This window comes from Eucyclogobius newberryi, unplaced genomic scaffold, assembly GCF_026437365.1.
Source record: "Eucyclogobius newberryi isolate DKJ021-1_F unplaced genomic scaffold, fEucNew1.0.hap1 SCAF_8, whole genome shotgun sequence".
NCBI lineage: Eukaryota > Metazoa > Chordata > Actinopteri > Gobiiformes > Gobiidae > Eucyclogobius > Eucyclogobius newberryi.
Genome location: NW_027316500.1, coordinates 9,299,694 through 9,371,782, shown reverse-complemented (window position 1 = coordinate 9,371,782; position 72,089 = coordinate 9,299,694). Strand labels below are relative to the sequence as shown.

General features: G+C 41.2%; 2 protein-coding genes across 2 annotated transcripts; both read left to right on the top strand.

Moving 5' to 3' along the window:
* Nucleotides 1-21,381: 21,381 nt before the first annotated feature.
* Nucleotides 21,382-55,441, top strand: klhdc3 (kelch domain containing 3). The gene is made up of 11 exons (XM_072436993.1): nt 21,382-21,492; nt 24,756-25,001; nt 26,932-27,108; nt 28,209-28,324; nt 28,406-28,477; nt 31,345-31,558; nt 32,331-32,417; nt 32,945-33,053; nt 48,850-48,923; nt 50,280-50,358; nt 53,009-55,441. The coding sequence occupies exons 2-11, from the start codon at nt 24,848-24,850 to the stop codon at nt 53,073-53,075; spliced, it is 1,149 nt and encodes a 382-aa protein (XP_072293094.1). The 5' UTR covers nt 21,382-21,492; nt 24,756-24,847; the 3' UTR covers nt 53,076-55,441.
* Nucleotides 55,442-63,420: 7,979 nt separating this feature from the next.
* Nucleotides 63,421-72,005, top strand: npas4l (neuronal PAS domain protein 4 like). Its single transcript, XM_072437408.1, has 10 exons — nt 63,421-63,574; nt 64,519-64,682; nt 64,852-64,997; nt 65,366-65,465; nt 66,046-66,322; nt 67,292-67,401; nt 68,305-68,434; nt 69,034-70,061; nt 70,212-70,343; nt 71,250-72,005. Exons 1-10 carry the CDS (start codon nt 63,471-63,473, stop codon nt 71,276-71,278), a joined length of 2,220 nt encoding a protein of 739 aa, XP_072293509.1. The 5' UTR covers nt 63,421-63,470; the 3' UTR covers nt 71,279-72,005.
* The last annotated feature ends 84 nt before the right edge of the window (nt 72,006-72,089 follow it).

Sequence of the window (72,089 nt, the reverse complement as noted above, 5' to 3'; positions counted from 1 at the left end):
GGAAACGTTTGCGGCTCCGTCGCACAGAGACCGTAAAAGTTATCCTTAAAATTTGGATAACTTTAGATGCACCACTTGTCTAGAGGACGTACACCGATTTTGAGGTTGGTGGGCAAAACGCACTAGGAGGAGTTCGTTGAAGTGTAAAACATAAAAATGTGGTAATTTGAGAGATTTTGCGGTTTTCCCGTAGGGATAACATGGGAGGTTTCTGTCATCGCTACGACTACGCCGTAAAAATTTAGGCATTTTTGTGATTGGCTTTTGTGATCGGGACGGCAAAATAGAATTTTGGGTAAAGTTTAGACAATTTTGGTAAAACTAATTTTTGACCTTCAATGTTAATTTAAAGGTCACTCTGTAGGGGGCGCTATCGCGGCCATTTCAATTTTGTCAGCCTAAACTGGTCCAAACTAGAAATTTTAACAACTGATTAAAATTTGGTCCTAATCGGACTGGTTTTGATCAAATGGGAGCAATTTTTAGATCTGCAATATTCCAAAATAAGTTGTCCAACTTTGCGGCTGCGCCGCACACAGACCGTTAAAGGTATCTCAAAAAATTGAATAACTTTAGATGCCCCACTTGTCCAGAGGACGTACGCCGATTTTGAAGTCGGTGGGCAAAACGCCCTAGGAGGAGTTCGTCAAAGTTTGACGTGAACAAAATGACTAACACAGCGTGTTTTCATTTTCAAAGGAAGATGGCGGCCATAGGGTAAGTCTGGGGGCGTGGCCACAATGATTTTTTTTGTTCGTCCTCACAAGAGGAATGCGTGTCCCGAATTTCGTAGCTTTACGCCAAAGTTGACCTCGGGGCGTCTCCCATAGGCGCAATGTATTTTGACTTTTGTCGGTGGCGCTGTCGCGCCATTTTTTAACGAAAAAAAAAATGGCCCTGAAAAAATCTAATTTTTCGCCGATTCTGAATTTTGGGCAAAGTTTGGTGAGTTTTTGAGCATGTTCAGGGGGTCAAATTAGAGCTCAAAAAGCAGAAGAACAAGAAAAATAATAAAAATAATTAAAGCCGCAAGCGGCATCCAACGGCCCTCGCGGGCCGCCGGCCTTCCGACTCTGCGCTTTCGACTTGATAAAGATGGCGCCCTTATTGTGTGTTGAATTAAAAAAGAACTTGACAGACGGGGACACATTGGACATGGCCAATCCAGTGCAAATCAACACAAGTGTCAGTCAAATTTGCTGCGCCGCCGCACAGAGACCTTAGCACTTGGAATAAAAATATGGATAACTTTTGATGCCGCGCTTGTGTAGATGATATTTCCCAAAGTAAAGCTTGATCGAGCTATTGCCCACGGAGGAGTTTGTTAAAGTGTGAAGCGTAAATGTGAACATTTCAAGGATTTGGCGTTTTTCCCATTTGTGACAGTATATTTGCAGCTCCACGGCACAGAGACCGTACCACTTAAAATCAAAATATGACTAACTTTTGATGCCCCGTTTGTGTATATGATTCTCCCCAAATATGAGCTTGATCGGGCAATCGCCCTAGGAGGAGTTCGTTAAAGTGTGAAGCGTAAAAATGTGGTCATTTTAGAGATTTCGCTGTTTTCCCATTTCTGACATATATTTGCGGGTCCGCCACACAGAGACCGTAGCACTTAGAATCAAAATATGGATAAGTTTTGATGCCCCGCTTGTGTAGATGATATTCTCCAAATATGAACTTGATCGGACAATCACCCTAGGAGGAGTTCATTAAAGTGTGAAGCGTAAAAATGTGGTGATTTGAGCGATTCTACGATTTTCCCATAAGGATAACATGGGATGTTTCTGTCAACGCTACGGTTACGCCGTACAAAATATGACTTTGGCTCTCATACTTTTATGATCAGGATGGCAAATTAGAATTTTGTTCAAAATATCATGTCATTTGGAAAAACTCTATTGTTTATAGACCACTCTGAAGGCCAAATAGTCAGAATTCTGGGAAACGTTTGCGGCTCCGTCGCACAGAGACCGTAAAAGTTATCCTTAAAATTTGGATAACTTTAGATGCCCCACTTGTCTAGAGGACGTACACCAATTTTGAGGTTGGTGGGCAAAACGCACTAGGAGGACTTCGTTAAAGTGTAAAACATAAAAATGTGGTAATTTGAGAGATTTTGTGGTTTTCCCATAGGGATAACATGGGAGGTTTCTGTCATCGCTACGACTACGCCGTAAAAAATTAGGCATTTTTGTGATTGGCTTTTGTGATTGGGACGGCAAAGTAGAATTTTGGGTAAAGTTTAGACAATTTTGGTAAAACTAATTTTTGACCTTCAATGTTAATTTAAAGGTCACTCTGTAGGGGGCGCTATCGCGCCCATTTCAATTTTGTCAGCCTAAACTGGTCCAAACTAGAAAGTTTAACAACTGATTCAAATTTGGTCCTAATCGGACTGGTTTTGATCAAATGGGAACAATTTTTAGATCTGCAATATTCCAAAATAAGTTGTCCAACTTTGCGGCTGCGCCGCACACAGACCGTAAAAGGTATCTCAAAAAATTGGATAACTTTAGATGTCCCACTTGTCCAGAGGACGTACGCCGATTTTGAAGTCGGTGGGCAAAACGCCCTAGGAGGAGTTCGTCAAAGTTTGACGTAAACAAAATGGCTAACTCAGCTTGTTTTCATTTTCAAAGGAAGATGGCGGCCATAGGGTAAGTCTGGGGGCGTGGCCACAATAATATCTTTTTTTTGTCCTCACGAGAGGAATGCGTGTCCCGGATTTCGTAGCTTTACGACAAAGTTGACCTCGGGGCGTCTCCCATAGGCGCAATGTATTTTGACTTTTGTCGGTGGCGCTGTCGCGCCATTTTTTAACGAAAAAAAAAATGGCCCAGAAAAAATCAAATTTTTCGCCGATTCTGAGTTTTGGGCAAAGTTTGGTGAGTTTTTGAGCATGTTCAGGGGGTCAAATTAGAGCTCAAAAAGCAGAAGAACAAGAAAAATAAAAATAAAAATAATTAAAGCCGCAAGCGGCATCCAACGGCCCTCGCGGGCCGCCGGCCTTCCGACTCTGCTCTCTGCATTTTACAGAGATGGCGCTAACGCAATTGTCTAAGAACTAAGACAGTGACACATTGGACATGTACAATGCTGTGCTTAACCAGTGCAAATGAACACAAATGTCGGTCAAATGTGCAGCTCCAGCGCACAGAGACCGTGACACTTGGAATAAAAATATGGATAACTTTTGATGCTCCGCTTGTGTAGATGATTCTCCCCAAATATGAACTTGATCGGATAATCGCCCTAGGAGGAGTTTGTTAAAGTGTGAAGTGTAAAAATGTGGTCATTTTAGAGATTTTGCGGTTTCCCCATAGGGATAACATGGGATGTTTCTGTCATCGCTACGGCTACGCTTTACCAAATATGACTTTGGCTCCCATACTTTTATTTTGGGGATGGCAAATGAGAATTGTGTGCAAAATGTCATGTCATTTGGAAAAACTCTTGTTTATAGGCCACTCTGAAGGCCAAATAGTCCAAATTCTGCGAAAAGTTTGCGGCTCAGCTGCACAGAGACCGTAAATGTTATCCATAAAATTTGAATAACTTTTGATGCCCCACTTGTATAGAGGACGTACACCGATTTTGAGATCGGTGGGCCAAACGCACTAGGAGGAGTTTGTTAAAGTGTGAAGCGTAAATGTGAACATTTCAAGGATTTGGCGTTTTTCCCATTTGTGACAGTATATTTGCAGCTCCACGGCACAGAGACCGTACCACTTAAAATCAAAATATGGATAACTTTTGATGCCCCGTTTGTGTAGATGATTTTCCCCAAATATGAGCTTGATCGGGCAATCGGCCTAGGAGGAGTTTGTAAAAGTGTGAAGCGTAAAAATGTGGTCATTTTAGAGATTTCGCTGTTTTCCCATTTCTGACATATATTTGCGGGTCCGCCACACAGAGACCGTAGCACTTAGAATCAAAATATGGATACGTTTTGATGCCCCGCTTGTGTAGATGATATTCTCCAAATATGAACTTGATCGGACAATCGCCCTAGGAGGAGTTCGTTAAAGTGTGAAGCGTAACAATGTGGTGATTTGAGCGATTCTACGATTTTCCCATAAGGATAACATGGGATGTTTCTGTCATCACTACGGTTTCGCCGTACAAAATATGACTTTGGCTCTCATACTTTCATGATCAGGATGGCAAATTAGAATTTTGTTCAAAATATCATGTCATTTGGAAAAACTCTATTGCTTATAGGCCACTCTGAAGGCCAAATAGTCAGAATTCTGGGAAACGTTTGCGGCTCCGTCGCGCAGAGGCCGTAAAAGCTATCCTTAAAATGTGGATAACTTTAGATGCCCCACTTGTCTAGAGGACGTACACCGATTTTGAGGTTGGTGGGCAAAACGCACTAGGAGGAGTTCGTTAAAGTGTGAAACAGAAAAATGTGGATATTCGAGAGATTTAGCGGTATTCCCATAGGGATAACTGTCTGATTGGCTTTTTTGATCGGGACGCCAAAATAGAATTTTGGGTAAAGTTTAGAACATTTTGGTAAAACTAATTTTTGACCTTCAATGTTAATTTAAAGGTCACTCTGTAGGGGGCGCTATCGCGCCCATTTCAATTTTGTCATCATAAACTGGTCCAAACTAGAAAGTTGAACAACTGATTCAAATTTGGTCATAATCGGACTGGTTTTGATCAAATGGGAGCAATTTTTAGACCTGCAATATTCCAAAATAAGTTGTCCAACTTTGCAGCTGCGCCGCACACAGACCGTAAAAGGTATCTCAAAAAATTGGATAACTTTAGATGCCCCACTTGTCCAGAGGACGTACGCCAATTTTGAAGTTGGTGGGCAAAACGCCCTAGGAGGAGTTCGTCAAAGTTTGACGTGAACAAAATGGCTAACACAGCGTGTTTTCATTTTCAAAGGAAGATGGCGGCCATAGGGTAAGTCTGGGGGCATGGTCACAATGATTTTTTTTTTTTGTCCTCACGAGAGGAATGCGTGTCCCGAATTTCGTAGCTTTACGACAAAGTTGACCTCGGGGCGTCTCCCATAGGCGCAATGTATTTTGACTTTTGTCGGTGGCGCTGTCGCGCCATTTTTTGACGGAAAAAAAAATGGCCCAGAAAAAACTAAATTTTTCGCCGATTCTGAATTTTGGGCAAAGTTTGGTGAGTTTTTGAGCATGTTCAGGGGGTCAAATTAGAGATCAAAGCGCTGAAGAAGAACAAGAAAAAAAATAATAATATTTTTAGCAAAAACAATATAGCCGTTTCCACTATAACAACAAATTATACATCGTTTGAAAGCTCTAAGCCTTCCCCATGCCGCCATTGGGGAGGAATCATCATTACGAGCGCTTACGCGCTCGTCACTCCCCATTCCGTCGGGATGCCCTGCCCACTCCCCATAGACTTCCATTGATTTGAGCAGATACAAGCATGGCCCATGCCTGCGGCATGGATTCTCGCGTACAGGACAATGCCAGGAGGGTTTTTGGAGGAATCATGCCTGCGGCATGGATTCTCGCGTACAGGACAATGCCAGGAGGGTTTTTGGAGGAATGCAGCGCTTCGCGCTGCTGTTGTCAACAATTTGTGAATGGGCTACGCCCATTCACAAATTGTTGACTATTTCTGTCATAGCAGGAGTAAGTATGCATGATCCATGCCTTCGGCATGGGCTAGTTCACTGTACTTGCCAGGGGCGACGGGGTACCAAACATGCGGGCTGCGCCCGCATGTTTGGTCAGACAGTTGCAACGCTGCCTTCGGCAGCGTTGCGGGAGCAATAGGCCCTCCGCCCTGCTGGGGCTCGGGCCTAATAATATTTTTAGCAAAAACAATATAGCCGTTTCCACTATAACAACAAATTATACATCGTTTGAAAGCTCTAAGCCTTCCCCATGCCGCCATGGGGTGGAATCATCATTACGAGCGCTTACGCGCTCGTCACTCCCCATTCCGTCGGGATGCCCCGCCCACTCCCCATAGACTTCCATTGATTTGAGCAGATACAAGCATGGCCCATGCCTGCGGCATGGATTCTCGCGTACGGGACAATGCCAGGAGGGTTTTTGGAGGAATGCAGCGCTTCGCGCTGCTGTTGTCAACAATTTGTGAATGGGCTACGCCCATTCACTAATTGTTGACTATTTCTGTCATAGCAGGAGTAAGTATGCATGATCCATGCCTTCGGCATGGGCTAGTTCACTGTACTTGCCAGGGGCGACGGGGTACCAAACATGCGGGCGCAGCCAGACAGTTGCGGACACATGCGGGCGCAGCCAGACAGTTGCAACGCTGCCTTCGGCAGCGTTGCGGGAGCAATAGGCCCTCCGCCCTGCTGGGGCTCGGGCCTAATAATATTCCGATGCGAAAACAATGTTTCCCATTTTTCAAATATCATAAACTATACATTTTCGGAAAGCGCTCGCGCTTTCCTACCTCATGGTGTGGGTCCCTGGTCACTGACGGGTACTTTCGTTAATTTTGAGTGGGCTCCGCCCACTTTGTGTTTTTGGCCCTCTATACAGTAATAATGTTACATTTTTGCATTACATGCTTATATGCACGGAACATGCAAGAGATGGGGAACGTATTCGTGAGCTACTTAGCGCAAATGAGTGCTTTATATGGGGATGACGACCGCTTCGCGGCGTGGCGGCGGTGTGGCGGCGGCGTGGCGAGGGCCGATCATTGCCGCTTGCGGCTATATTTTTATCTTTATTTTTCAAGAAATGAGAGGTTCAGTCAATAGGCGTTTTGTTTATAAGAGTTCTTCAATTATGAGTGTTTTTTAAAACTTCCTATATGTTATCTGTCCTTTTCCTCTGTATCTACCTGCATTGCAACAACGAAATGTCCCCATGTGTGGACAGTAAAGTGCTCGTTTAGTGCGCACTTTTGCACGGGCTTTGCCCGTTTACAACGGTAATGTTCCATTTTCCTACTACTAATTAGTATGCACGGGGCGTGCATGAGTGAAGGAGTGCGTTAGTGAGTGTTTGGAAGTGGGCGAGCGCTTCGCGCTCGATTTCGTGCGCACTACGTGCGCACTTTCGCAGCCGTGCTTCGCACGGCCTTACGAGATTAATAGGCCTCTCGCCAGCTTGTGGCGCTCGGGCCTAATAAAATAAAATAAAAAAGCTAGCGTAAGAAATGCCATGCAGAATTGACATAGCTCATTTATATCACCGGGTCTTTGGAAACATTTGCCTTGAGTTTATGAATCAATCATTTTTGGTCAGCATATATACCTATTGTGTCATAAAGAATGTAAATAACCAGGAAGGATATGTCTGAAGTCTGTTTCAATCCTTTCTATCACAGTATTTCAACCATATCGCTGTAGCCAACTTGTGTCTCCAAATATCTGCACAGCACATACAGTACTAGGACAAAAAGCAATATATCTCGTACAAAAACAGTTTGACAAAAAGTCCCTTGTTTTTCTGAGCGTTACAAAATGCACAAACCCGAATGTCCGTATCCTCTCTCTTTTCCCGATTCACGCTGCATTTGCCCCTAGAATAAACCAGAAAAATATATAAATAAAATATAAAGTGAATTATGCAACACTGTATATTGTCATACCGTGGTATTTCTATGCAGCTGTGCACAGTTATCATGGACTTTTTTTACCATAGATAATAGCAATATTTTATACTACTTTTACAGTCTGAAAAGTTATTTAAAAGTTGCTGTGAATGTTAGTGAACTCTGACATACATTTTACTGGGATTTTTTTTTTGCAACAAGATGGTATTTATTTTTAAGTGTATTTCTATAGCAATTTTGATTTGAGCAACAATATTTAGTCTTCATAATTACATTGACTCAACAGTGGGGAATAGTTCTGTTCCCCTGCACAACAATAGACTGCAGACATTTGGGCATGACGCCAGTAAAAGTCCTAAACATCTTACATCATGTACATAAAGCTTATCTGCTGCTCTAACATTACAGAATTCCTTTGTAGCGAGCGCGCCTGTGTGAACCTACATCTTGACTGTGACCTCGCTGTGCTCAGACGGTTGCCCCTGGGCTCCTCAGTCACTGGAGTCAAGTTTATGGCCAAAATGAAATATAAACACATTACAAAAGAAGTATTCATGACATAATATCCACATGAGGGCTCTGTGGAGTTCAATTTGTCAACAGTTTGGATTGGGACATACCGAACATTAGAACACATTTCTTTAGATGTGGGTAGGAGCTAGAACATTTACTCAAGTAACGTCAAAACAGCTAAACCATTTGCTTATTTGAAGATGTAAGATATAGCAGACAAAGCAGGTTTGAACAATGCACACTCGTGATAAAAATGACCTCTGCATCTGACTGCAATAAACTTCAAACTCCTTTCAAAAGACTGTGCCTTTCAGACTGTTTGTTGTATAGTCCTATTTTCACTAGACATTTTGTTCAACCAAAGAAATGATAGAAATAATAAAATAATTGAAGATTAAACAATTGGGAATAACATGCAGAGTAGGACTGCCAAAACAATCAATACTAAAACTAGTATCAAAACTAGATAAAAATTGAATTGATTTTATTGATAAAATCACCTATAACAATTAAATGGGACACAAATTAAATGGCTTTAATTTATATCTGTGCTAGAATAAGACCGCATAGAAACATAAACGAAAAATACTATTATTTTGTGTTGAAAATTACATTCTATAGAGTAAAATTAATTTAATTATCACAGTGGTATCAAAATTGGTTTTCTTTAGTTATGAAATCCAGAATTGAAATTTGTGTATTGTGACAACACTAATCCACAGCTATATTTTTTTGTTTTTTCGTCTCAAGTTATCCACATAATAATATGTCCATTGGGTTGTCTTCTATTCCTCATATTTACTTTTTACATATATATTTTTTTATATTTACTTCTTCAGTTACTTCTTCAGTTTTCTCGCGCCTCAAAAGTACTTGCAAATGGCCTCGTGCACAAATATTTTACAGTTTAGTCAATAAACTGAAAGAGAAATAATTATGAATGCTTGCTGACAGCCTGTGGTGATAATTGAGTGGGTGTAATGCATAGTTCTGGGCTGACACTGGCACACACCTGCGGCTCATCGACCTGGGAGTCCTGTTTGTGCCAAAACATGTCCGCTCTTATCACTCTGAGGAGCCGGAGCAAGTCTGCATGACATCACGGCCTATAAAACCCAATCGTACTCAGAAATCATTGTTTTGGGAGGCAATTTGCCAAGATTGTCACATCGCATTGACCGAAGTGATGCAGAACGCACGCTTTCCTTTCACAGTGACATCATTGTTCTTGCAGGGCTTTGTGGACTTTATTTCATCTTTTGAAGTATGTTTTGGTGTGGTAATGGTTGTATTCCAGTGAATACAGATATTACAAAGGATAAAGCTTTCTCTCATGAAAACACTAATATTGTGCATGTTTTCCCGCAGAGGTTTGTCAATGGAAAAAAACAACTGACTTTCATATGAGTTTACTTATGGAAAACAGACCATGTAACAGCATTCAAAGTGAAAAGTTACATTACATTACATCAGTGAAAAGATTTAGCTCTGCTCCTAAATACAAGGGCACACTTTTAATTTGTGTATTGTAGTTAACATTTTATAAGATGACATTAAAGAGCATAAAGGTGTTCATGTTTTTTCTAACTATGACTTAGTTTGGTGGAATAATCCCTATGGTAAGTAATTATCATAGTTTTACATCAATCAAGTGGCAGTATGTAAAGAAAACAGAATAATAGAGCAGAATCTCTCATCAATAAGTGACATTCCACTGAAAATGCAGGGACAATTTACACGCATCAATCACTTCACATAATAACAGGTATTATTAATTGTCATTTATAATTATTGTGTCATTTATATGGATTGTGGCCTTTGTTTACAATATGGTTGCTAGGTAACAGTTGTGGCAATACCTCAAACAGTCAGAATGAAAAGTGAATTAAGTATTTACTGTTGTTTGGCTGTGGATTTTATGGTGAATAATCATCAATTTGGGATGTCTCTTCTAAACAATAAAGAAAATAAAAGATGTAACAGTTGTTGAAAATATGACAGATTAATGTGCTTTTACTACAGAATTCTTAAAAGCGTCCAAGTCAAGAGGATTTGTTCTTGGCAATAATCAGGGGTCAACCGGGAATTCATACATTTTTGTTGGCTCTTCTGGACCTGCTTAAGACAAGAAACAACTCATTTGTTATGTTTTATATACTTGAGGATGATCTAATGCTCCTTGTGAGTCCAGAGATTGAGGGATTATGTGGTCCCCTGAAAATACATAGTAATTCTTCTTGTCTTATACGGGCCATTAATTCTGCTGGGGGCCACTGGACGCCATATCGAGCCGGCGGAGGGTCGGAATGACAGGATGAAGTCACTCGATCATGTGACCTCATTTGTACATGGCAACTGTTCCCCGGCAGCAGGAAACAATTTCCCCATATCAAAGGTTGAATAACAGGAAAAAGCTGCACCTTTTCCCAACCCCGCTGTGAGTATCAAATCAATCAACGAAAGGAAGGAACAACTGCAAAAACACATTATTTAGAGTACGTTTGTGCTTATAGTTTTTGTTATTTGGTATTATTAAAAAGTTATGAGTTAGTTGTGAGGGTTAAAGGTGCATTATGTCACTTTTCGGGTGGAAAAACAAGCAGGTGGTTAGTTACAGGTCGTATCTGTGGAGAATTGAGCCCTTTCACAATAAGAATGCATGTTTTTTATAGTATTTTTGAATATTTTAAACATCTTCAGTTGAATAAATGCTAGATAGTTAAGGTAAGGTAAGGTAAATGCCATACTGTGGAACGTTGCAGAGAGCACCTTTAATTATCTCTCTACTGTTGTTAATTCCTGCAGCTGCCCAAAGTGCTGTACACTATATGAATTATGTCCAGCTTCTACAATGTGACGATGCATTATTCACAGCTTTTCCACACATATTTATTAGATATGTCCAATAGAAAATACCTGTAGATCTCAGGATTGTTTTGTCACACATCCTCAGTCTATTGTTAAACCTATGAAGAGTTTAAGATGTTCTACAGTGCGATCAATACTAATACATCACTATAGTGACCCAGCAGCTTATCAGGTTTTTTCTAATGTACTGTATCTTTATGGACGTTTGGCTTGTCCTGCCCCTCGACACCAAGCTCTGTTCACTAAGAAATTATAAAACAGAATCACCCCATTCTCATTAAATATAGGCCTCTAGAACGTGACAACATCTGAAACCTGTACTTTTACTTAGACAATCTTAGTACTGTTACTTCTATGTAATTTAAATACTTTATTGATCCTCAAGAGAACTCCAGTAAATATCCAAGATGCAATCGAAACAATAAACCATATACTTTTACTGTCTCCATGGATATATAATTGCTTTGCCTGGAATGTTCCATAATATGGCTCTACACGTTTCTATCAATCTAGAATTGGGTTAATTATAAGTGGTTTTATTACTCAAAAACACCTGAAAAACATGGATTCTGACATTGAACGGGCTCGCCTCTGCACAGATCTGACCTGTAACTTGGGTCTGGTGGAGTCACCTGCTTCTCCTCATGTTCAAAGCCATGCTGTGGGACAAATCTAGGCAAAGCAATCATAAATAGCAGGTGGTTCACCCTCCACCAGAAAATAAATGCATTTTTAACAACACACACACATTGGTGCTCTATCCACATCTGCAGCGAACACAGGGAACCAGCTTAACCTTTGACCTATGATGTCATTCTACAGCCAGACTTTGAGTGCCTTGAAGTCCTTATGTAGGAGCTGCACACTTTGACGTATTAATCACTTTTAGACTGGCTTTAATCAAGTGCAAGGAGCCTCCGTCCACCACTTAGCGTGACTTTGAGGCTGACGTTTGTATCGGTGAGCGGTGCCAAGGAAAGACGCACAAAACGCACAATCAAACACGAGGTGAGGCGACGGTACATATTTACATTTAAACATACACAAATCCTGACATTTGACGGATCTGCACGCTAGCTTTCATGTCACACAGGGAGAACGCAGAGGTTTTGTGTGAACGCTTTGGGCAAATGGAAAAGTCTGGGCATGCCAATCCTGAGTCACTTTTTGAACTGCACAATAGCGTTATAGATGAGTTGAGGTAATCCTAGTCTGTCATTTTATAATTGGGGAGGTAAACAAGAAATACCAATAAATACACGGCAAAACATTTACAGATGTTGTTTTAAAAGCAACGAGGTCAGCAGTGTGTTTTATCGCAGCATAAAGAGATTGTTATACTTCACCTCAAAAGATTTAATGGTAGATTGTTCTTTTGGCGTACAAGGTGGCCCCGGGGGGTTTGTATAATAATGGACCTACCTGACAGTCTGGCCTTTCTGCTTCAGTAGATGAGATCATTTTGATACAAAAAGCAAAGGTATAATTTCAGTAAACCAGTAATTATATATGCAATTTTGCCCACATCTTCAAACGGCTCAATCATATTTAAAAGGCTTTATACAGTTGCCCATTCTATTGCATAGTGTCCAAAAAATGCACTCTTATCTATTCAAACTTATACATCTTTAGATATTGACATTAAACCCAGAGGACTTTGAAAGCTTGTAAAAAAAATCTATACTTGATACTAAAACTAGTATTGATAATTAAAGTACAGGACTTGTAAAACCTGCAGATCATTACAGATTCATTGACATTGGTTCATGGTTCATATCTCTGTAATTACTGGACCATTACACAAGAAACAAAAACAGGCACAAGGTTCAACGTCTTCTCTACCGCAGAAAAAAAGCTAAAATCATATTATTTTCACAATAGTCTCAGAAATTGATGCCATTATTCAACTCCAGTGACATGATTGTTGTCATTTGCAAGGACTTTAAACCATGTGATTAATATTGCAGATTTATGGACACAATCCTAAACAAATAATGAGACATTTGTGGATTTCAAGAAACGATACATCTCCCACATACATACTCCCTAGAGTTACATAGGTCCTGACCCTCCATCTGAGATTAGGACATCATCAAACTCTAGACCACAAACGCAATATAGGATTGGCTCCAAAAACTTGTCATTTTAAAGTCTTTACGTCCTTTTATCTGACAACAATCACATCTTTGGAGTTGTTTTTTTATGAGAGGTGGGTCGTATTACTGCATGGCAAAACTCTAAGAATATTCAGGAGTAATAGCACCACTTTCTGAAGCTATTTAAAATAAATAATCAATTTAAGTTGATTTATGCTGACGGAAGACGTTAGATTTATGCCGATTTTTCGTTTCATGTGGATAGGCTCAGTAATTACAGAGATATCAATCACATCAGACCAGAAACCAGGTCAACACATCTGCAATCTGACAATTAAACAGCAAATTCTACCATGGGATTCTGCCTTGGGTTAATGTGATGTGAACACAACCAACTTTGGCATTAAGGTGCAACTTAGAACAAATAATAATAATAGCATGCATAAACTTTTGAATTTACAAAAATAAATAAACCCCATAAATAAGACAAGGTTGGACATTTCCTAAACCTAAGACCACACACTTCCAGAAACTACACCATTATTCTGTGTTGAAAATGATTAAAAAAAAAAAAAAATGTTTTTCCTAAATCATTGTGTCGTTTTTCTCCCTTAGTATTAAAGTGGAGTTTGCAATTTGAACATTGTGACACACCAATTGAGACATTTAACAGTATTTTGAACATGAGCTACAACAAAAAACACACAAAAACCCATACCAAATAATACAGCTCAATATTTACTGACATTTTGCAAAACCTTGAGAACTCTTGGTACCAATGGCCTATCGCACATTGCGGTATAAGGATAGGATTTCCTTTCATCTCGTGTGTAAATAAAATAAAACATACACAGCTGTTTTACACCGCTTTTTACACCGTACAAAAGACTTATTATAAAAGCAAGCAGTAAAATATCCATGTATATTTAGTATCTCATGTGGCGCTGGACAACAGTTGGACTTGGAGCAGGTGCGTAAAGTACGGGACAAATGTGAGCATGAGGGAGAGGTCCCGGGGCAGAAATAGAAAGTGAGCCACATAATTAAGTAAACACGTTCTGAAGATATTAGTGCACTTGTACCAGCTGCCACGTCTGTGCCAGTCACTCAGCATAATTATTAAGCGCATTTGGCCATTTCAAAGACCACGGTTTGCATTTTCAATACAAAAATAGAACTTCTGCACGTTGTAAGTTGACACATTTCCACTGTAAGGTTGTAGTTTTCTAAAGTCATGCCTTGCCGATCGATCTGTTGACTAAAAACGCTGATTCGCCACAAGATCTTCAGCTGTCCCATATAAGTCCTACAATCATACACAACGAATGAGTCAAATAATAAGATAAGATACTACTTTTGGTTAAGTAAGCCACCATCGACCAATGAATTGATTAAAGCCTCTACAGCCCTAATTTCAACTATTTTTCTTTCATTTCAGCCTCTCTCTTTTCACAAATCTGCATAATAAATCATCGAGACTGGCTGGCTCCTTCCATCTACATCAATTTAGTGAATGACGATTAAGCTTGATAATTTTACTTTGGATTTCTTCTCTGTTTATTGAGTAGAAAATCCCTGACGCTAGACGCTGAATGAACAAAGAATTGAACAAAGAGACCACTTTCACACCTGCTGAAAAGTAGTTTAAATGAAACCAGACAGTTGCAATCATTTACCTAGCTGGATCTGTTTAGAGAGAGAAACAAACACCACAAACTCTAAACAAGTTTTGCACAGCGGGAATGGGTTTTCAGAAGTCTTGAAAAGTAAAAAAAAAGTCCTTAATATGCTCTATATTATACCTTTCCAGTAAGTCACCGCTCTATTTAAGGTATGTTTTATGATTTAAGTTATGCAATAATGAGCTTTCCTGAATCGTCACATGACTGCTAATAAAGTATGGCTTGATGGAGAATTGGCAAATGGAAACGGCATAACCATTTAAAAAGATGCTAGAAAAGACTAATTTCACGCTAATTTGAAGAAATTCTAATGAACCATGAGTGAGAAAATAGCCTGAGGCGCATATCCACAGAGAGGAGCTCTGTTCGTTTAATAAGCCTAAATTAAAGGAAAATGTATGATTCAATCATCTGGCCACAAACTTAGATCATGTTCAATGACATCATTCTGGGCTGCTTCACACTGTCGACCCAGACCACACAGCGGAAGTCAGATCTCTACCAGGACTTCCAGGAATATATGGAATACATCACAGAGCTGCTGAATGTCTCACAATGATTGACAGAAATGAGATATATCTGATAATGACCTATTCTGTACAGTTCTGATGTGCACAATGTTAAATCCAGAACAGATTTCATAAGAATGATTGCACAGTTCGAAAATTCACTTGCAGCTCTCGATACACAATAAAATGCTGATAGTAAAGAAAAAGTTTTAGGTGTACAGATATTTTAAAGAAATTATACACTTTCAGGTCCCGAACTTTGCACATTTTCACTTCACACCAAATATTTTGAATTACTTTTATAATTCCATTTCGCTTGGTGCATACCACTGCTGTTCTCCCCATAATACACTTGTGATTTTATATGCCCTGGTTAAGGAGCGGGTTCACCCACTGAGCCATTTTAAGTCAAAGCTGTATTTTTCTTTGCCATAAAACATTTCTGAGCTCTGCCATCATCAGGCTTATCCCAAAATACCAAACAACAGTTGTTTTCACAGTTGTTGCGTAGCAGAGCTATGCTGCAGTTGGGCAACTCCTGTTCTCTGCGTCAGGCGCAACAGCAGACAGACACCATGTGCTGCCTATAAACTATAAAACTCTGCACTAAGCAAAAGTGTCAGGAGCAACTCAGAGGCAACGGGTGATGCAAAGGGTGTGAATACAAAGGGTGTGAATACGATGGGTGTGAATACAATGGGTGTGAATACAATGGGTGTGAATACAATGGGTGTGACAGGTCGATGCTGGTAGTGCTGGGGTTCAATGTTAGTTTTATAGTCTAAACACAGAAATTCTATTAAATACTATAATGTTGTGGAATAGTGAAATTGGTCATTAATTCAAAAGATATAAACAAAATGTTGTCCCCTTAGAGTAGGGGTGTCCAAACATTTTCACCAAGGGAAGTATTGAAACGTACAAAGCGCAGATTGGTTGACAGCAGTGAATCATTCAGCTAAAGCAAATCAAGCAATGGCCTGCCTCTGCTTCATTTTCACAGGTACCTTCATTTTGGGTCTGGTTTACACCAGTAGTTTTTTGTTTTTAAAACAGCTAAAAAAGGTATACATTTTAGAAGTTGTAATAGAGTCATACTATGTCTCTCGGCTGGCCTGGGAACGCCTCGGGATCCCCCCGGAGGAGTTGGATGAAGTGTCTGGGGAGAGGGAAGTCTGGAGGTTCCTGCTTGGACAGCAGCCCCCGTGACCAGGCCCCGGATAAGCGGAAGAAGATGGATGGATGGATGGATGGATGGATAATAGAACAAACTATGAGGCCATTGGATTGGAAGACTCTGGCACCAGCAGGAGGCCGGTCCCTGAGGTCCATGTGTAGTCCTGACTCTGGCACCAGCGGGAGGCCGGTCCCTGAGGTCCATGTGTAGTCCTGACTCTGGCACCAGCGGGAGGCCGGTCCCTGAGGTCCATGTGTAGTCCTGACTCTGGCACCAGCGGGAGGCCGGTCCCTGAGGTCCATGTGTAATCCTGACTCTGGCACCAGCAGGAGGCCGGTCCCTGAGGTCTATGTGTAGTCCTGACTCTGGCACCAGCAGGAGGCCGCTCCATGTTTAGTCCTGACTCTGGCACCTGCAGGAGGCCGGTCCCTGAGGTCCATGTGTAGTCCTGACTCTGGCACCAGCAAGAGGCCGGTCCTTGAGGTCCATGTGTAATCCTGACTCTGGCACCAGCAGGAGGCCGGTCCCTGAGGTCCATGTGTAGTCCTGACTCTGGCACCAGCAAGAGGCTGGTCCTTGAGGGCCATGTGTAATCCTGACTCTTGCACCAGCAGGAGGCCGGTCCCTGAGGTCCATGTGTAGTCCTGACTCTGGCACCAGCAGGAGGCCGGTCCCTGAGGTCCATGTGTAATCCTGACTCTGGCACCAGCAGGAGGCCGGTCCCTGAGGTCCATGTGTAGTCCTGAGTCTGGCACCAGCAGGAGGCCGGTCCCTGAGGTCCATGTGTAGTCCTGACTCTGGCACCAGCAGGAGGCCGGTCCCTGGGGTCCATGTGTAGTCCTGACTCTGGCACCAGCAGGAGGCCGGTCCCTGAGGTCCATGTGTAATCCTGACTCTGGCACCAGCAGGAGGCCGGTCCCTGAGGTCCATGTGTAGTCCTGACTCTGGCACCAGCAGGAGGCCGGTCCCTGGGGTCCATGTGTAGTCCTGACTCTGGCACCAGCAGGAGGCCGGTCCCTGAGGTCCATGTGTAATCCTGACTCTGGCACCAGCAGGAGGCCGATCCTTGTGCTCCTCAGAGCTCGAGATGGTTCATATGGGACTAACATGTCAGAGATGTAGGGACAAAAAAAATTGGTCTGTGGGCCGTATTTGGCCCCCAAGCCACTGTTTGGACATCGCTGCCTAGAATGATAGGGTTCTATCTGCTTTCTTTTGTTTCAAGGATGTTTGGCCCGTAGGCTTTATTGGCTGGGACAGCAGCTTGAGAGGGAGGAGGAAAAAAGTGGTCAGAGCTAAGATTCAATCTCACGATACAGAGGCCGGCCACACAAAGTCTGACATATGTGCTGCTGCTTAGACCATTCAACCACCGGGCAGCACTCATTCTGAGTAGTTCTGGTATACTAAGGCTTAAAGTTCCAACCACTCATACAGAACAACTGAAAATTGAGAATGACTCTTGGATGAGAGTTGAAGATGACTTTAACTGAATCTTTTTCTACAACTGAATAAGGGAAATGTTTTTAATTATACATAAACCTACAAAAAAGTTGAGTGTATAGACTCGACAAAAACACTGAATCCTATAAGCCTAATTCTAAAGGGACTATATGGTTTAGAAAGCAGTTAAATTCACCAAACAAATATTTTACAATTGTTGGTTTTCTGTTATTTTATCATTCCCCCCGTCATCTGCCATCCATCACCCTCACTTTGGCCTATCTTGTGTCAAGAATGGCACAAAGATAGGCTTATTCATATGTAATGTTATGTAGTTTATTAAGTGTTTTAGGTATTAGTATTTTTAAATAATGCATTCTGTAACTGTGCATTTGACTGCTATGAAATTAATACAATTATCTGGTGTGTTCTTCTGTATGTTATCAGAAACTCATTCATAAAACAATGAGGGATGGGTGATCAAAGTATTTTTTTGTAGTTACCAGATAATAATATTCAGATTATAGTATATCAACACATTATCCAACAGAAATGTGCTATAATATTTCTTTCAATGTTTTAGTTGATGTTTAAGTGTCAAATAAATGTGAAATTACCCCCAAATTCTGTTTCACAGTATGTTTATACTATATACTATATATACAACTATTTTTGCCATAATATAAACTATATTTCAAAAATCTGCCCGCTTCTAGAGACTGAACAAAAACTCTTTTTTCTACTTCTTTTTTTGTTTTGGCCCATAGGCTTTTTTTGGACAGGACAGATAAGTATGAAATGAGGGATGAGAGAAAAGGGAGGAAATGCAGTAAATAATCAAAGTCAGAATCAAACTCACGACACAGCGGCCGGCTGCACATGTGCTGCACTTTAACTACTCGACCACCGGGCTGCACTGCGGTACAGTGAAGTGCACCAAGTAAACAGTGTGGTATTAGGTTTCTCTGTGACACAAAACAAACTCTGTGTCATGGGTTCACCCTAAAGTCACAGGACACTACATGAGAGCCTCTGCCCACGCTGTTAAAATGCATTTAATGCTTATAGCTTTGTTGTGCTCAAGATGAAAAAAACATAAAGCAGCTGAGTATGCTCTCCCTACATATTTGGTTCATCGTGATATTATCAGACGTGTTCAATGTCTATTTCACAGCAGAGCACAGACATAGGCAGCTGTCATTCTGAGCTGATCCAGACACAAACTGACCATTGTGCGGATGCAGCTGGTCGGGAGAAGGAATCCCTCCTCAGAATGAATCAATCAAAGCCCCTCCCAAACGGACTGGACCTGTGATACAGGCTGATCTGTAGCAGATGTAACGCTCCTCACTGTCATAATCCCACTGCTTTGACTCAAGCTCAAACATTTGGACAAGGGTTCTTCTCATAATTACTCCTGACCTTTTACTTATAGCCTATTAGACATTTTAAAAACTCATTGCTTAGATTTCTGTGGTAAAAAGTTTAGTTTAAGTTTGATTTTTACAGAGACCAAAGAAGACATTCTAAGGCAAGGTAACAGTGAGAGAAATGAATTCGCCACAACATAAACAACTCAGTTAAACTCTGTCTTTTTCTTTAAACAATTTAGGTTAAGGTACACTTTATAATCCCAATAGGGAAATTTGTCCTCTGCATTTGACCCATCCTTCAATGCCGCTGCAGTGCCGCAGATCTTTTGCTAGGTTTGGTCAGGACTACCGTAGCTGGAGGATTTTACCTATAGTGCATGTTTTGGGTTTATTAGTAACTAACACATTCTCAATATTTTTACCCTTTTTGCTTTAACCCCTCACTTTTTGCCAGTATTGTTGGGCTTTGACATATGGTTTCTAAACAAAAGATCTTGTTGTCTCTGGATGTTAGGATTCTATAAGCCTAGGCTATATTTAGGCCAATAATGTGAGAGGAGGCTAGCGTCACACATAAATGTAACTGTTGTAGGTCTTAAAAGGCCATTCACTGTGGCTCAGGCTGCGTCTCAGGTGCAATCCCACTACTAAACAACAGGGGTTTTTAATCTGCTCCATGTCCGGCCTGGGCCAGAGTGACACACCCACAGGGCACACAAGGTCATCATGCCTATACGCAATATTATGACATCCTTCAAATGTTAAAAAGTGAAGGAAAAATGTTTACTGTCATGTTCAATTATCCTGTAATGGGCCGAGGTAAGGTAGTGAATATCTTTGGATGTCCAATGCCGGAATAACCCAAATCCACACAAACATGTTTCACCCGGGACAAGCAAAGGGCCAGGGTCAAATGGTGGCACCACATCTTTAGGTCTGGCTGTCTGATTCATCAAAATTTAGCCTATTAGGGTAATCTTGGCCAATTAAACAGGAAGCCTGAGGGCCACGGCCACATTTGGCACCAGGGCCATAGTTTGGATACCCTGGACTATTTAGTAGGTTTTGTGGTAGAAAAAAGTAGTGTAGAGACTAGAGACTCTCTACTTTTCCATGGACTATGCCAACTCTTGACCTACAGCAGGCATTGTATGAGCACTGTGAGTTCTCCTACACTAGTCCTGTTATTTCTACAGTCAATATAGTGTTCCCTGTAAAAAAAAACAAAAAAAAATCAAAATCAACGTGTTTTTGTGTTAATTCTACATTATAAAACCTCTTTGTGTTTAACAATGACGTCCATAATAGCTCGGAGTTTACCTTTCCCAGATGATGACGTCGTGGGCCCTGCAGAGGCCGCCGGGTGCAGTGGCGCGCGCCTGTAATCCATGGGAGGCTGAGGCTGGGGATGGTTTGAGCTCAGGGGCCTTGAGCTAAGTTCGGTATCGATATGGTGCTCCTGGCGGGACCCGGGACCACCAGGTCGCCTAAAGAGGGGTGCACCGGCTCAGGTCTGACACGGAGCAGGTCAAAGCCCCCGTGCCTGAGCGATACAGCGGGACCCAGTCTTTTAGAATCTGGTCTTTTAGGGTTGTTTAAGCTGTTCATATGATTATTAGAAATAGTCCATAAAATAGTGTGCTCTAGCTCGACTGTAAGTTGCTGTGTTATCCTAGGCCCATGGACTGACAAAAGCTTGACTTTGTTTTGTTCAAAAATCTAAAACTATGTAGGGCACTTGTCGGTCCTACATCATAAATCCTACTCACGATGTTTGGTCAAATAACTAGTTTAAAAGCTCATTGTCCTGGTCAGTTAACTTGCATGACAGCGCCATCTACTGTTTTTATGTTGTAGTTACATTTTTAAATCACAATGAACAACGGCAGTGTCGGTTTGCCCAAATAATGGATTGAATCTGATGCTTAGAAACTATGATTGTGAAACGATTTCTCCTTGACCCGCAGAGAGGCAGGTCCTTTTCAGACTACAAAATGTAATAACAGAAACATCCTTAAATTTACGATTCTTTTTTCACATCTCACAAACATGTATTTTTGAGATGTATGCTTTTGTATCGTAATATTGTAGCTTTATAACGTCTCGCTATCACAGCCTAACCAAAAAAAGGAAAGCAGAAACTGTCCGCCACGTTGCCAGATTGGATAGTTTTCCTCTGCTTCTGTCACACCCGGATGGGCGCGCTCACCGCTGGAAACTGCAGCGCGGATGTGGCAACCCTGTAGTAGCCCAGCCTGCAGAAACTACATCCACGGCTCAAGGCTAAAGGTACGAAAAAGAACCATTTTACCGCACTTGACCTTCTCTTATATCCACGTAACAGGGTCCACTTGTCTCATAGTATACTGTGCCTGTTTTATTCTACTTCTGGCGTGGAGCTGTTGCTAGCAGAGTAGATGAGAGTGAAATTAGGATGCTAAAACATGATTAGCTTAGCCTAGCGTCAACACTGGACCCTCCTGAGCTGTTGTTTTTGGGCTGTTGTTCACTACAGTCTCTGCGATCACAGGCAGCTGTCTTGGCTCTTGCTATTCGTGTTTACTCCGCGATCGCACGTATTTGGTGTGCACAGCTCATCAAATATTTGTGAGCTAACAGTTGCTAGCCGCTGAGCAATGCGTTGTGTTTTCTACCCCAGGCGTCATGGTTCAATGTCACCGGGTTTTGATAAAGTTTATCTAAACAAACAGGGGCCGTGCAGGGACAGAGCCTCGTGGCCATTAGGTGACCACAGTGGGGTTTTCACCTCAGTTGAGTCCAGGCACTTGCACTTGAGCTATTGGACTCGTCCTGTTGGTTAAAAGTGTAAAATTATGGTCATTGTCTTGTATTCTTGTGTCTGGTATTGGATTTAAACTGCATTTGTTTGACATGAAAATCAAGACAGGTGCAGGTAGTTGGGATAACACCAATGACTATGATTTTACTATCTCAGAAATGTTCTAACATCAGGTTTCAAAGCAATATTGCCAAAAATGAATATCGTTGTGTATTTTAGCTTTATCTCAATAACAATATTCAAATGATATTTTAGAAATGTATTAGAAATGATCTAAATCCGTCTGAAAATGTCTTAGTTGAGGTTCAAGTATCGCACAAAATGTGAATGGACCATAAAATAAACCTCAAAAGGGAAAATTCAAGTTAATCGATTATAGAAGTAGTTGTTAATTAAGTCATTGAATAATCGTTAACTGGTCTGTACACAGGCGCCAAAACATGGCATGAGCTGAGAGAAGAGGTTTTATTACAACAACAACAACAATTAGTTTTGAATTGAAAACACTCATTAGTCTGTAATTATTCTCCTCCAGGTTGTTCTCAAATAGATTAAGCTCTGCTTTATCTGGGTAAAATTGAGTAAAGGTCTCATATTCTCTGACCTGTTGCGTTCTAAACAACTAATCAATTAGTTGAAAGAATAATCGCTAGACTAATCCGTTACCAACATCATCGTTAGTTGCAGCCCTAATCATTTTATACTCTTGTTTGAGACATGACTAGATGTTTCTGTTTCATTCTGTGTTCCTTTTTAATACATTTTATGTGCAACTGATAAAAAATGCGGTTCATTTGCATTTTTCCGCCTAACTTTTCCGCCTAGGATAACACATTTACAAGGCAAAATATAAAGGGAAAGTAGTTTCTCATTGTTGCTGTGAATGTTCAGAGCTTTGCTGGCTTGTGTTTTTTTTGATAATTCAAATTTAAGAAGAGAAAGATAATGAGTTCAACTATGATCATAAAGTCTGTATCAGTTATACATTTGTAGTGTAGCTGCAATGTTCCTGTTTATTTGCCTTTCTACAACAGTTTAATTGATTTTCTTAGATGTCAGATATTTAGCCAAGTGTAGACTTTTATATGTGTTATTAGATTCTAGCAGCTCTTTGCACTTTTATATTAATGGACTCACCATATTTGCTACTCGTTGTTAGAACAACAGAATCAACAGCCGAGAGAGCTAACGTTACAGCATCACAAATGTTGGCATTTGGGACTTCACCAGAAAGAACATCTAGGCATCCAGGCCAACAAGTATGGAGATGGACTTGTTCCACAGAGTTTCTATGTGTCGCAAGGTGTTGTATTTGTGTCTCAGGTGCTGTGGTTTCAAATATCCTCAAACTGATGATCAGTCACATCTGACTCTGAGCACACATAATTAATCATTCTTTGGGATCACAAACAAAACAAAGTTTGGTGACTTAACAAACAACATAAAAGCCACTATAGAACCAGGTGAAACTGTGACCCTAAAGGGGAGCAGGACGGTTTGGACTGAAGTCAGACACCCTGCAAAACCTTCATTGGGACTTCATTAGTGGAAGAGGGCCCATTGATGGAGTCTGGGGCTAAAATTACTACAAACATGTTTCATTGTTCAACTATTTCTGGTAAAATTGAGCAGGATGTTTCTGCCCCGACAAACAACCACAAATACGACTGGAGGATGAATACTTCCAGTAAATGTCTAATTTAGTCAAATGTAGAATAGAAAAATGTTTTAACAAACTTATTACATTTTTGCAAATGGTTGTTCACTCTCAGATACTTGCTTGGTAATTTGAGGTGCTTGACATATTTGTGCTCGGAAGTGCCTGTTAAAGGTATTTCATTTAATATGCATTATCCACAGACCCATTACACTAAAGCATATTTTCTAAACAGAATTGCATCTAAAAGGACATAATGCAGGGTAAACTTTACTTAATCGGATACACTAATGTCTAAAGTCTAATGCTCAAGATGAACATAAATATTTAGCCTGAGCCCAGTCTATTCCTCAGGGACGATTGGTCTGGAAATAGAAATGTTTGTGTCCAAGTTCTCACGATGAACTATTTTTAAGAGCAAACGGCTGAAGGTCAGTGAGATTGTGTGTGTGTGTAGAGGATAATTAAGGACACTGCTGGTTTGTGGAAACATCTTTTTTGAATATTGTGAAGGTAGAAGTGGGCAATATTGACAAAAAACAATCGTATCCCCATAACAATATTACATCAATTCAACAGAAATATGTTAGAACTGTCTTTAAACTGAAATGTCTCACAAAAGTGCCGAAATGTCATCTTATAACCTTTTTATTTGAACCGTTTTTTTTTTTTAATCAGTTCTTCAGCCATTGAAGCCGTCACCCTTTGGATTGTTTCCCAAATATGTAAAGTCAAACTAAGTAAAATGTTCATTTTCACTTCAATCCTGGCACAACATCTGTTATGACTCTGTTGTTAAAGTTTATACCTAGAAGTTGTTTGAGTTTTGTGCACAGATCAATATGCAGTTGGCAGTGCAGCGTGTGTATAGTGTGTGTAAAGTGCAAGTGAACAACAATAAAGAGAAGCGGTATTCCCAGGTCTAATCGCCCCTTAAAATACTCTCTCAGATAACACTGGGACTCGTGAGCTTGTCAGTGACAGAGGAGCGAGGGATCTCTTAGCACAAGAGGATCAACCGTTCCCCTTTTGCTCCTCCCAGTTCAACCCCCTGTTCTCCTCTTAAAAGACTTACCGCTCCTCTTGCTTTTGCAGGTTATGAAGAAGGCTTGGTGGGCTTCCCGTGGCTGACCGATGCTGTGTGATGGTCTAAGGGCTGAGCGTCGCCGAGGTGCTTTGGGCCGGGGATGTTGCGCTGGGCGGTGCACCTTGAAGGAGGGCCCAGGAGAGTGAACCATGCTGCGGTGGCCGTGGGGCACAAGGTGTACTCGTTTGGAGGTTACTGCTCCGGAGAGGACTACGAAACGCTCCGGCAGATCGATGTCCACGTTTTTAACACAGGTTGGTACATCTTGTCACAAAATGCCAGCAACAAATGTGGTGTTACATTTAAATGGTGGGAAATGTCTTGTTTGAGATCAAAGTATCGCAATTAACGTGAATAGAACATAAAATAAAACACAAAAGGGCAGAAAAATCACTTTATACTCTTGTTTGAGAGATAACACTTGACTTTTCTGTCCCTTTTTGAGCCAATTCATAGTTTTAATTACAGACGATACACTCACTATTCTAATTCTGCCTATCTCCAAAACAACAAGTGCGATATTATTCATTTTACATCGTTTGTCCTTAGACTGGTGACAAAGACGAACAGCAACACACATACACAAATCACAGGTACCAATACAACAGATCAGAATTACAAAAAAAGTAATAGATACTGTCAAAATATCTAATTCATATCATTTCTTATTCAAGTTTTGGCCATACAGTGAAGTTTTGCCTTTGTATGTGACGATCATCAGCATTCTCTTGTTGTTTTTTGGTTTTAAACGTCATTAATGAACAAATTTGCTATAATGAAATGAAGCTGCTGTTTATGTTTGTGTTCTTCGGACAATTGAACCCTCTCGACATTGAGCTAGATTTATTATTCTATCGAACCACATCATAAAACTTGGACAGTATCTCTTCTCTGTGTGAAGGGAGCGATGCATTGGACGGTTGATGTTAAGTATTTTGTGTGTTTTTGTTGTTTACTTTCTGAATACTTTGCATACTCCACATTTCTACGGTTTGTGAAAATTGTTTGCTCTACGTCGCTCCTAAAACCTCAAATACTCAGGTTTAATACATGTGTTCACATTTCTGGCTTCCCACTGTGGCCTGTGCAGATGTGAGCGTCAGTTTGTCTGTTGCTCCATATTCCTCATCCAGGCAGGTGTTAGATCGGGTTAAACCTTCATAAAAACTACCTTCTCTCTGTGTGTTCTACATTTCCTGTGTCGTGAGCCACTTGCCTCTGGGTTACAGCCCGTCTAGTGCCACCCAAGTGTAATTTGACCTTTTCAGCAATGCCAGGGCTGATTCACACTTTTTCCACCTTGGCTTTGTTTCATTTGTTTCCAGCCGTTTTCAGTCATATGAGATGAACCTTTTTCTTACTGCGTTCTACACATTTCCCCACATTTTATCAACTTCTCTTTAACCCATATTGAACCTGTGGATTCTAATAAAGCCTTACTTTGCATCTTGCTTGCATATAAGCTTTTATTTATTGATTTTCTTATCTCTTAAGATGGAGATTTAAAAAGGATTCAGCTGCTGAGAACTGTGCAAAAGGAAATTATTCATCACTTTCATTATAATCCCCCTCGCAGTCAACCGTGGGAGTTTAATTCATCATTTCTATTCTAGCAGCAGAAATTGGAGTCTAATTTTGATGAGATTAATGTGATGGATTTATTAGTTAATATTAGGTAGCGCTGTCTCCTCAGAACGTTAATATTTGTAATTCAAGTCTCCCTCTTTTTAACACACTTTTACAATGTGTTTATGTTATTCATCCAAACTCATGAATTATATGAGCGTGAGTGTGATTGGTGGAGCTCAGAGTGGCCACGTCTATTTCAAGCTGTCCCAAGGCAGCTGTGACTGAATGAACAGGAGTTAAGTGACTACTCTGGAAAAAACATGTTAGAATCAAAGGACATGTGCATTATTGATTACCCATATTAACAAAAAACAAAATCTCATTTTTTGGTGGATTTGCATCAGAAATGTGCATAAACGTGCCTGTAAATGTCTGTGTTTGGGTTGAAGTATTATACGACTGTAAAAAATAACCCCAAAAAAGCACAGAGAGATCAGGTTATAGTCTTGCAGTTTGTCACATTTTCTTTTTTCAGATAAAATACTCAATCGTTCAGTATTGCGACTACCTCTGCCCATGCATATTAATATACTGGTCTGTAACTTTTATCTTCAGTGTCCCTGCGGTGGATGAAGTTGCCGCCGGTGCGCAGCGCCGGACTCGAGCGCGTGCGCGAAGTGCCGTACATGCGCTACGGCCACACAGCGGTGCGGCTCGACGACACAATCTACCTCTGGGGCGGGCGCAACGACACGGAGGGGGCATGCAACGTGCTCTACGCCTTTGATGTCAGTAAGTAGAGGCGCTCCTACCGCACCGGGCCAAACTGTCGTTTCCCCGGAGATGCACCTGGATGTCAGCGCAGGTTTGCCTCATCGAAAAACGTCTTTGAAGTTTCATTGTCAGTGCATCTGGGTTTAGATAGAAGCTGCTCAAGAATGTGATTCCCAAGACAATCCGTCATAAACTTTTCACCTCGAACGTCTCTGTAGTTATTTGGCGTTTTAAGAACTAGGATGCACATCCTAGTTCTTGAATGTGATTTAAGGACGACATATGTTCTAAACTAGAGCTGAACATAGAATAAAACTGGTCTGATTAAAGCCAGGAACTACACTGCTTCAAATCTAGACTAAAAGACTAAATTATTTCTAATCCAGGGCAGGGATGTGAGAATAATTGCAAGAACTGAAACTGAACTAAATCTTTGTTGTTGTGATCCTGAAAATAAAACCTGCCTTAAATGTATTAGAAATGTTTTTTTTTCTTTTTTTTTTTCGCTCTCGTCCTCGTTCAGTATTGTGTTTATTCTTTTTAAAAATGTTGGGGGGTGTTACAATACAGGTTACAGGTCACGACCGTAGCAACCAGCATCTGCGTTTCAATCAATTTTATTACTTGCTTAAGTTATTAAAGTGTATAATCTATAGACAAGGCCAAAATAATAATAATACTGATAAAATATCCCATATGATGAGTATTTGTGTTTTTAAAATACTTTTTCAATGTACAGTAAATAAATGTTTTATCGTTAAAATATATACATAAATATTTCTTTTACAAGCAATGGAGGCATACAATTCCATTCAAACAGCATTAAAAACAATTCTTGGAAAGGTTTCATTTCCCTGGAGCAGTGCAGTAAAATGCAAATATAGTAGCATAACAAATAAACAAAGGCTTCTGTGCAGGGGAGTTACAGCTCTCAGGACAAAAGAGTCCAGTATCCAGCCCGTTCAGTCCCTCAACCAGGTTCACAACCAGCCGGTTCAGCCTGAATTCTCATCAGTGTGATTTGCGGATTAATCAACAAGACTCTGATCCAGAGCCAAATCTCAAACAAAAGCGGTCTATGCCTATAACAAATGCTGAGACGTATTTCTGTTGTGCAGTCGCCCACCGATGGATCACCCCCAAGATTTCGGGCACTGTCCCTGGAGCTCGGGACGGCCACTCTGCCTGTGTACTGGGCAAAGCAATGTATATATTTGGAGGCTACGAGCAGCTGGTGAGTGTTGCATTCTCCATTACTGGGCCAACTTTTGTCAAGGTAAATATGGTTGAACTAATCCTCACTGCTGTGTCACAGGCAGACTGCTTCTCCAATGACATCCACAAGCTGGACACAGTCACCATGGTGTGGACTTTAATCAACGCCAGAGTGAGTTTCAACTATTTCTCACTATTTTTCTCACAACTATTTGCTCTTCTTCTGCTCTTCTCATGCTCTTCTCATGCTCTTCTCCTGCTCTTCTTCTGCTCTTCTCATGCTCTTCTCATGCTCTTCTCCTGATCTTCTCCTGCTCTTCTCCTGCTCTTCTTCTGCTCTTCTCATGCTCTTCTCATGCTCTTCTCCTGCTCTTCTTCTGCTCTTCTCATGCTCTTCTCCTGATCTTCTCCTGCTCTTCTTCTGCTCTTCTTCTGCTCTTCTCATGCTCTTCTCATGCTCTTCTCCTGCTCTTCTGCTCTTCTCATGCTCTTCTCCTGCTCTTCGCCTGCTCTTCTTCTGCTCTTCTCCTGCTCTTCTCCTGCTCTTCTTCTGCTCTTCTCCTGCTCTTCTCATGCTCTTCTCCTGCTCTTCTTCTGCTCTTCTCCTGCTCTTCTTCTGCTCTTCTTCTGCTCTTCGCCTGCTCTTCGCCTGCTCTTCGCCTGCTCTTCTTCTGCTCTTCTTCTGCTCGTCTCCTGCTCTTCTCCTGCTCTTCTCCTGCTCTTCTCCTGCTCTTCTTCTGCTCTTCTCCTGCTCTTCTCCTGCTCTTCTCCTGCTCTTCTCCTGCTCTTCTTCTGCTCTTCTCCTGCTCTTCTTCTGCTCTTCTGCTCTTCTCCTGCTCTTCTCCTGCTCTTCTGCTCTTCTTCTGCTCTTCTCCTGCTCCTCTTCTGCTCTTCTGCTCTTCTTCTGCTCTTCTTCTGCTCTTCTCCTGCTCTTCTTCTGCTCTTCTGCTCTTCTCCTGCTCTTCTTCTGCTCTTCTGCTCTTCTCCTGCTCTTCTCCTGCTCTTCTTCTGCTCTTCTTCTGCTCTTCTCCTGCTCCTCTTCTGCTCTTCTTCTGCTCTTCTCCCGCTCCTCTTCTGCTCTTCTCCTGCTCTTCTCCTGCTCTTCTTCTGCTCTTCTCATGCTCTTCTCCTGCTCTTCTCCTGCTCTTCTCATGCTCTTCTCATGCTCTTCTCCTGCTCTTCTTCTGCTCTTCTCCTGCTCTTCTCCTGCTCTTCTTCTGTTCTTCTCCTGCTCTTCTCCTGCTCTTCTCCTGCTCTTCTCCTGCTCTTCTGCTCTTCTTCTGCTCTTCTCCCGCTCCTCTTCTGCTCTTCTCCTGCTCTTCTCATGCTCTTCTCCCGCTCTTCTTCTGCTCTTCTCCTGCTCTTCTTCTGCTCTTCTTCTGCTCTTCTCCCGCTCCTCTTCTGCTCTTCTCCTGCTCTTCTCATGCTCTTCTCCCGGTCTTCTTCTGCTCTTCTCCTGCTCTTCTCATGCTCTTCTCATGCTCTTCTCCTGCTCTTCTCCTGCTCTTCTCATGCTCTTCTCATGCTCTTCTCCTGCTCTTCTTCTGCTCTTCTCCTGCTCTTCTTCTGCTCTTCTTCTGCTCTTCTCCTGCTCTTCTCCTGCTCTTCTTCTGCTCTTCTCATGCTCTTCTCATGCTCTCCTCATGCTCTTCTTCTGCTCTTCTCCTGCTCTCATGCTCTTCTCATGCTCTTCTCATGCTCTTCTCCTGCTCTTCTGCTCTTCTCATGCTCTTCTCATGCTCTTCTCATGCTCTTCTTCTGCTCTTCTTCTGCTCTTCTTCTGCTCTTCTCATGCTCTTCTTCTGCTCTTTTTCTGCTCTGTGCTGTTCGTATAAGTCAGCAGCACATCAATGTTTCTCATTAGAGCACAGAAGGAGCACATCCTTGTCCTTTGGCGACTCACCGTCTAACGGTTATTTCTATTCTACATGAGACATTTATTTTATCATTTTTATTTATTTGATTATTATTGATTTTTGTAATACAGTATAAAGGTATTTTTATATGTATTTTAGAGTCTGTGTAACGATAATCTAAATATGAATACAATAATTTTTTTAATAGTTGACTAGTCACTATTTGTCAATTAATCGTTGTGGCCCTACTAAGCAATGAGTTCTGGGCTCTTGTGTCGATATAAACACTTCACTAAACTGAGAAACCATCCGACCCACCCACACTCGCCACAAGGGTCCTCGAAATATCACCACCACTTATAACCAGGGCCTCTGCAGCTGAGCCGGCGGTGGTCCGGGTGAGCATGTTTGTGTGTACAGCTTTAGACCACTACAATGCGTTTGATAAATAAACGCAGACTGGTTTATGGCAGCTAAACCAAACCATTTATGACTATTGTTGTTGACAATATTACTACACAAGCCCCCCCTTAGCTGCCTGGCCTTGCACAAACGCTCTGGATGTAATGCTACTCTGTGAGAGTCGGCCAAGTCCAAAGCTCCACACAGGATTATACCCTCTCTCACTGCAGAAATACCACTTGTGTTTGTGCGCAGACCACCAGCTCGTAAACCAAGTCTTGTAAACATATTTTTGACATCCACAGCAGCCATGACGTTGTTGAGATGAAAGACCTGCTTTACTTCTACGTCATTATTTGTTTCATCATTCTAGCATAGATGTTGTGCTGGTGACACGTGAACGGCTTTGCTCGGCTTTAGAGCTGAATGCAAAGAAGCTTGAACCTGGCTTTGTTCTATCGTGCATTTATATGTTCACATTGAAGCAGATCTTATCTCACGTTAGTCATTTGCATCTTTGCTTCCCCTTGATCTCAGCTTATGCTTAGTTATAAAAAAATGACCACTAGATGGCAGTATTTACCTAAAACATGACGTGAGGAGAGCTTTCTTGACAAATTCTGTATTGTTCAGGTTTGCACAAGGGGTTGTAAATAACTGCATTGTTGATTGTTTTCTGCAGAGCTCACAATGCTGTTTGAAGTCCACTTTCTCCAGTGTAAATGTGGCTTGTGTGAAGTGTATTTGTGTCCAGCTCTTGATGCACTGCCCGTCTCCGCAGGGCACTCCGGCGCGGTGGAGAGACTTCCACTCAGCCACCATCATCGGCACAAAGATGTTTGTGTTCGGGGGCCGGGCCGATCGCTTCGGCCCTTTTCACTCCAATAACGAAATTTACTGCAACAAGATCAAAGTGTTCGACACAGAGACGAACAGTTGGCTGAGCACGCCCTCCACGCAGCCGCTGCCCGACGGCCGCAGGAGCCACTCAGCCTGTAAGACACAAACAAACTGCAACAAACCCAGGCAATATTGGCACTGCTCTTTTGAAGTGTTGCATTTGATCCGGTTTTTTTTTTCAATCCAAATTGCTTTCCTCTTCCCGTGTAAAGGAAATCCTCCTCCAAGTTTTATTTTATTTAATCAATTTATTTTCATTATGGGCCGCACTATCACATTTTAGTGTTGCAATAGAGAAGAAACATCTCTATTTTATGATTATACACTGTTTTTGACTCAAAGAACAACAGTTAAATCCTTAATTTATGACCAGCTTTATAAAATCCATCTTTCTGAAATATAAAGTAATGTTAATTTGACATAAAAGGTACAGTACAGTTTACTTTTGTGGAGTATAGATTGAATTGAAAATACTTATTTTTGCTTTTAAAATTATCTCAAGATCATATTGTGACCTGATTAGACTCAATACTCAACAACTAATTATATTTAAAATGCTCTTATTTTTGACCATAGAATATATTCACACAATTTTATGTAATTTGGTATTTACCATTGGTCTTAAGAACTATCTGCTAAAGCTGTTAAAACAGAAGGTTTTTTTCAGGTCAAATTTGTGATTCAAAATGTGATTTATTTAGATTTTTTTTTTTTCCAGAATTGATCCTCTAGTTTCGATACCAGTTTCAGTATCATTAAATATCAATTTTTTGGTACTTTTGGACATTCTTGATCTGAATAATCTCGATTATTATTTTGACATCTGGAGTTTTCATGTCTTGTGTTAAATATTCCTTGTGTGTCCAGTCACCTACAAAGGGGATCTGTACATTTTTGGAGGATACAACGCACGATTGGACCGACACTTCAACGATCTCTGGAAATTTAACCCAGGTAAATCTAAACGTTTGAGCAAATCATCCGGCTCCAACGTATTGATCAGCAAACAGTGCATATGCTTTTATGTCGGAGAGCCACGGGAATATGGGAACTACATAGAAAGACAGTGTAGTGTTGAGCAGCAGAGGGCAGCACTTTGATGGAGTTACCGGTACACAAAGAGGCCGAGTTGCTATAGAGACACAGTGCTCAAACGAAAACCAACAGCGCTCTCCTTTTATGGAGCGACTACGACAGCCTCGACGTCGTCACTTCATACTGCGCTCCACATGGCTTTGCAGTTTCTATCTCATGTAGAATAATTCAAATTGTGTTATTTTTATGCCTTTGCCCCAGGCGTCGTCTGCTTTAAACAATCCAAACCGCATTTTCTGTCGACACAAATAAAGAAAGGGAATATTATTACAACCAGCAAAATGTGGGATTCTTTCTTAAGCTGCTGCCATCAATAAAACCATGCACCATTTGTATTTTCAGATTACTTTTAATGGTTTTATTCTGGTGTAATGTGTGTTGAGCAGAAGCCTTTACCTGGGAGAAAGTGGAGCCTAAAGGAAAAGGTCCCTGTCCGCGGAGACGACAGTGCTGCTGTATGGTCGGAGATCGGATAATCCTGTTTGGAGGAACCAGGTACAACTACTACTCTATATTACTGATGGTTCTGATTAGTACACGGCAGTTTTCCAGTTAGCCCATTGAACCCGAGTTCGTTTGTCAGATTTTGTTTATTTTGTTTTAGTTGTTTATTGACTTTTATGTGTAATTCTGCCCCCTTTTCAGTCCAATTTTAAAATGTCAGTACATACTTGTTAATTGATAGGGCTGTTACAATGAATCAACTAATTATGATTTGTTGAACAAATATTGTAATTGTCATTATCTGGACTAGACAGACTAAAACTTAAAGACCTTTTTATAACAAGTACTCTGCATTATTAAATAAAAATGTCAAAAAAGAAAAAAATGATTTTTTATCAAGGATGCACTTTATTTTTTAGTAGTCAGTTATCACATTTCACCCTTTATTTGTTCAAAATGTTTTTTAAAAGTCTTGGTGTACAACAGAAATAATTGTTTGCAAAGTTGCCTGATCAAAAAAAATAGTCGACTTCTAAAATAATTGTTAGTTACAGCCCTACTAAATAAAATATTGTATTAATCTAATCATGATATGTCTATAATTACCCCACTACAATATTGACTGTATCTCCCAATGATAAAGTGGCCCATAGAAGTCAAACCACACAAACACAAACAAAACAGAGGAATAACAGCTAGCATATTAATGTGTATCTTATTGCACCAATTTACAGACCCGTAGATCAGGGAACAATCGTAAATATCGACTCTCACTCATTTATTCACACCACATGAAAAACCCTCGCTTCAAACCTCTTCAAGGCTGCGATGTTTCAAATTGTTTGGACAGAATTACACCTCGCCTGACTCACCGAGCTGCCACTTTCTCCCACTCCATCGTTTTGCTGCAGAAGTTGGCTGTAATTGCCCAAACTCTCCTCTCTCTCTCTCTGCTGCAGTTGCAATAACTTGGTTCTCTCTGAAACATTAGACAAGCTTTGGCCCAATTAAACACGTTTTCATCCAGTGGGAACATCAGCTTTGACTATACAAGAATGTTACAGTGAATTGTCTGCGCTCTCATCAAAGCCGGCGATACAACGGAAAAAATGTACACAAAACTAAATTATTACCTTGCATTTTTCCCCTGGCATTTTCCTCTTGCTGCAAATTTACCTTTCATACTTGAACGAACTTACATTGCTTTTGCGTAAGGTTACAGAGCTGTGTTTATGCCAAGCAGTCAATGGAAGCATGGGATTGGCCAGGTTTCAGGTTGCATTTAGAGTGTAGTGGTGAGGGCCTGTGATTTCCTTTAGAATTGCAATATATGTTTAAAAATAAATATTCAGTTTCTAGAGTATATGGTAAACGACTGGCAACTTTTGACTGAAATCTGAACTGCTGAACCAAAACAAGAATCTCTTGCATTTCAGAACATGTTTGTAGAGGTCTAAAGGATATTTGTCTTTCGGAGAACATTCTGTTATCTAAATAGTTGCAAGCTTTGTGATTTGATAATTGCACTAACTCAAATTGTTATTTCAATTGCAAATATATTGTGCAGCCCTAAAACAATAACGTTTACTAGAATGCTCCAGTTTGGTACTCAGTGACTCCCTAAACTGCTAATAACGTACACAAGTAATGAAATAAGATGACAACATAAATTGTAAAGCGATGATTTTTAATATTAAAAAGATATTACATAAAAGTTTCACTGTGAAATATTGTGTCTAATAATTCAACTACAACAGGCTAATTACATTATTTTTGTTATTATTTAAACACATGAAACATGCTTAGAACGCGACACAGCGAGACACAACAACAACAAACACACCACGTCTGCTGCTAGAAGAAAGTCCACCACCATGTCCCAGGCAAGAGTTTTGAGGCCCAGATACATCACAGTCCAATACAGTCCAATCAAGTCAATAACTTGTTATGAGGTCACGTCTCCTCCTGTTTACTGCAGCCTTAGGATATTCTAAATATACACTTAGAGCTGCATTACACAACTTTTTCTTTAAATTGATATATTTTGTTCCCTCCCATTAAGTATATTGTGAAGGCAAAACTTTGTGACAGAATCAGACCGCTGCATATTGATTTGTAGAACATTTGTGTCTATTGCAAACTCGTAAGAAAGAGCTGTGTGATGCTTTGAGATGAGATCTGATTGGCTGTCCTTTGGTGGTCCACCCCGTTTCCCTTCTCCATCTGAATGATCTATTCTAAAGCTGTGCTAGTGGCTACTAAAGTCATGGATGTGAATACTAACTCCTTTCATGGTTTAAAGGTTACACTATAACGTTGATAGAATCTAAATTATTTGGTTTTGGGGAAATCCTACCTCACTTTTAGAATCTGCCCCTTTTCACTTTCTATTTGAAATGCTTGATATTGTTGTTCATATTAAAGTCCCACCACCGTCTAGACCAAATACCTTCAGTAAAAAGTGCTCTGTTTTTGTATAAACCGCTTCTGTCTTGTTACTGGCAGATTTCAGCTCGCCGTAGCTCTCCTCTCCTCGCTGACTATTAACGCTGCTGATTGCCGGTGGTTTGTACCCGGTGAAGCCGTTACACCGCTGACACTTCTCAGATAGGGCCTGGGAGTAGCAGCCGCTGAATTGGAGCAGCTACCAGCTTCAGTCCAGTCCAGGGCTGTAGTCCCGCAGCCTGGGCCGTGCTGTTATCAGACAAGACCAGTGTTATCAGAGAAAGCCCAGCGGGACGTCCTGATAGTGGGAACCGAGAGGAGAGGGATAAGGGTCTTCTCAGCCCCACTTCGTCTACATGCCCTTTAGTCCACGGGCCCCTGGCTGCTGCTAGATTAGGACTTCAACGCTCCACTGGACACATCAGGAGTAGCAACTGTCTAATACACACACATCAATTAGCTCAAAAGACAGCAGATTTACATTGGCATACAAGTAGGGCTGCTACTATTAATGTACAAATATAATAAATGATATAAAAAATAATCAGTCATATTTGGATAATAGTTGTTATCTGGACTATACATAACTAAAATAAATTGTATAACAAAGCTAGTGGCATTATTAAATGAAAAATGTCAAAGAATAAACAGTTACTGATTTTCATCAATAATACACTTTAGTTTTGTATATTCTTTATCTAGAAGCTCATTTCAACCATTTGGAAAAATGTACAATATGAAAGTAATGTGTGGTAATGTAAGACTTGGCAATAAAGCAAAAATAATGAATGACAATCATTTTTTTCCAGATCGATCAATCTTGAATTTTCTTCTTTTCTTTTCTAAAACAAAATAAAAATGGCTTTCATATTTTTAATGAACCTAAACAATAATTTTAATCTATGTATGCCATTTAACACTAAAATACTCCAATTCCTTCCTGCTCCTAACCACATTTACTGACATTAGCTGTAGACTCAATTAAACTTGTATTAAAAAACTCCAAACATATCACTGATAATTAGACATGACTGAATGTCGACCTCATCTTAAATTAGATAAAAATGCGGTTGGTCTTAAATTTGAAGCACCTATTATTAAAACATTGCTTTCCGCGCAGATGTGTCTAAATTCAAGAATGTGTATGTTTGTGTCTGATATTCAGTTTATTGTGAACCCTGCCTATTATTGTATAACTTAGCCCAAAGTGGTGTTACCTCCAATATTTTACCTACAACATCTGTTTGACGAAGTTGTAAAGTGCTGTGAAAGTTATGACGAGGTAAAGCCTATTTTCTTCACATGCCTTACACTGATAAAAAGAGAACGTGTTCCTTGAAGTGGCACAATCACTTAATACTGTAAGAGCCAGAGGAAAAGCTTCTGTATAAGAAAATAAAAAGCACAACGTTAAATGTGTACTTAACTTTGAAAACCTTTGTGTATTTCTATGGTTCTCACCAGGATTAGAGCAGGATGGATTTTAGGAGTCATGATTTCCTGTGTGGGGCAGATAGGGCCTTTAAACAGGGGTGTCACTGGGCTCGTTGGGATGATGGAGGTGACCGGCCAATGCACAGGAAGAAATTAAACGCCACAATATCACCCACATCCTGTTTAAATGGACCGGGCAGGGCTTTTTTTTTTTTTCAAGAAAAACCCCCGCACCAATTCAAATTAACATTAGATATAAATGCAGAGAACACTTTGAAAACGCAATCTGTGTTTATTTAACCTGCTTGTTAAAATGTTAAAACGAATCTATGCACAAAAAATTATCAGATTTTAGAAAACTCATTGAAACTAATTCAGATAATCACACATTTTTCAAACCAAAGAATAACGCTTCTGACCCGAGCTTTTGTTTCCCGTTACTGTAAAAGCGGATCGATCCATCAGGACATCAGTAGAAGTTGTGGTTCTTGTCCATGTAGGTCTGAACAGCACTGAACTTTGCTTATTTACACCAGCGCTCCTAAGCCTCTTACAGACAGGAACCACCAAGACTTCGCCCATACACAAGAAAACCAAGCAAACGTCCCAAAGCCCCCAACAACATGGACTTTATTATCGCTGAAAATAAGGGCTCTTCAGTTTTTCCTGTTGGTGGTGACATGCTTTTCTACTCTTCTTTCCACTCTAATTCAGTCTAAGTTTCTAATTGTCAATGATGAGCGTTGTTTTTTGTTTTTCCTTGAGAGCTCCACCGCCAACCCACTGTCAGTAATTCAGAATTTTGAGGAAGTAATTGGACTATTGTTTGTTATTAAATGGCAATGAGTAAAAGTCTGTATTGTATATGTGCAGGAAATTAATATTGCAAGACATTTTTATTTGTTTTGAATGCAAAAACCAAAAAAATAATACACAAAAATGGGGATTTTTCTTTTTTTTTTTTTAGTTTAGTTTAACTGTAAATTATTTTGTCCTGGCAATTTTTACAAAAAAAAAACTAATTACATTAAGATTTTTCCTTTCTCTAAATAAGCTACTAAAATATAATGATGCCACAGCTTTGTTTTGTTTGAAAAATACAAAAAATATACAATGAAAATACACCAACCCACAATATCCATACTGTTTCACCAATTAAGAATCAATATTTTTTCCTACAATTTTAAAATACAGCTTTATTCGCTATCTTGTCTTCTACCACTCACACACCTTTTAATTTCAGTTATTCAGTTAAAAAGTAATGACCGGTCTCTGCTGCCCCGGTCTTGTTTATTTTCTCTTGACCTCACAAACACAAGGTCAGTTACCAAGCCCAACATCTCATCCGAGTGTCTTTGTGCGGCGCACCGGTGTTTGCACAGGCCAAAGTGAATTACAGCCGGACACTTTGCTTGTGTTTCTTTCATTTGGAAAAGTGGCCCGAGTGAATTGTGCTCAAATTTATGGTTCACCTCTCGTTGTCTTCCGCGGCCTGTTGATCCAAAGCAGGTCCTCTCTGTTGACGTTTATGATGTTTATTTTTGCCTGCGGGAATTAGTGCAAAAATAAATTGCGCTGTTATTGGAGCACAAACAGGTCTTGTTGCGCCTCATTGGAAAGTTCCTGAAAGATTTACTGCCAGTTTCATTCTCAGTCATCACACAGACTTCTCTAGGTAACATCAGTTCTATTGTTTGGCTCTGAAGGAATGAATTTGCTGTGCGTTTTCACAAAGAGCATATTGTATTTCTTCATAATTAATTGTATTCCCCAATGAGATTCAGTTTGAGTCTGTTTGACACATTATTTTTCAGTTTTATAGTTTGTTTCTGCGTTTTCATTATTAAATAAAAAATATGTTCACATTGACAGACTGACAAAATTGTACCATTAATCTTTCGTCGGACACCAATCGATACGAAAACTGGTATTCGTATTTTCCGGACTATAAATCGCACCTTTTTTCATAGTTTTGGCCCGGGTGCGACTTATACTTATATACTTATACTTCGGAGCGACTTATATGTGATATTATTTGTTATTTTCACACTTGCAACCACATTTCATACTCCAGTGTGACTTGTATATGTTTTTTTCTTCTCTGTTATGCATTTTTTTGGCTGGTGCGACTTATAGTCTGGAAAATACAGTAGACATAAATTTCTGTAGTTACTGTAACTGAATAACTTGAATAGGTATGTCAGTCGATAATCGTGATTACCGGCATTCAGGTCACAATATATTTAAAAAAAATCATTGAAAATAAACATGAGAATCAGATAAGGCAACTGGGTGTAATTTCTGTTCAATCTACGCTCCAAAACTACCGGTATATTATGTAAAGTACTTTTTAATCTGGCTGTTTCTATGACGGTATCATTACTTTTTCATATAATGTAATCTTTTCTGAAAATATTTAGAATGATCTAAAGTAAAGAAAGAGTGATCTAATTATCATTGTTGGCTCAAAATTAAGTTTAGTATTAAAATCAAGTTTGAAATGTTAATATCATGACTAACCCAATCTGAACTGTACAACTTGTTCTCTCAATCATAATTATTCTCTTCTGCATTTGTTAATTTAGACAAAAAATAAAACTAAGCTCTTGTGATTCCCTAATTTAAGATGCGTTACCATTGGCAGCAGCTCGTGGTTATTTCAGAAGGTCAATGATTTATTATGAAAAAGAAAGGTCTGCTCCTCAGTCTAATTAATGCTACAGAGGGAATAATTACGGCCGCGTTAGTGCTTAAAATCCAATTAAATCCGATGTTGCTTTTTGTTGTCATTCTTTTAACGGCTAAACAACAACAGAACTCTGCCGTCTTTACACAGACCACATGCTGTCCTTCAAATAACAGGGAAATGACCACAGCACACCCCTATAGTGCCGGATAGGCCACTGCTTAGCTCCACTTACACCGGTTTAAAGGGACTTGCTGGGCTGCAGAGAGGCGCGAAATTCTGGCCCGTCCTTGATTTATGACCTCAGGGAGCATTCCTTCTCACGCGGAGCAATTTGATATACCCTCGGCCCTCTGCTACTCTCATTTACTGGGCTGTGGTCACTGCCCCACGAAGGTCGGCCCGTGGATGACTAACTCCACCTGCACCGGCCTTCAACCAGGGCGAGAGAGAGGACTGGCCAGTGTAATCGTTTGAACTGGTGAACTGGACTGGGAACTGGAGCTACTTCTTGATTATAGTTGGTTGTCTTTGTTGGCATGGAAAAGCTGTCTGTAGGTTTTGTTTTTTGGGGATGGATTATTGTTATCTGTGACATAGGGGTGGTCTGATATTGAAAATTGTGGTCAATATTTCACACCGATATTTGTTCTGCTCTGCCCAATTTAGTGTGTGCCCAGTTTGTCCTCTGAATGGACTATTTCCTAAGTAGTAACTAGATAGTAATTTGTGGATAATGTTTTAGTGGGTCAGAGGAAAGGCATTAATTAAAAGTCTTGACATAGTATGTTGACGAATAAACAAAAATAATGGTTTCAGTGCAAGTTGACAATATTTATTTTAAATGTCTCCCTCAGTATGAAATTGAACTTGCCCTGGTGTACAAAATGATCTGAAACCACATAAATTACCAATTTGATTAACATACTTTGATAGAGCTGTAATCAAAATATTGTTACAGCTATATATTGGGACTTGGGTACAGAGAGGCGCCTCGTTAAACTTTTAAATTACAGGGTAAATTAATTATTGCAAAGTTATACTCTTAACCTGTTGAATTATGCATTTTCGGCTGAATCTGAAAATGCAACTTATTCATAAGACAACTGTATTCTGATTTATGAATGTGGCGCGAGGGTGATTGATGGCGTTCGGAGGGTCAGTAAGTCCTCCTTTATTTCTCCAGATCTTTTTGTGCATTACTGGTAAATCCTCTGACTCTGTGCATACATATGAATTTGTATCTGATGCCCTCCCTGACATTTCAGCCCTCCCTGACATCATCTCCATTTATCCAGGCCTGGGATAAACACAAAGAGCACACTGACCCTTGCCTCCTGCTGTTGATTATTCACACACCGATGACCAATATAGTATCGTGTCTGTCGAGGAATTGTCTTGCCCGGGAGCTGTTGGTAGATTCTGGTTGTAGTCATAGCTTGTGATACGCTCAGATTGTGCTAAATCGGGACGAGGCTCAGGTTGTGAACGAGGGCATCCTACGAGGGGCAGGAAGGGAACAAGGACAGGACAGATTGGCCCGCTGTGAGGGCTCCGAATGGGATATGGAGCGTGATCTACTTGGATATGACTGAGATTGTATTTATTTCAAAACTACAAGCATGCTTTCATGTAGAAGTGGAAATATATAGAAATGTAGATATTCTTTGTCAATATTTTATGTAATATTACTCATTTAATTGCATTTTCACATGTTAAATTGCTACATTTGCAATACATTTTGAATAATTTGCCATATCTTCTATTCCATTTACAAATGTTTGATGCAAAAAGCCAGTTGTGGAGCTTTGGATATTTTTTTTCATCAGTAAAAAAACACTGTTGAAAGGGTTTGTCAGTCTGGACATGCGATGTGTGTCGAAAACACCTTCTGTCCAGTGTAATAATCAGTCGGTAACATAACCTGCTGTTTTGAGCAAAACTAGTTTGCATTAAACGTGTGTCCAACATTTCTCTCACTTCTTGCCTGTTGGCTGAATGAAATTGGGCAGATTTGGAGCACGTCTGTCACTGCTGAGATTACCCGCGGTCTGTGCTCGTCCCGTCGTTCCGGTGCACGGTGCCAAACTTGTGCCACGCATTGTTCGTTTTCTGGTGCGATGACTTTATGAGTCATGAGCTGACGTCAGAGCCCCCTTTGCCCTGCCAGATTTTACTCATTTTCCATTTGATGATATGGAGCATGGCCTGGGGAAGTAAATAAGGAAGGATTAAGGAAGTATTTTCTAGGGTTTTGCAGTGATTTTAGACATTATTATGCTTTAGAGAAAAACATTTTGGTCTCTAGCTGCATGCATTATGTCTCAACACCTGTTTTCTCCTTATTTATGTATTTCGAAATAGTTGAGCGATCCTATTTTAACCATTTATTCAGTGTTATTTATTTTACCATGCATCACGTCTCATCTTATTATTATTACTCTGTGCTCCTAGTCTCTGTATTCTGTTGCTTGCAGGCAATACAGTTGTAGAAGTAAATGAGTTGAGAATCGCTGACTTAAAGCATTTCATTTGTTAGGATGTCTTGTCTTTTGAGATTATTGCCGTGAGTTCCTGTAGTTTACAAAGCATTAACTCTTATATTTGTGTGTTCAGGTAAGTCTGCCTACAGAAAGCCCAAGGTACAGGCCGAGCAGGACCACATGCTGTGTAAGCCCACTGGCAGCCAAAACATCCAGTCTTGTTTAATCTGCTGAAATCTCACCTCACGCAATAATCTGTCAGGAATTTCACTGCTCGATCTGCGTCGTGGAGCCATAGACCTAAAGCAGGGTCCGGTGACTGTTGTTTGGTGGATCAACAGGTCAGGAGCTGGTGCCTTGATATCAGTTATTTTGCAGCTTATCAACTCCTAAAGGGCTGCTGTTATGATAGTCCAGCTGGCCTAAGTGTGCTGTTATCACTGGTGAACCTGACTGTGCATATGTTAGAGCACACACAACAGAAACGAAGGATATTACTATCATTTCACCAATTGACTTTAAAGTCGACTCCAAAGCAGTTAAAGCCGGTCGTCTTGTTAATAATATGAACACATTTTCTTTACTGACATTTGCTGTAATCTGTCCCAATCTGCCACAACTCTGCAGAAAGCATGTTTATCAACACCCGATAAATTTTGGTGCCACACATGTTGTCTTTTGGCCTCTGGTGTCAAAGGCCAGGCTGCAGAAGTTTCCTTTATTAATTGTGTGCTTGTGTTTGTTGTATTTGTGTGTGTATGTTAGCACAGCTCAGATAAAACCTGTCAAACAGTCAGGTGACCCCACAGGATACGGGGCATCCCGCGCGTGGCGGACAGGACCCGGAGCAGCGCCACCAGGCAGTGATTTACTCTTTTAAGACCAGCTCATGATAGTAGTTCATCTGCATCTTAACCCTCCTTAACCCACCAACAGTGTGTGTATATGAAGTGTCACCGGCCGAGTGTTGCACAGCAGCTCAAATAAACAGCTCCATGAGGGAGGCTTTGTGACGCTGTGCCGCGTGTCATGACAACACTGAACTAGTACTACTGATTTACTACTGCAAACGTGTCGTGAACTGCGGAAGGCTGTAGATGCAAGAGACTTTTTACACAGGCTATGTTACATTATAATTAGTTTTCTAACACGTATGATCTCAGGGAAACTTTCCATTAGTCCCCAATCGATGCATTATCTCATTATGTTGTACTTCAGCACACTCTGCTTCTCACCAACCATTAAATTATAGTTTCCTGTGCCTGGAAATACATATTTAGAATGCACAAGATATGCAATCGACCTACACAGCTGCACAACGACTTCTTATTTTCTTCAAAATTTGGCATTGGTCTTATCATGAGCCACCACAAGTAGACAATTATTCTTTGTTTTTCACTTCTAAAATCAGGATTGTTGGCACAGTTTAGCCTCAAACATCTGCCCGGAAATCCATATCGCATCCTTTAGGCGTGACGTGAAGCCAAGTTTATAGCTTTAACCAAACAACCAAAGAAATAATATCTTGACAATTTTATGTGTTGTGTCTCCCTTTATGTGTCTGACCTTGACATTATCGACTGAAGAGAGAAAAGGAAGTCACTTAAACTATAAGCAGAACCATATATCACAAACCCTTTAGCTCCTCACATCGCAGTACATCAGACAGCTGTTCCCAAGGTCTATACATTGTCATTTTTATGGCCAACAGTTTATTATTAATATGGCTCCTATCTTGTCTCAGGAATTACATGGGATTTCTTTCTAAACTGTCTCGAGGCCCAACTGTGTCTCTTCAGCGAGGCTTCAATTGGAGAAGTGCTCTTTATGAACAACTCCCCGCTCTAATCTGAAGACGGGTATTTCTCCGGGAGACGGAAGAGGTTTTTAGACATGGAGCTTTGGTCTGGGCTGCTGCAGGTCTAATCCACCTTCCAGCCTCTGCCCAGGAGGAGGTGCAGATAGCTGAGGCAGTAGCTGAGACGGCAAAGATTAGGCCCAAACTGTGGGGCGGGACTCCATCAGTGATAACAAATCAGGCAAATTTGTAGCAGATAGTCATATGCCAAGTAACTATGTGACTACAAATACTACGCTGAGGTTATTTGTAGGAATTTGTTTGTGGAAGCTAACAGTCTGTACTTTGTCTTCTTTCTTATTACTCTTTAATGCGATAATCTATATTCCAAAACACAATGTCTTTCCACGTTTCATAACAGTAAATGATTAAACTCTTAAGTTGTTTGCCTTAGCAAGGTTATAGCAATACATAGTTTCCAAATTAGACTTACAAATTTACAATTTAATACTCTCTACAAGTGTATAATATTGTGAGGCTTTTCATATATTAATATCTGGATTATTCTTTTACTCATTTATCAATTCATATTTCAAGTTGTTTACAATGTGCACTCTGGACAAAATCCTTTTACAGAAATGTTTTTTCAAAATTGTGCAGCCTTGATTTGAATCAGGTCAAAACTATTTAAAGGCATCACAAAATGGTTAGCAATGATAGTATTGTACAGTATTTGTACAAGTTTTAAAGGTGGAAATTTAAAGTGCAATTCTTGGAAATGGTAACTACTAGTAGTAGTGGTCGTTTCAAGTGTAGTAGTTTCAAGTGTAGTAGTTTCAAGTGTAGTAGTTTCAAGTGTAGTAGTTTCAATTGAAGTAGTTTCAAGTAATACTCTTGTCTCTTCAACAGCAATGTCCTTCTTCAAGCAATTGTGTGTTTTCCATCAACACCAAAGAAAGCTGCTGTATTATTTAATGCACGTCTGGTCGTCCTGATAAGACTTTCAGCAGGAAGTTGTAGGGCAGGATGAGTTCCTGTGTGGCACAAACATCAGAGGAGTTCAATAGGACACTGAGAGGAAAAAGGATGCAGTTCAAATCTCAAGAACGAGGAAAGAACCAATGCAAATTCTAAACGCACTATAACACATTTTACAGCTGTTGTCCTAATGTTTAGGGAGCAGAAAAGGTACTGGCTAGCGTTTTATTTTCAACTATATATAAAGCCCCCAGAGTCATTCCAAAGCTGACTGTGCATATTATTATAAGACAATTAGAAGAGCTTCACTGCTGTTCCGTGCCCTTTATTAAGACTTGGCCGTTCTCAGAAGTTTCTCGGAAGCAAACTTTGAACGGTAATGAGCGGGCGGGTGCGTTTCTGGAGAGCGTTAGGTGATCATTCTTTCGTATTGAGTGTTGTTTGAAAAAGCAGCATTTGTTTTCTTAAAGGGGGAGCGACATCCCTCGTTGGGCCGTTAGGGGGAGGAGCACTTTCACACTCTGCTGCGATGCTTTACGTACGTGTAACAAAAGTCTGCCTCCAGGATGCCACGTAAAACCCACGCCATCATTCCCCAATTTCTACAACCCCTCTTCCTCTTTGTGGGGACCAATAAAGCATTACTGTAGCCTAATGTTCTGCCGAATTTCACGCCTTGGCTAAGAGAAAGCCCTCCGCGAGCCGTCCTTGTTTCTCTTGTTAAAAGCAGGGTTTTATCAGCTCGCTTCTACCGTTCAGAGACTCCCGAAACGCAGCACTCTCTCCACGTGAACTTCTACAGTGGCTGAATTACACGGCAGGCGTAAAGAGATAGCGCTCAGCCGGAGACAATTGTGGATAGAGAGGGCAGAATGGGGTTTTGTGTTAATGGTTTTGTGTGGAAGGGAGTAAGATATCCAGTCTTTGTTGAATTACTTTTCTGTTCATAAGCCACAGTAAATTATATGCCCAATCGGGTGTGCAGCTCTATGTGGATGAGACTGGTTTAATGTCATTCTTAAAACAATCTGCTCGGCATGGAACCAGCACAAAGCTGGTTCATGACAAAATGGTATAACTTTACTGCTGTTTTTATGGAATAGAAATGTTTGAACACAGTACATGAAGTCTCTGGATCTCCAAGAATGAACCTTTAAGTAGATTGAAACTGTGCTTGGCCCTGACATAGTCTCCACATCAAGTCTTCGTGTAAATATCTGACCAGGTGTAATAGATGCAATGTCAAATTTTCCGGACTATAAGTCGCACCTTTTTTCATAGTTTTGGCCACTTATACTCCAGAGTAACTTATACATGTTTTCCCCTCTATTATAGTCCGGAAAATACGGTAATAGGACGTACATGACTACTTTGTTATTTCTATCTTGAGCAAAGTGCATTCATCAGGGACTTTAGGTACAGTTAAGGATGTCACATTTTAGTGTCATGATTGTGAGAAGAAACTTCACACAAGTTCAACAATTATTTTTTATTATTGACACCGAGACCAAACTACAGTGCAGTCCTTAAACATGTGACCAGCTTTTAAAAATCAAACTTTCTGAATGAGAAGGTCAATTAATGTGACGTACGGCTAGATTCAAAAAACACAATAGACATTTAGGTTTAATTTTCTTGTGTAAAGATTCAATTTAAATTACTTAAAAGTGTTGTACCAGATTTTTACTTTCTTAAAAATGATTCGTAACAGTAAAGCTAACAACAACTAGCATCCTAACAGCTCACATCATTACTTCCACGTACTTGGATGATAAAACGCTTCATAATTAGATTAGATAATTAGTTTTGACCCCAATGTATCTTCACTAAGGCAAAACTAACTTTGTGCAACTTCATGTACAGCCACTTTACAATTTGCAATAATTATGTTTTCCTTACGGTTATGTTGTCGCTGTTCTAGCTTGAGTGCAAGGGCATCTATCGCTGACAGCTGTTACTGCCTGTACTTTAAGATCTGAAGACATTCTAATGTGCAAATGATACTTTATGTGAATTAAATATGAGTTGGTTTTCTTTTGAAACGAGCCATGACTAAAAGGTTTCACTGAGCTCTGTTGTCTCGTAGCCAGTGAAGCAGTGCCAGTATAAAGGCAGTGGACAGTCCAGTGATGATGGTCTTGGCTGATAAAAGCTGGATGGGGCACCTCCTGGGGGGCGGGGGGGTAATGACTTCCACAGATGGGGCCCTCGGGACCCGTGCGCTCGTGCTCCGCTCCTCTCCTGGACAATCCAAGTCATTATAATGTTTGTTTAGCAAAGATTAGCAACGTAAAACCCTTACAACACCTCATACTCGCAGAGAAAGGGATATGCGATGAAGAAGATGCTCGTAAGAGACAGAGATTGATGGTTGGAGTGACATTGACATCAAAGGATTAGACAAGCGTCTTTAATGTGACTGTCATACATAGTTTTGCAGCAAAACACTTTTTGTGACAAATCTGTGGGGTTTTCACCCACAGAAAAAGTTGTAAAATAGTAATATGAGACCTAAAATATAGTGCACAAAAATAAGTTTTTTTTAAAAGTTTAAACAGAGGGAACAAATATTAGATTCAATACATCTCCCAGGCAAGACCAACAGCTTCATATTTGAGTTTTTTAAAGGGCAGGACTCAAAATATTGATTTGGCAGTACATCATGACGGACTTTAGTATATATTTATTTAATGAGATGGGGGCAGCATAGAATACACTTTAACCTTAAGGAGAGATGCATGTTGTAGCTCAAGTACTAATTTCCACCTGTTGTCTGATGTTGCAGTTCATAAAAACATTCAAGGAAAATTGTCCTATAATAACCAGTCCTTTTTCCAAATTCTGTAACCTTATTCCCAACAATCCTGCCGAAAGCATAAAATCATCTTTCACAAATTACATCATTCACTCTTTTCCAGGACATCACACTGAGCCTCTCCAAAGCTCATGCACACACAGCAAGTTTGGTTTGAGAGAAGCCATTTTTTTTGCCAGGCGAGAAACCATGTGATAGTTTGTACACGTGATCAGCTTTGTAACGCTGATCGAGGCTCGAGATGTTGTTGTAGAGCTCAGAGAAATATCATGGATGATCTCATTCAGCAGACTAACATTTGAACACATGATCAGGTTTAACAAGATTGTGGCAGTACTTTTTGGCAATACACGTATCGATGGAGATGTATATTGCAATACTTTTATCATAACATAACATGAATTCAGTCTAAATAGCTGAGTTCTACTTGACTGGATGAGCTGAAAAAGTCTTAGACTTATTCATAGGACAATTTTATTCTACCATGAAGAGAGAGCCCTGCGAACAAGAAATTCCAATGTGTTTAGTTATTCTACACACATTAGCGTTTTTTTTGTGAACTTTTAATAGTTTTCATGCATAGTGGCGGTAGCTCACGCACTATCTTTACAAACATCTAGCTCAGATTTAGCTTTACAGACATTTTTAAAGTTTGCTTTCTACTTTTTTTCTTCTATTCCATATAATTACTTTGCATTGCACACATTATATTAGTTCATTCTGCGCAGGTATGTTACAGGTGTATGTTTGAACCGTGGCAGGAAGCAGATGTGGGCTGATTTCACAAGGGGCGCTATCAGCCCAAACCACCTGGACGTCCCGCTGCAGCCCGCTTCCTGAGGCTTAAATCATGACTCTTTAAGATAAGGAGCAGAGGCCTCACACCACTGTTTTGGGTTTACTGACAGATAGACTTGGGGCTGCTCTGCAATTTCTCCAAGCTGAATGATCGATTGAACGAGAGGAGGAAAAGATACATCATGTGCGAGGTTTAAGTTACCGTGGAGAGTGGCGTAAAAACTAAAATCAATACTGGAAACGATACACTTGTCTAATAAATGTGAAAAGGTGAAGCGGCGCTCAAAGAGAAAAAGCAAGTCTATAAACAGGATTCGTTAAGAGTTTTACTGCTGTGAACGGTTGTAAGCTGTCAAATTGTGTTGCCACTAATGCAAACTGTTTTAAAATGCATTGATTTGTCTTCACAGCCCCTGTCCCGAGCAAGGAATGGGAGATGAATTTAACCTCATGGATCACTCAGACTTGTACATACTAGACTTCAGTAAGTAATGGGAATTTACTCTGGTTTAAAAAAAATCCATCAAAATAGGGCTATAATCCATCCGTGTGCCGTTTCCAGGCTAAAATAAATGTTGAAATGCAAGTGAATCTATGGCAAATCATAATAATGCACACAATTCGTTTTATTACTTTATTTTAATTCTATTCTGCTTAAAGTATACCATCTCTTTTTGTACCGTGCTGTTGTAACGTTTATCTTATCGTACTGACAAGTTGCTCTAAAGCCCCGACGACAGAAGCCAAAAAGCAAAAAAGACAACAAAAATCTATTTAAAAAGTTGATATTGAGCCAAATCTGACTCTTTAAATCCTCATATATCAAAATAATTACCAGTTTGCCTGCTCTAAGCACCGGGAGCTTGTCGTTAGATGTGACAGACCAAATGCAGTCACATCCGGAGGCACGGGGGCCGTCTGAATCCGCTGGGCTCAGGAGGGTCCGTGTGGGGGGGTTTCTCCAGGACACACAGGGGCTGGCACCGTTTGTCACCGCACATATGGTCCTACGACAAACACGGCGGCGGCAAAACATGGATGCGCTAAATTTAGAACGAAGTTATAATGAGACATCCGAGCGGTCGTTTGCGCAAATCAATAATCCCACCGGCAAACATGGTAAACGGGGACAGTGAGTGTTTAGTTTGCATCAAATCACACTATTTTGAAGTGGCCGTGTCCCCACTGTGAGCATAAGTCCGCTGTGTGCCGTCTGCATGTAATTATGAAGTGTTTTACCGCTGTTAGCATTACCATGATGGAAAAACTCAATTCAATTCAATTCAATTTTGTAACACCTAAAATCACAATAGCAACAGCCTCGTGTGGCGACAAAAGTGAAAAGCACTTATAAACTTATTGTGGTAAATGATTAGGATGTTTGGAATAACTTTGAAACACTAGCTAACCACTTTCATATTTTGAGCATTTTTAACTACCGTATTACCACAATTCAGATAATTAAAATGATAAACTACAAAAAATCTAAATTAAGATAAGATAAGCCTTTATTTGTCCACACAATGGGGACATTTCGGTGTTGCAATGCAAGTAGGTACAGAAGTAAAAGAACAGATAACTTATAGAAAGCTTTAAGGACAAAAAAGCTCTTATAAAAAACTCTTGTGTCAAGAATGTGATCAAAACAAAACATGATTTAACTCTCTACTTACACAAATATAGATTATTTTTTTCCCTCAACTATATCTTTTCCGTGTTCATTCAGATAATGACTTTGGCTTATCAGCGCTCACTGATCTGCCGCTGAATCAATGTTGATTTCCCACTGCTCCTCGCCGATTGTTTCATTTAAATCATTGTTCTTCCCTCTCATTTCCAGGCCCTAATCTGAAGACGTTATGCAAAATAGCTGTTATCCAGTACAGTCTGGAACAGTCGGGCCTCCCACACGACATCAGGTCAGTGCCTCCATCTTGACCCGTTTGCTCTGACTCTGCACCCACAACTCGCACAAACGCAGCGGTCATCAAAGCCCCATTAAAGTCATTTGGTCAGTTTTAATAAGGTTTCACTCGGCTTTTGTCTGATGGCACCAAAACTCCCACACGGAGACACCAATAACATCATTTGTGTCTAATTCTTTTGTCACCTTTTGAATGGGTTTGTCTGCAGTAATGCATTAGCTGACTTCAGGGTAATGCATTGTACAGAGAATGAAATGCAAAATGTAGAATGTTTCATGTAGCTAATATAGACTGAGTCCAATCACATTAGTGTAATTAAAAGGAAACACTAAGCCATTCACAATAATACTATAGGTTGACTGCTGTTGCACTGCGTGACTTTTCTATTGGACGGTTCGTCACCAGCCGACCTCTAAAGACATGTCATGCTTTTGTTTAGAATAATAATATATAATAACTACACCCTCATTGGCCTTAATAAAGACTTAATACATAAGAGTTAGGGTTTTAATCAACCTGTTAATTACCCATTAGACTAGTATCTCAGTGGGATTAACCTGGTCAAATAAAGGTTTGTAAATGTATTTTTTTAAATGGTGATTATAAAATGTTACTAATCAATCTTCTGCCAATTTAGAGTTTGTGACTGATGGCAAATACAAGCCTCAGATCAGACGCCACAAACATGATTAACACTTTAGGACATGGATATTGTGTTGTCACTGTAATTTTATACTTGATTTGTTATTTTATTACTAAAGGAAAAGCACAATACTTGATATTTTTTATACCAAAAGTAAAAAAAAAAAAAAAAACCTTAGACAAATGTTCAGCACAAAGTATTAATACTTGGGTACCACTTTATAATAATTACACTTTAATTTGCCTTAACAAAGTATGAACGAAGCCTTAAGTCCTAATGGGCAAATAGTTTATTAAGCATGATTCAGGCTTAGTAACTACTTAATTAAGGTTAGGGTTAGAGTATTAGTTAAATAGCGACTAAGCCTGAACGTCTTTGTTTATACTTTATTAAGGCCGGAATAAGTATTACCAATAACTGTTGCTTCTTTATTTAATGCTACCATGTGGTCCTATACCAGTTCTGATAAAGACAAATATAAAACTATTCAGTAAAGGTCCAATTTTGCCCCATTTTCAGTTTCAATACTTGTTCAATTGAGTATCTAGTTTAGATACTAGCTTTAGTATTGATTAGTCTCCACTTAAAAATGTAATAATTGACCTGTCCAAAAATGTAACCCACAAAGCCCTTCCACATTTTAAACAAGTCATTTAATCTCCCTAAACTAGGCGTGAGCTGCATGTGTTGCGCGGACACGCTGGGTGACGTGTAAGGGTTAATTACGCCGCTTTCCAGCTCCAAACTCTGCAACTCGATCCTAATTACCGCTCTCAGCCTCTCATTCCTCCTGCACCATCACTGCCACCTTGCACGCTCCGCACTTCTGATGTTTTCACCGGCCTGTCCCGCTCTGAAGGGGCTTCAGGGCCGAGGTCACGGCGGGCTGGTTAACTCCCCTCGCCCTCCACACTCCTGGCATCCACAGCCCGTGTGCCAATCTCCGAAACAAAAAAGAATCCCAACAAAGCCACGGCAAGGGAGTGAGCGTGAAACCGAAGCCAGTGATAACAATCTGCCTCTCGACCTTTGACCTCTCGGTGGGTCAGAGTTGGACCGAATTGTCAGGCGCTGCTCCTGTGTCTCCAGTTACCCCTTTGCCCCAGTCCCCCAGCCCAAGGGGACCGAAACCTTGATAGAGTGACACTGTCGACATTTGTGCTGCTTCATTCTCCTGCTTTTGCTTTTAATCACAAATTTAAAAAAGAGAGTATCAATTGTGGTTTTTGAAATTAAATATTGTCTGTAATTAAAACAATTAAGATTACGTCAAAAAGAGACAGAATAGCTTTTTTGTGATTCATTGTATCAGTCCTTTTTCAATTATAAATATATATTGATCACACACACACTCACACTTGAGTTATATTATTTACTGTATTTTGTTTCATAGTTTTGGCCGCGGTGCGACTTATACTTATCCGGAGCGACTTATATGTGATATTATTTGTTATTTTCACAGTTGCAACAGTATTTCATACTCCAGTGCAACTTATATATGTTTTTTCTTCTCTATTATGCATTTTTTGGCTGTTGCGACTTATACTCCGGTGCAACTTATAGTCTGGTGGTGAAACTGTCAAAGTAAAAGCTTAACAGACAAAACAGAGACTAAATCAAGGCTCTATTTTGGCAAAAATGGTGGAATGGTAAATGTTTATCAGATGAAGGGCATTTGTGTTATTGGAATATATTTAGTTTGTTGTAATGTTGATTATTGTGTAAGTCGGTGTTGTGATATCAATATTGTGCTGATATATTGTGCTGTTCTAATCTCAATCTTTTGCATTATCTAGCTTGTTAATTGAAATACTTCCTGTTGCATTAAAGCCTGAAAAACAGTTCAACCAGTTCAACAAAAGTTGTGTGTTTTTGTGGTTTGTTTAGTACCTCGCGCACAACACAAATCACAATGTTAAAGTTAAAAGTATTCCAATCACCTTCACAGCAAATAACTTCATTCAAACTCACTCAAATACTTCTTTGTTTGTCCTGCTGCAGGTGGGAGCTGGCTGCCATGACGACCAACAGTAACATCAGCAGGCCCATTTTCTCATCCCACGGCTGAACCAGAACGACACTCTTTTCCCCCTTTTTCCATCACAGCCGGTCTCAGAGCGACTGCTTCTGACGAGTTTTGGGGCCGCGGCGGATTTACTCCACCGTTTTCAACCCCTCAAACCGCCGGCCGAAGATGAAAACACAAGTGACTTCTTCCGTCCAGACATTTCTCTCGACGAAGGATGCCGTCTCGAATCCTTTTGCGCAGCGAGAAACCGTCTCACCGCTTTCCCCCTCTTCTGCCCGGCATCGTTAAGAATCCAATCAGCCTTTTGATAATCGTGGACTACAATCGTAAGCACAGGAAGAAAAAAGGACACGCACTCCAGCCAAAGGTCTTATTCGAGAGCTGAGCGTTTAAGTTTGGCGAGGGCGTAAAACCACATAAAGCTGTCTAATATATCTGTATGTTTGTTACTCTGGGGGCAAACCAAGCCAACTTATTGTGAATGAGAGAAATGGTACCAGACGTGTCGTGAAAAGTACCGCCCAGCGTTCAGTTAAGCAGACGTTTTAACTCTAAAATGGTGTCTCTACTTTGCAAAGTAATGCCATAAAAAGAAATCCATCTACCTCCCTTTAAGAAGAGTTGTGCTGAATTCTAAATTTGTACACAATGTTTTATTTCCCCCTCAACGGAGAGGAAAAAAAAGCCTTTCCAGTTTTAAAGCCACGTGTATGTTACTCGTTTGTTCAGTGCCAAACGTGATCTAATGCAAATGTCCCTTTTTACAGCCGGTTAACTTTGCGTATCGTCGATATGCATCATTTTGACAATCTTGACCTCGTAACTCAGCCCAGTCTTAAAAATGTAACACGTTTCCAAGGCTACAACGAGCAGACGGTGAATAAGGGCTTTTTGCTGTTAAAACGCACTACGATTTTACCAATCCGAGGTCGATTCTGTACAAATGCACTTGGAAGTCCTTATTTCAGTTGTACGAATGACGAGCTGCAGTTATTACATTCAAACAGGCAAAACTCACATCTAACCTTGTTTTTAGAAGTAAATGTTTTGTTAAATTGACTGTCATTCACCATACAAGTGTTCATGGGTTTCAGAACGGGGACAAAATTGGACCGTTACCATAAAAATCACCAGTTTAAAATGTCTCTTATAGCAGGAAACTGAAGCCCATGAATGTCATACACGTTTTTGAGTGTCAAGGTATCGCTTTAAAATAAGGTAAACTGTTTATAACGCATTAATAAGCATGTCTATGTAATAACTCATTCATCCAGGAATGTTCCATTGTAGAAAAGGATTCAGTTGTAGTCGTCTGGACTCGTTTCGCCGACACAAAACAGAGTAATGTAGTGTATTCCATTAAAAACCAGAGTCCAGGTGATACAACTGAATCTTTTTCTACAAAGCATCAATAAGCACTTATTTGTTTACAAGAACTTACATGTATCGTAGAACTTACAAGGCATTACCAGCATTTATCCCTTAGTTATTGAACATAGTTTAAGCAGCTTTTTAATACTCTTACAATCTACAAATGCTAGTAATTGTCTTTGTTTAAAACCATTAAAACTTATTTTAAAGTGTTACCAGTGTCAACTAAATGCACACTATGTACCTTTTCCAGTGACGAGTCCGCTATCTACTCGTCTCCATGGAGATGTGGCGTTTAAGCAGTGTAAAACAATCTTGAATCCCAGTCGTCTGATTTCTGCACTGGAGCCATTAACGAGCCTTACCTTTAGACACGAGTTACGTTTTGAAGTGCGCGCGTCCCAAAATGATTTGAATTTGTCTTGATCTTGTCGCGATGCTGCCAATGGGACAAAGTATTCACTGGTTTGGAACACTTTGTCCCAGAAATGAGCATCAAATGGAACAATCAATCTACCACAGATTCTTATAAGTTACAGGTTTGTGTCCTCGTAAAGTACTTTTCTCGTTTAACGTTTTTGGTGATGATGCAGAAAAAAGAGATAATGTGACTAACAAATCTCTGTGAGTTCGATGTTGGAATGAACCTGAAGACGCTCGATGATGACAGTTTAAATGTAAGAATTGTATTTGAAGCCCCTCGACTAAATGGCCTTAACTATGATTAGGCTGTTGTTAAAACGCCTATTCTTTGAGTGATTATATTAAGCCTAGTATCAACTAAAAGCCTAAAGCTTACGGATCATCTTTTGTGGTTTCGATGGATTGAAATCTTAGGGGAGAAGATTAGTGAACAACGTGGCTGAGTGTAAGGATTTTACAAATTTGCAGGTTTCCATATTTTATTTTAATATATTTTTTATTTCTGTTTTGGCTGGGTTACTGGTTACTGGTTATGGTTGGTCAGGACTTCCTGTGCAATATGCTTTATAAGTGTATCAATAATAAAGCTGAGACAATTGAGTTAACACGGACTTTTCAATATGTGTGCCCCTTTTTATTTTGAAATAGATTAGTTTATTTAGGCCACAGCTATATTTGGACATTATATACCAGGTATTTATATTTCTTTACAGACGGACTGAGGCTGAAGCTCGGAAAACAGATGATGAATGACAAAATAGATAGAAAATCTAACAGTTGGAGTAACTGCCACCAGAAAAGTTACAAAGTGCACCTTTAAAATGATATTCCTTCATGATGAAGCCTGATGAAAACAATCTTAAAAGTACAGTTTACTCCAAAATTCTCTCAAAATTATAGTAACAATCCTCCAGCTCATAACGGCCCTTTGGCTTCGTTCTCACAGACACAGTTCTGCACTTTACAACTGGAAGTCTTTGAACTCCAGCTCCACTTCCTGTCCAGAGCCAGACTAGAGTTCACTAGAGTCTCTGACCCGTCTCTGGCCCCTCTCTTGCCCCTCTCTTGCCCCTCTCTGGCCCCTCTCTTGCCCCTCTCTTGCCCCTCTCTTGCCCCTCTCTTGCCCCTCTCTTGCCCCTCTCTTGCCCCTCTCTTGCCCCTCTCTTGCCCCTCTCTTGCCCCTCTCTTGCCCCTCTCTGGCCCCTCTCTTGCCCCTCTCTTGCCCCTCTCTTGCCCCTCTCTTGCCCCTCTCTTGCCCCATCTCTGGCCCATCTCTGGCTCCTCTCTGGCTCCTCTCTGGCCCATCTCTGGCCCCTCTCTGGCCCCGCTCTTTTCCCACTCTTTTCCCACTCTTTTCCCTCTCTGGCCCGTCTCTGGCCCCTCATCAACCTCTCTGATTGGGATTATTGCTGCTGTTTCTATCCTCATCTCCAGATGGGATGACTCATTTCAAAAGTGTTCGTCTCTGGTGTTACCGTGGCCACACAGAGTTGCACATTGTATTGTTTGTAGTGTGTGTGCGTATCACAACAGTTTAAACATTAATTTTTTTTTTTTTTTGTTCTGATTATTGCTTTATTTGGTGGGATAGTACCTATATTTATTTTGACTTTTGCAAAGTCTTAAATATGCTACATATTAACACTAAAACATGTTAACTTGTAGTCCAGGCCCATTCAAATTAAGGCCTGCGGGCCAGATTAGGCCTACCAAACGATCTGTTTTGGCCCACTTGTTTGTCTGTCCTGGTTTAGATGGTTTACTTCTAAGTACATTTACAGAGCAATGTTAAAGCCTTTTGTATTTTCTTTTCCCACAAAAATCGAATATAGCAATTGTTGTTTTATTACCATTATTGAGACAGATCTATATTCTGTGCAACCTAAAACAAAAGTATTCCTGTGGCTCTCTGAAAAATCTGACCCTCAGAATGTTTTGTTGAAAACTATGTGTTGTCTATATACAACACTCACAGTGTCCTTAAAATTAAAATTATACTTTTTTTGTTTCCTTTTGTTAGAACTTGGAAAAAAGCAACCAAACAGAAATGTCCAAAAACTTATTGAAGTTTGAAAAGGGACAAAAATAACCTCCTAAGTGCAGAAATGTTACTTAATACCCTTATTTGAAAGGTTAAGGTATAAGTTATAAAAGTCCTTAACTATTAACTATTTTAATAATAAACAATCAACCCAATATTCAAAAGTTGCATACTTTCGAAGCAAAAATCACAATATTATTGATCATTTGATCCACTGCCCACCTCTGAGCCCACTAACCTCAACATACTGAAGTTATCAACAATGTTCCTCATGTCATTTAGTCCCAGTAGCAGCTTTGTCTGGCAGTTTGCTCCTGTCTGTCATCAGCCCTGTGCTATAAAGCCTCCGTTATCTCCAGTGGTAAGTGCAGTCCACAGACGCAGCTCCCGCACAGAGACGGGCACCAGAGACACCCTGTCCCGCCTGCTCCTCCAGCCCCAAACGGGACACAGGAAACATGGGTGTGCTCGTGGCTCCCCTCGTCTAGTCCTGGAGTCGGCCACGTTCAACAACTCCACAGACATTTGGCTAAACGACACTCTCATTTCAACTGCCCACTCAGACGATCCCGGCGGCCCTTGAGTTTCAGACCCGGGGATTTGTTCCAAGTAGATTGTTTTGTCTTGTCGCCGAGGTCCAATGTCCAATTCCCCCCTTCACTCAAGTTCGAGTTCGCGGCCCCCAACATTGCCCCAGTAACCGCAGACGGTAAATTGGGGATTTTGTGCGAAGAGGCATTATAGAAGCACAAGGCCTTAGAGAGTTGAAACACGTCTCAAATTAGAGCGGAACAAAAAAAAAAAAAAAAAGGAGTAAATTGGATGCTTGGATTTAAGTCCCAAAACAAATTGATCAGGCGGTGGAAGTTAATCCAGTGGTTTCTTTTACCCTTTAAGAGACTTTACTTTTTCAATGAGTGTCTTCCATGATAAATGGAGTTGTCAACAAGATAGTGAGCCAAAGTTAAAATGTCGACAAGACTGAGATTAACTACAAAATATATTGAAATACAGCCAAAATAATCAAGCGCAACAAGGTCTCAAGCAAGTTTACCTTTTTATGAGTCCCAAACCTGGATAAGTTGACATTGGTGTAGAGATTGACCAATGTGGGGGGTTTATTTCATGGCTAATGCTGATGCCGATTGTTTAGAATCCAGAGAAACCGATGGCTGATCAGTTCTGACGATATGTAGGACCGATTTTGATCATTATTAAAGTTAAATTTATCAGTGACTTGCAACCCAGTTTTACCACAAACCAATAAGAGAGTTGTGTTGAGGTGGGCAGTATATCAAAGGTGGGTATATATCAAATTGTAAATGATAGAGTGATGGTTTTCTGCAGCGATCTGAGAAAAGAAAAGACTGACTAATGTGATAATGAAAAAGTATGTGAAAAAAAAAACTATTTGTTAACCTTGAATAACTATGTATCAGCGGTTGTGTTCTTGTGACATCATAAGAGTCCAAACTGAGGAGAATTGAGCTGGACAGCAGGTCAGAATGATACAATCTGATATTATATCCTTGTTATTATTGGGGATATTCAGTCAACATATTGTCTGAAATCCTTTTATCAAAAGAGCCAAAAATAATGATAATATTCTACCAAACAGGAGCAACTTGACAGACTTGAATGTTAAAGCTGCAGTAAGTTTCTTTACTTTTTTGAGAGAGAGAGAGATTAAAAGTGTCCTGGCCAACATCGTTATGGAGATTCAGACTGTCCACCAAAAACGTACATAGTTCCTCTTTAATATTGTGGGTTTTTGGACCAAATTTTCAACACATTTCCTCAAAAAAATGACCTTTTCCACAAAGCGTTAGTTCCTGCCTCCATCTGAAATGTTGACCTCATACAATTTGCAACTTGAACTCAAACTAAATTACAAGCCACTTACGCTTGTTGGTTTTGTATTTGTCTTAATTTGTGATGCACATTATAATCTTTTCTTCTGGTGTCCTAAATTAGTCCAAGAGCCGGGACCTCTCACTCCCTCCAGCAGCGTCTAATGGAGTGACTCAGACATCCACAGTTCAAACTGCATCCAAGTCTCTCACAAATCAAACAATGATGCATCAGGCTGTGAACACGGTGATAATGACGCCACTTTTAGACCGCTCTGAATAGATGTCACAGGCTTTTTCTATCATGCAATTGATTATGAAACATTAGCTAAATTCACACCTGCACTCACACAACATCATACATAAGGCTAAATAGAGACAAAACCTGGGATTTAACCTGCACTTTGACAACACGACAAACATCTGTATCAGAACTAAACTAAACTGGCTCAAACAGGACCAAATCTGGACCGGGGTGAACCGTGACCTCAGCCTAAACTAATGTCCATCGTGTTTTGTGACAGGCGAAAAATAAAGTCCTACATTTAATTTATGAGTTGGGATATAAAGGTTTATCAAAATATCACAACGAATCATGCAATTGACAAAACGGGGACCAAAACAAGAATGTCAAAACTAATGTAAAGACAAATGCAATTTTAGATGGTCAACACTACCATCCAAAGTAAATATATTAGAGGTGTTAACAATCCACAGAGGAAACACATGGGCACAGTTATAAATCACAGAGCAAATGAAATTGTCACATGATTTTAATTATTAATAGCAAAAATGGCAAAGAAAAACATGTGTAGTTATGATCCTACACCTTTGCGTCTGAATTAAAGTAAATATATGCTCGACCAGAGGTGTTTCAACCACTGAGGGCCACACTATAACTTTTAATGAAACTTGGAGCATAGTTGTGGGCCTGTGTCGCAGTGCAATGTGGTGTTATTGAGATTATAGTTGTACAAATACATAAATGCTTGCAGTAAAAAGTACCACTTGTGATTTATTAGATGCTGAACCGTCTTATTTACAGCAAACTTTTCCCATAGGCTTTTAACAATACTGGTGTTTTTATTAATAACTGTCCTCTGCATTGCCCTCACCAAATTCACAGATTATTAGTGAAAACCTGAAATATTTTGGCAAATTTTAATTTCTCCATCCATCCATCCATCCATCTTCTGCCGCTTTATCCGGGGCCGGGTCGCGGGGGCAGCAGTCTGAGCAGGGACTCCCAGACTTCCTTCTCCCCAGACACTTCCTCTAACTCCTCCGGGGGGATCCCGAGGCGTTCCCAGGCCAGCCGAGAGACATAGTCTCTCCAGCGTGTCCTGGGTCTTCCCCGGGGCCTCTTCCCGGTGGGACATGCCTGAAACACCTCCCGAGGGAGGCGCCCAGGAGGCATCCGGAACAGATGCCCGAGCCACCTCAGCTGGCTCCTCTCGACGTGGAGGAGCAGCGGCTCTACTCCGAGCTCCCCCCGTGTGGCCGAGCTCCTCACCTTATCTCTAAGGGAGCGCCCAGCCACCCGGCGGAGGAAACTCATTTCGACCGCTTGTATCCGCGATCTTGTTCTTTCGGTCACTACCCAAAGCTCATGACCATAGGTGAGGGTAGGAACGTAGACCGACCGGTAAATAGAGAGCTTTGCCTTTCGGCTCAGCTCCCTCTTTACCACAACGGTCCGATGCAGCGACTGCATCACTGCAGCCGCTGCACCGATCCGCCTGTCGATCTCACGCTCCATCCTTCCCTCACTCGTGAACAAGACCCCGAGATACTTGAACTCCTCCACTTGGGGCAAGGACACCCCACCCACCTGGAGAGGGCAAGCCACCTTTTTCCGGTCGAGAACCATGGCCTCGGATTTGGAGGTGCTGATTCTCATCCCAGCCGCTTCACACTCGGCTGCAAACCGTCCCAGTGCATGTTGCAGGTCCGGGTTTGATGGAGCCATCAGGACAACATCGTCTGCAAACAGCAGAGATGAGATCCTGTGGTCCCCAAACCGGACACCCTCCGACCCCTGACTGCGCCTAGAAATTCTGTCCATAAAAATTATGAACAGAACCGGTGACACAGGGCAGCCCTGGCGGAGTCCAACATGCACTGGGAACAGGTCTGACTTACTGCCGGCAATGCGAACACAGCTCCTGCTCCGGTCATACAGGGACCGGACAGCCCTGAGCAAAGGGCCCCGGACCCCGTACTCCCGGAGCACCCCCCAAAGGACACCCCGAGGGACACGGTCAAAAGCCTTCTCCAGATCCACAAAGCACATGTGGACTGGTTGGGCAAACTCCCATGAACCCTCGAGCACCCGATGGAGGGTATAGAGCTGGTCCAGTGTTCCACGACCGGGACGAAAACCACTCTGCTCCTCCTGAATCCGAGGTTCGACTATCGGTCGGATTCTCCTCTCCAGTACCTTGGAATAGACCTTACCCGGGAGGCTGAGGAGTGTGATCCCTCTGTAGTTGGAACACACCCTCCGGTCCCCCTTCTTGAACAGAGGGACCACCACCCCGGTCTGCCAGTCCAGAGGCACGGTCCCCGAACGCCACGCGATGTTGCAGAGACGTGTCAACCAAGACAGTCCTACAACATCCAGATACTTTAGGTACTCAGGGCGGATCTCATCCACCCCCGGAGCCCTGCCACCGAGGAGTTTGCGGACAACCTCAGTGACTTCAGCTTGGGTGATGGATGAGCCAGCCTCCGAGTCCCCGGTCTCTACTTCCTCTTCAGAAGACGTGACTGAGGGATTAAGGAGATCCTCAAAGTATTCCTTCCACCGTCCGACGACATCCCCAGTCGAGGTCAGCAGGCCTCCACCCGCACCGTAAACGGTGTTTGTGAGACACTGCTTCCCCTTCCTGAGGCGCCGGACGGTTTGCCAGAATTTCTTTGGTGCCGACCGATAGTCCTCCTCCATGGCCTCCCCGAACTCCTCCCAGGCCCGGGTTTTTGCCTCTGCGACAGCACGAGCCGCGGCTCGCTTGGCCTGCCGATACCCGTCGATGACCTCCGGAGACCTACAAGCCAGAGTGGCCTGATAGGCCTCCTTCTTTAGTCTGACGGCATCCCTTACTTCCGGTGTCCACCACCGGGTTCGGGGGTTGCCGCCACGACAGGCACCGGAGACCTTGCGACCACAGCTCCGAGCAGCCGCATCAACAATGGAGGCGGAGAACATGGTCCACTCGGACTCAATGTCCCCAGCCTCCCCCGGGACATGGGAGAAGCTCTCCCGGAGGTGCGAGTTGAATACCCTACTGACAGAGGGCTCCACTAGACGTTCCCAACAGACCCTCACAATGCGCTTGGGTCTGCCAAGTCTGTCCGGCTTCCTCCTCCGCCAGCGGATCCAACTCACCACCAGGTGGTGATCGGTTGACAACTCTGCCCCTCTCTTCACCCGAGTGTCCAAGACACGCGGCCGGAGGTCTGATGACACGACAACTAAGTCGATCATTGACCTCCGGCCTAGGGTGTCCTGGTGCCACGTGCACTGATGGACACCCTTGTGCTTGAACATGGTGTTCGTTATGGACAATCCGTGGCTAGCACAGAAGTCCAATAACTGAACACCGCTCGGGTTCAGATCGGGGAAGCCGTTCTTCCCGATCACCCCTCTCCAGGTGTCACTGTCATTGCCCACGTGGGCGTTGAAGTCCCCCAGTAGAACAACGGAGTCCCCGGTCGGTGCACTGTCCAGTACCCCTCCCAAGGACTCCAAGAAGGCCGGGTACTCTGCACTGCTGTTCGGCCCGTAGGCCGCCACAACAGTGAGAGACCTGTCCCCCACCCGAAGGCGGAGGGACGCGACCCTCTCGTTCACCGGGGTAAACTCCAACACGTGGCGGCTGAGCTGAGGGGCTATCAGCAAGCCCACACCAGCCCGCCGCCTCTCCCCGCGGGCAACACCAGAGAAGTGGAGCGTCCAGCCCCTCTCGAGGAGATGGGTTCCAGAGCCCAAACTGTGCGTGGAGGTGAGGCCGACTATATCTAGTCGGTATCGCTCAACCTCCCGCACAAGCTCAGGCTCTTTCCCCCCCAGCGAGGTGACATTCCATGTCCCCAGAGTTAGTCTCTGTGTCCGGAGATCTGGTCGCCGAGGCCCCTGCCGTCGACTGCCGCCCAGATCTCTCTGCACCGGCCCCCTATGGATCCTCCTGCGGGTGGTGGGCCCACGGGAGGGCGGCCCCACGTCGCTCTTTCGGGCTGTGCCCGGCCGGGCCCCGAAATTTTAATTTCTTTTATTTTTTATTTTATTTATGTTTAGTTGGCTGTTACATCATCATCAAACGTTTTTAATCTCACAATGCCACCTTCACAGCCCGCGCGTGTCGTAAAACCGCTATTTTTAGTCGCGTCACTGAGAATATCCCGCGTCATCATAACCGTAACAGCATCTCGTTTTGTTGCTTCCCTGCCTCCCCTGACCTCCTCTGTGCTCTTATCCAACTCCCGCGGCTCTGTGGACGAGAGGTGTCGGCTTTTGGCTATAAAAGGCGGGACAGACGGAGCTCGGGCGGACACGCACCTCCAGAGCCCGAGGAAAGCGCGCATCCAGCGGCGGCGCGCGGCCAACACTCTGTTTAGAACGCGCATGTAGTTCATTTGACTTTGGGTTTATTTTTAAAGTTTTTTTTTTAAATAATTGACATCGTGATATTTTTTACTTGAAGTTTGTGTTTGACTTTATTGATGATTTTCGCCAGATTGTTGTAGAAAATGAGTATTTGGTGTAACGCGTGCCGGTGTTACGTCAGGACGCCGTGTGCGTCGCATCATCTGAGCGAGGATCAGAGTGCTTCATCCTTCTACAGGAGGTTCAGGTCAGTCACTTTTCTTTTCAGGTTTTTACCCCCCTGTAGTGAAAAGCCTTGGCTGTTTGCAGTATTTTTAGTTAGACTCCAGTCCCAGTGATTTGTGTTTTTGGATGTGAGACTGATATTCAATTTTAAATCTTCCCATAGAGACCATGTGGTTTTTTTCATCTCATAAATGTATGCAATGCTCAGGGGGAACTTGGTTTGGGACCAGTTCATGAGATTACTTTAGGATTTGGTCAGTGCATCAGACACAGAAACCTCACATTTTATTCAGAAATATGGACTAATCTATTTATAGACTTATATTTTTTGCATTAATGTGGCTAAATTTGGTTAACGTTTCAAAAGACAAGAAAAGGGCTACCTATACACATTTGTAATTGAGTGTGCAAAATCATATTGTTGTGAATATTGTAAAAAAATACAGTGCAAGAATATCTAATATCTGATACTACATGTCGAAAGGAATCTAAAAACAGAAATAGCAGGTTTTCTTTCTCAGCCGTTAAAAATCACAAAACATTTGCCTACGCTTTTCAGCAACAGTCACACATTTTTAGCGCCTCTTTTTTTAGACACCCAAACAAACCATGGATGCTTTATTTAGCCCGACTCGCCACTCCTTTTGTGGCTGTGTCTTCTGTTGTCATCGTGACGTGGAGCGAGATGCCGTGATGCCTCCTGCTCTATTTGGGCAAAGACCGGATTAGCTCCTCCTCTGAGCGCGCGTGTCGTTTTGTTTTTGTTCCACCCCTCTCTCTGAAGTCCCTGCACCGGCTATAAAATCCCCCGGCTTCGAATGAATGGACTCAGATGGACGCTGACCACGAGCAGCACGCACACGTATCAGAGAGTCGAGGGATCGATGCAATGGAATAACTTTGTGTTGGTTTACTGGGATTTTTGTTGCTTTCCAAAGTCTAAATCGTCACCATGGCTTCTCACAGATCCACCAAAGGAGCGTCCAAAGCCAGACGGGACCAAATCAACAATGAGATCAGGAATATGCGCTCGCTACTGCCCATCACCTCAGATGACCAAGAGCGCCTGTCATACCTTCACTCCATGGCAGCCATTTGCACCTACATCAAGAAGTCGGTGCTTTTTCAAGGTAAGTTATCGCAGAGTTTTTATTTTAAGTCTCTATAAACCGTCAAACTTTAAAGAATGCATGGCCACGAAAGTTTGCGGCGCTTAAGGGAGCTTTGTGGGAGCCGTGACAAGCTCGAAAATGCGACGTCAAGATAACAATGAGCTTTCTCTCTCTGCCCCCCCTGAAGGATTAACGTCAAAGGAGGAATCGAAATGCTCGGTTCCGTGTGAGGCCTTCTTGCAGACGCTTCACGGCTTCATCCTGGTCACCGCCGCTCAGGGGAGGCTGGTCTGCGTGTCCGAAAACGTGCAGGAGTATTTGGGGATTTCTATGGTGAGTGGTTTGATACTGCGCTGCTAGGATTGTGTGATTTTGGTTCAAAGCCTAGAAGAAAAGGCATGAGTTTCGGAGTGGTGAAAAATGTCACTTTTATCAGTGCAAAACAAAATGAACTTTCTTTTGAATGGAGAAAAGTACTCAAAATGGCGCCTTTAAACAGGAAGCTGGAGCCTATTCACATCAAAGAGTGTTTACAGTCATGTTGTTACTGCTGTTACACATTTTGAATACACTGTACTTTAAATTCAATCACATCATAACATTTAACTTCTTTTTGAGTAATCTTCTTCAATTGTACCTTTTTTTTGTTTATTCAGCCTCTGTTTAGTATTAATGTGCTCTGTGATTGTGGTGTATTTTAGGTGGATGTCCTTCAGGGAGACTCTTTGCTCGACATGGTGGAGCGCTCGGACATCGATGTCGTGAAATCAAGCCTGGACTTTGACAGCAATTCCTCGCCAGGTAATAATAGTCATCCTAAAGGATTTTCTCACTTCAGTAGTGAGCTGCCAAGAAGTAGCTGGTCCCGGATGCTAAACCTCCTCCCTGCCCCATGCTTGTTGGGAGAGGCTCCAATCTGGGACTAAAGCAGGGTTGAATTTTAGACTAAACCTGGACTAAAACAGGTCCAAACAAGGACTAGAAAAGGACCAAAACAAGTTCATATCGGGGCTTAAATGGGATCATTATAGGACCAAATGAAAACAAGTGTGAACACAGTTTTTATTTACTTTAATTAGATACATTTTTTATTATCACTTTAGAGTGTTTTATTAAAAGCTGGTCTTGTCCTTGCTTGGACCAGATTTACGCCAGGTTGGTCTTGATTTAGTCCAGGTATATTTCCCTTTAAGACCTTGTTTACTACATATTTAGTCTTGGTTTATTCTTGATGGTGAGAGAGCAAAATATATTATCATTATGTAAAAAGTTTGAGAATCACTGCTCTAAAATTTCTAAATGAGAATTACTTTGGCTTTGTACATGATTTTTACATTTTTAAACCCTGCAAATATTGACTGAGCTTCCTCTGTTTCTTCAGAGAGGAGCTTTGTTTGTTCCATGCAAACTTCCAAAGCGTTCAAGCTCCAAAATGGCGACGGTGGTTCGATGCTGGTGCGGGGCAGTTTCCAGTTTTTCCCTCTTCCCTCTGGTGAACCTTCCTCCTCCTCCTCGTGTTCTGGTCCCGTCTCGGAGCCCCTGTTTGTGGCCCTCTGCACCCCCACTGTGGACCGACTCAGCACCCACAACTCCCTGTTCTGCCATTCATTCAACAGCCGCCACAGACTGGACATGAGCTTCGACCTAGTGTCAGACAGGTATGTTAACACTCAAAAACGCAAACATTTATTCGGTCTGTGAAGCATCAGTGTCATACATACATACATACATATTTTATTTATTTTATTTATTTTATTTATTTATTTTATTTATTTTATTTATTTTATTTATTTTATTTATTTTATTTATTTTATCCATTTTATCCATTTTATCCATTTTATCCATTTTAGTCCACTAGTCAGCCATTCTATTACCCCTGCATATGTAATTTATTCAAATGTTTGAAAAAAAATCTTTATTCAAAATAAATATGAATCAGCACAATAACTACATTCGTTGTCCTAAGACAGGTAAAAAACACTATACAGACACTACATGTACGTCCACACATCTGAGGCGTTACAGAGAAAACTGAGATTATTTAGAGTAAGAAGTTGAAAAAGACCAGAAAAAAGCTTCTATAGGAGCTGGAGCGATTTGTTTTCAACCCATTTTTAAGACTGTTTTGAAGTATGAGAAGTTGCCACCGTGTCTGATGTTCTCTGGCAGTGCATTCCATCAGGTTGTGCCACTGATAGACTCCACACTCTATCACTGTTTTTATAAAGATCTATTGACTTCTGTTAGAAAACTTCTAACTAGTCCAGATAACAATTAACAATTAAAATCAATGATATATTAAATGATTATTGTTATTAACTGTTGCAGATAGACTCAAATCCCACATGCTCTCACTTACTGTATCTTCTGTTTGTGTTGTGCTTTAAAATAAATAAAATAAATAAAATAAATAAAATAAATAAAATAAATAAAATAAATAAAATAAATAAAATAAATAAAATAAATAAAATAAATAAAATAAATAAAATAAATAAAATACAATAAAATACAATAAAATACAATAAATACAATAAATACAATAAATAAATAAAAATAATAAATACAATAAATACCATAAATACAATAAATGCTTTGCTTTTGACAAACTCCTTGTCTCTTTTCCCCAGTGTTTTGAATTATCTCGGTTACTCGTCTGAAGAATTAACCACCAGATCATGGTACGGCCTCATGCATCCTGAAGATCTCCTTCCGACTGCAGAATGTCATAAAACTTTGGGTAAGTCTCCAGCCCTCTCCACGAAAACAAAAGCGGTGATAATAAAGTTAATGATCCAGGCATTCAAGTCAGTGGTAAACAACAACTACTCATATTTTTCAGCCTTTTATGGGACATTAAATAGCCAACGAGCTGTAATAGTTTCTTAGTGAGCCTTTTGAAGCTCATTATTTCTAATAGCAACAAGCTTGTAATGAACCGAGCCGCACATGAGCCTCATTGAAGAGGAATTGTTTACAGGCACATTATTTTTCCATTATGCAACTGCAAATCATTTGGCATTGCAACGAAGAGAATATCCTTTTCCCTATAAGACACAGTGCAGTCTTTGTTGCAATATTTCGGACGATTAAACCTTAAGAATATGTTTAATAACAGTTATATATTTAATTAGGCTTGACTGAAACAGAACAACGTTGATTATGGTCAATGCATTTCAAGCCTAGCAACTTACAGTTTAAAATATCATGTAAAAGGTCATTATATTCTTGAGTTACATGGCTAAATGTACTTAATTACAAGTATAAGTACTGCTGTCAAAATTGTACTAGAGTAGACTTAAAAAGCACGGTACACATGGAAAATACTACTCATACTACATATTCTCTGTGTTGTGTTTTTGTCCATGTAGAAAAGAGCAGATGAAGCAGTGAAATAACCGAGATAAAGAAGATTATGACTTGTATTGTGCTCAGTAAAGCCTATTATTTCTATTACATGACTAGAATTATAGTCAATTACAACTTTAAGTACGTGTGTGTTTAAAAATCTACTAAAAATCTTGTCTTTACAGTTGCTTTCCACCTGTTTTCCCCCCAATATCATCACATCTGTGGCTCATTTGAATATGCATTGTTGTTCTATTCAATCAGGCATTTAACGTTCATATATTTTGTCTTCCAGTGCAGGCAGACGATGGTTATCAGCTGCAGATGGTGCTCAGACTTCAGTGTAAAGACCTGTCCTGGGCCTGGATCTATATTCGCGCTAACAAGGAGCTTCAGAGCATCAGCTGCACTAACTACATCATCAGGTAAAAACAAACACGCGCCGTTCGCCTCAAGCAACTGTCAGTGTGACTAAGGGACTGGTTCACTCGCATGGTAAATGAGGAGTGTAGTGCACGTTGGGTCAATACAGGCCAAAAAGGGCTCTGCAGAATGCATGAAAAAGCACCTGATGATACCACTGGATTGACTGTGCAACCTTAATACTTTCTATAATGATTAACCAAAGTAAAGTATTTCTTCACCATTTGGAACTTTACTATATGTTACTATTACTGGTACATGTATCACTAGCAATTTTCAACAATAATATATATACATTAGTCCTGCACTACATGTTTTTTACCTGTTTTGATAATTGATCTTGACGTTTCATCTCCACTTTGTCATTTAACCCCCAGAATGTGTAGAATTTCTTCAGTCTTTATGATAAATTGCCCAGCCTTATAATAGATTTATTGATATTATGTAAAAAAAAAGAAAAAGAAAGATTTGTGTATTCTTCATTCAAGTGCATCGTTGAAGCATCGTTTAGGAACAGTCCTAATTGTGCAGGATTGATTCTAACCACACTAAACGCAACTGTTCAAACGCCCTTGTCTAAACAATCTCTGTTCTCTCGCAGCGACACCGAGGCCAGATTCCTCCAGCAGAAAATCAACAGTGAAGCTTTTGGGCCAGCGGATTCCTGCCACCCTTCCACTGCACAGCCGACCACTTCAAATCCCAAACCCAGTAAATGTTTAAAGAGGCCGCCGACGTCCAGCGGCCGAGGCGAGGAGCAGTGTTCCAGGAGGAGACGGAGGCGAGACTCGTGGCAAGACCGAGCCTTCGTTCCATGTGATTTGACCCGGGAAGACGGCTCCTCCGGCTCTAAGTGCGAAAGCCCCGACATGTTCACTCCTCCGTACACTCCGACCTCCTCCTCCAGCTCCTCTTCTTTCAGCCACGATCTGCTCATGGACGTCCTGTCTTCCCCCGAGGCCTCTCCACCCTACTTCACCTTCCCGCAGGCGCCCTCGACCTGCGCGCGGTCGCCGTCCCAGTCGCCCGTGCCCTTACCTCCAGCTCACCCGTTTGACCACGCGTCCTCCAGCTCGTTCCCCGCCCAGTCTCCCGTCTCCTCCTCTTCGCTCTCTCCCCCCTACGACGACTTTGCAGCTTGCACGACCGACGCCCGACTGGTCCCGGATTGCCTCTCGGTGTCGTGCGACAGCCCGGCGGAGTGTACCCTGCATCAGGACGACTACAGCCTGCTCGACCAACCACAGGGAGGCGGCGCTGTCCAGCACGTCCCCGATGGCGCTTTACCCATGCACTCCAATCTGCTCACGCCAATCCAATCGCCGACCTCTCAGGGGACTTTTGAGTACAGCGAGCGGGAGCGAGAGGAGATCAGCGTGCTAGCTCAACAGATCTCCTCCTTGGCGAGCAGCTTTGACATGTTTCGCACTTTGAGCCCCGTTCAAAACACCCAAACGTCAATAGCGAACGCTCAGCTCTCACCTGCCGGCTTCCCCCACCTCGCTCCTCTGACTTTTAAATCCGAACCTATCCTGGATGCTTGTATATTTGACAGCATCTTAAACGATTTGGACTTGGTGACGACGAAGAGCACCGGTCGGAGTACGTCTTGTCAAATGCAGCAGCAGCAACAGCTTCAGCAGCATCAGCATCAGCATCAGCATCAGCATCAGCATCAGCAGCATCAGCAGGCGCAGCATCAGCAGCATCAGCATCAGCAGCAGTATCAGCATCAGCAGCAGCAGCATCAGCAGCATCAGCATCAGCAGCATCAGCAGGCTTTCTCGCCGTTGGGCGCCTCCACGAACATCAGAGAGCCGCCCGATCAGCTCACTTCAGGCAGAATGAGCGTGGATCAAAACAATGGGTTGCATCAACTCAACCACTACATCCACAGCAGCCTTCAGCAAGGTGCGTTTCCCACCCACTGCGAGGGAGTCTTTGATACCTGCACTGGGATTTCACCTAAAGTATACATTCAATGAGAATAATAATGATACAGGCACAAAAAGCTCTCGTAAGGGTTTAACAGAGGGTTTCATCCTTTGTTAACACTTTAAAGGGCTTTGGTAAGCACTTGAAACGCATTTGTCCCCTGGTTAGTTTAATAAGAAGCTTTTTAATCCTCTACAAATGCCAGTAAATGCAGTATAAGTGAACACATGAATAAATAACTGTTTATCAAGGAACCATATTTTAAAGCATTATCAAAGCTAGAGGTGAAATATATCATTACTCACAGGGCAAGTTCATTTACAAATGTAGATTTTTAATAATGGAATGTGATAAAAGCTTAGAGTGTTCATTATGACTTTCATCTCAGTCATTCAGTTCACTTATAATTGGATCAATGAAAAAAAGTCAAATTTAGACTCCCAGAAGATCAAAAACAGACTGAAAATAAACCCTAACTCTCTCAAATGAGCCTTATTTCCTTTACTGCATATTCCTCTGAGGGATGAATTTAACAATAACTTAGGAAGATGTGGAGCAGAGAGGTCAAAGGTATAAGATTATAACTGATACTAAAACTAGAATGGAAACTAGATTCTTATTTGCACAAGTATTTACACTGACAAAATCACAAAAACTAACAAAAACTGAATAATTGTAGAAAGGTCTTGGTCTAAATCAAAACACGTTATAAAACCACAGGATAAAGTGATATTGAGACTTGAACGTAAAATTAATAAAGTATATCAGTATCACATTCATTCAAGCACCAATTTAGAATCCAATCTGAACAACATTTTGAACATTTCTCCTTGAATATCCCATCTTTAGATTCCACTAACGTTCCTCTCCTTCTCGTTCCAGATGGACTCGCTGAAGAAAGCCTGTATTGAAGTCTGTGACTTACTCTACAACTCTCGTATGGCATATTGTCACGTTACTCTTCCTTTGCTGGATTCAAAGTTACTGTAAAGTCAAACGAAGGACACGCTTAGTTCAGTGCTTTGGCCCCTGAACGACTTCTCTGTGACAGAAGTAGATTCAGGTCTTGGTTGGAGCTGCAGCTTTACCTTCATTTCTTAGACTCGCTGTCATCTTTGTTCACGCTGATGTCTTGTTAAACTGCTTTAAAAATGGTACTTTTTACGAAACAGTTTTGACAACACTTACACGATGAAGAGAGAGTAAATTCATCTCATTCTAACCATTCACAATTGAGCACTTTATCACTGTCAGAGCCGCTTGATTTATAATAATGAGGCACCAGAAAGATTATTCCCAGTTTTCTGAGACGTTCGCCAACAGCATTAATCAATTTAGGTTCCCTGAATGCATCGACTCCAAAACCACCTTGATTTGATGGAAAAACTGATTTATTTTTGTCCTTGTGCGTGTTTTATGAAGGAGCTTACTGAGTTAAATTGAGTTAAATAACTACCTCACTGTAAAACATTCCCTATTCACTAAACAATGTATTTATTTAGTAGAAACACTGAGGCTGACTACCTTTTCTTATCGCTGCTTATGGCACCAAAATGTGAATTGTAAACTTGATTCATTCCACTTGATCGTTTTCTTTATGGTACTATATGCTTGTAAATAAAGTTATTATGAATACTGCGCTGTGCTGTGTGGCTTGTTTGTTTGTCTTGGATGAAGATAAATAGTAGACCAACTGGTGGTGCTCCAGACTTCCATTTATTT

Excerpts from the sequence above, each read along its gene's own strand:
- klhdc3 (XM_072436993.1), top strand. The coding sequence starts at position 24,848 with ATGTTGCGCTGGGCGGTGCACCTTGAAGGAGGGCCCAGGAGAGTGAAC. Across the intron at positions 31,559-32,330 it reads CCGCAGGAGCCACTCAGCCT|TCACCTACAAAGGGGATCTG; the intron begins GTAAGACACAAA and ends TTGTGTGTCCAG. Across the intron at positions 48,924-50,279 it reads CTTGTACATACTAGACTTCA|GCCCTAATCTGAAGACGTTA; the intron begins GTAAGTAATGGG and ends TCTCATTTCCAG.
- npas4l (XM_072437408.1), top strand. The coding sequence starts at position 63,471 with ATGAGTATTTGGTGTAACGCGTGCCGGTGTTACGTCAGGACGCCGTGT. Across the intron at positions 66,323-67,291 it reads TTCGACCTAGTGTCAGACAG|TGTTTTGAATTATCTCGGTT; the intron begins GTATGTTAACAC and ends TCTTTTCCCCAG. Across the intron at positions 68,435-69,033 it reads TGCACTAACTACATCATCAG|CGACACCGAGGCCAGATTCC; the intron begins GTAAAAACAAAC and ends GTTCTCTCGCAG.